We start from the raw sequence: 72089 nt of genomic DNA on the forward strand, positions 1-72089 counted from the left end.
GTTTGTGAAGCAGCGCCTGGAGTGGCTATAAAGGCCAATTCTAGAGTGACAGACTCTTCCACAGGTGCTGCAGAAAAATTTGTTTGTCGGGGCTGTTACACAGTTGCCTCTCCCCTTGCGCTTCTGTCTTTTTTCCTGCCAACTACTAAGTCTCTTCGACTCGCCACACTTTAGCCCCGTCTTTATGGCTGCCCGCCAGCTCTGGCGAACGCTGGCAACTGACTCCCACGACTTGTGATCAATGTCACAGGATTTCATGTCGCGTTTGCAGACGTCTTTAAAGCGGAGACATGGACGGCCGGTGGGTCTGATACCAGTGGCGAGCTCGCTGTACAATGGGTCTTTGGGGATCCTGCCATCTTCCATGCGGCTCACATGGCCAAGCCATCTCAAGCGCCGCTGACTCAGTAGTGTGTATAAGCTGGGGATGTTGGCCGCCTCGAGGACTTCTGTGTTGGAGATACGGTCCTGCCACCTGATGCCAAGTATTCTCCGGAGGCAGCGAAGATGGAATGAATTGAGACGTCGCTCTTGGCTGACATATGTTGTCCAGTCCTCGCTGCCATAGAGCAAGGTACTGAGACACAGGCCTGATACACTCGGACTTTTGTGTTCCGTGTCAGTGTGCCATTTTCCCACACTCTCTTGGCCAGTCTGGACATAGCAGTGGAAGCCTTTCCCATGCGCTTGTTGATTTCTGCATCTAGAGACAGGTTACTGGTGATAGTTGAGCCTAGGTAGGTGAACTCTTGAACCACTTCCAGAGCGTGGTCACCAATATTGATGGATGGAGCATTTCTGACGTCCTCCCCCATGATGTCCATTTTCTTGAGGCTGATGGTTAGGCCAAATTCATTGCAGGCAGCTGCAAACCTGTCGATGGGACTCTGCAGACACTCTTCAGTGTGAGATGTTAAAGCAGCATCGTCAGCAAAGAGGAGTTCCCTGATGAGGACTTTCCGTACTTTGGACTTCGCTCTTAGACGGGCAAGGTTGAACAACCTGCCCCCTGATCTTGTGTGGAGGAAAATTCCTTCTTCAGAGGACTTGAATGCATGTGAAAGCAGCAGGGAGCAGAAAATCCCAAAAAGTGTGGGTGTGAGAACACAGCCCTGTTTCACGCCACTCAGGATTGAAAAGGGCTCTGATGAGGAGCCATCATGTTGAATTGTGCCTTTAATATTGTCATGGAATGAGGTGATGATACTTAGTAGCTTTGGTGGGCATCCAATCTTTTCTAGTAGTCTGAAGAGACCACGTCTGCTGACGAGGTCAAAGGCTTTGGTGAGATCAATGAAAGCAATGTAGAGGGGCATCTATTGTTCAAGGCATTTCTCCTGTATCTGACGAAGGGAGAACAGCATGTCAACGGTTGATCTCTCTGCACGAAAGCCACACTGTGCCTCAGGGTAGATCTCAGGGTAGAAATCACAGAGGCATAAAATACAACATTTTCCCCCTACAGTATTCAGGGTGACTTCTGACTCCAATTTAAATTCTGCTTGATAATTGGTATGATTTCCATTCTTGATAGAGATATGAGGTCACTAGGTGATCTGTGAGTGTTTCAGCATGTTGTATATAGTATGCTTGTCTACACAAATATTGATTGCCAAATGTTTTGTCAGCAACATATGTGCCACATGGGGATAAGGCAGAATTATCTTCAATGCTATTAAATATTGAGAGAAGTTGAATTAAATTCTGCATCGCTGCCCTAACTGCAGCAAGCCCTTGACCTCCACACAGGGTGAGAACACCTAGCATCATTCCAGTACTGAGTGAATGTTTCATAATGATAAACAATGGCCTGGATATTTGCTCCCTAATCTCCTTCAGCACCTGAGGCAATATGCTTACTAGCCCAGAAGCTTTGTTAGTCCTTTTAACTGATCAAGTACTTAGAGCTCTCTCAACATGTTCTGCAATGCTCACATTGGATAACAAACCAGTATTTAACACACTTTATTTTAGAGATACAGCACTGAAACAGGCCCTTCGGCCCACCGAGTAGTGCCGACCAAGAACCACCCATTTATACTAACCCTACGGTAATCCCATATTCCCTACCACCTACCTACACTGGGGGCAATTTACAATGGCCAATTTACCTATCACCTGCAAGTCTTTGGTGGTGGGAGGAAACCAGAGCACCCGGCAAAAACCCATGCGGTCACAGGAAGAATTTGCAAACTCCGCACAGGCAGTACCTAGAATTGAACCCTGGAGCTGCGAGGCTGCGGTGTTAACCACTGCGCCATCCTGTAACCCCTTCTAGAAAATAAGCAATTACAATATTTTATCTCTGATTTCTGATTTTATCTTTTAAAGGTCTAGCTTCCTTCCTTGTCACTATTTCATCTCTATAAGTTTTAATAAGTTTTATTACGATGCTGTATTCCTTTAATACATTCACCACACTTTAGGAAGATGATAAAGGCTTTCAAGTGGGTATGGAAGAGATTTACTAGAATGGCTCCAGGGTTGAGGGATTACATTTGCATGGATAGACTGGAGAAACTGGGGTTTTCTCCTCAGAACAGAGAAGGCTAAAAGGAGATTTTACAGAGGTGTTTAAAATCACAAAGACCTCAGATAGAGTAAATAAAGAGAAACTGTTTCCAGTGGCTGAGGGGTTGATAATCAGATGGCACATATTTAAGGTAATTAGCTAAAGAACCAGAGGCAACATGAGGACAAACTGCTTTACAAAAGTGGTTAGGATTTGGAATGCACTGCCTGAAAGGGTGGTAGATACAGATTCAATAGGAGCCTTCAAAAGGGTAATGGAAAACACTAGAAGCAGCAAAAATTGCCATGCTATGCGGAAAGAACAGTGGAGTGGGACGAACCGGATAGCTCTACAAGAGAGCCAGTACAGTCTCGATGGGCTGTATGTTCTCCTTCTGTGCTGTATTATTCCATTCCTGTGCCCTTTTTCATGTGTAATACCTACTGATCTCTTCCAAACTTATTCCTCTCCCTTTTCAACACATTTTATATATGTTGTCCTTCCTCATTATTTAATTTCTTTGATCATCCATATCTTGGTGAATGATCAATACACCTCGTGATGGCCCCACTGATGTGGAAAATATTAAATAAATCAATGTAATTTATATACTGACACAATTTTATTTTAGGAACTGCACATCACTTTGATGTTCATGGTATCTCCATCTCCAAAGTCCTTGAACATGTTGTCGCCTCCAAATCTGTTCCCATCATTCCTGGAACTCCATGTTTGAATCCCTCCAATTAGATTTCTGCCCCTGTCACAGTACCGAAACGGCTCTTATCGAAGTCATAAATGACATCCTATGTGGCTGTCACAAAGGTAAACTTTCCCTCCTTGTTCTTCTCAACCTGTCTGCAGCCTTTGACACAGTTGACCACACCATCCTCCTCCAACACCTCTCCATTGTCGTCCAGCTGGGTGGGACTGCTCTCACAGGGTTCCATTCTTATCTATCTAATCATAGCCAGAGAATCATTTGCAATGGCTTCTCTTCCTGCTCCCGCACCATTACTTTTGGTGTCCCCCAAGGATCTATCCTTGACCTCCCCTCCTATTTCACGTCTACATACTGCCTCCCAGCGACACCATCTGAAAGCATAGTGGTAGTTTTCACATGTACATTGATGATATGATGGAATATAGCTATAAGAGGCTTAATTAAGTAGGATTTGGAAATGGTTAGTGTATTATGCCTTTTAGAAGTAAAGATTGAATAAATGGTCAGTTTTCAGACCTCACTGAAATTCCCCTTTAAGAAGGTATAGTTAAATATTTCAAGGTCCCTGTTAGAATAGAATTTCTGTTGCCAGGGAATTGGAAGATTAACACACACATTGAAATATCCTGTGCGATCTCAGTAAGAGGTAGCAATAAACTTAATTGGTTTATGGGGTTGTTGATGCAGACAAATCGGCTCCGGAGGTTACTTTAAGGTACCATAAAAAAGGCAATTATAGAAAATGGACTTACAGGAATAAGAGGTCAAGTAAACACAATTATAAACATTTTGACCAGATAAAGGCTTACAACTTCAGAAAACGGGGTTTCCAGTAAAACAGTAAGTGGAGCGTTAGTTCATGATACTATCAACTATGGATTTTAAACACACACAGAAAGGTCACATCTAAATGCAGAAGTCAGATAACACTTTAGAAATAGTATAAAAATGAAAGGTTTTGAAAGCAAAGTTTAGGAGTGTTGTATCCTCAAATAACACTTCTCATCCCATGCCTCACTTGGGGGATTTAAGGTAAAAGTTTACTTTAAATTTTGATGGATATTCTGGATATTCTAGGATAGTTTTGCTGTAATATTAGCAAGGTTAAACTTTTGGATTCCATGTTAGAAATAAGAATGTGTGTTACATCTCTCAGTAATATTTGTACTGTGATATACTTATCCACTTAAGAAGTTTATTATCTGTTAAATTCTTTAATAAATCTATAAAAGTAAATAAATCGTCTCATGTAGTATTCTGTATAAAACTACCAGAACCTTATAATATCTGGGATATTTATGACTTAGCCACAAGTATTAAAAATAAGCTAGCCGAAAGATGGTAATATTCTCTGTTGGTTTTCTTTCTTTGAGGGAAAGCTAGTACAATTCTTTGGACCCAAATAAGTGTCTGTGAATTTGTCTGGTTTGAACTTGATTAAAGGAGATTCATAGGGATGTACTCCTGATTTGGTTTAGTCCCTATAAGGGGTTAAAGTCATAAATTACTTCAATGACACCCAGCTCTACCTCACCACCATCTCTCTCGATCTCTTCACTGTTGAAAAACTATCAGACTGCTTATCTGATATCCATGACTGGAGGAACAGAAATTTCCTCCAATTAAATATTGGGAAGACTGAAGCCATTGTTTTCAACCCCCACTCCAAACTCCATTCCCTAGCTACTGACTCCATCTCTCGCCCTGGCAATAGTCTGAGATTAAATCAATCTGTTAGCAACTTTGGTGTCACATTTGACCCCCAGATCAGCTTCTAACCTCATATTTGTGCCATCACTAGGACCGCCTACTTCCAGCTCTGTAATATCACTCAACGTCACCCTGTCTCAGCTCATCTGCTGCTGAAACCCTCATTCATGGCTTTGTTACCTCTAGACTTGACTATGCAACTCACTTCTGGCTGGTCTCCCACAGTCTACCCTCTGTAAACTTGAGATCATCCAAAACTCTGTTATCAGTGTCTTATCTTGCACTAAGTACTAAGTTTGCAAGTTCTCCCTGTGTCTGCGTGGGTTTCCTCCGGGTGCTCCGGTTTCCTCCCACAAGCCAAAAGACTTGCAGGTTGGTAGGTAAATTGGCCATTATAAATTGCCCCTAGTATAGGTAGGTGGTAGGGAAATACAGGGACAGGTGGGGATGTGGTAGGGATATGGAATTAGTGTAGGATTAGTATAAATGGGTGGTTGATGGTCGGCACAGACTCGGTGGGCCGAAGGGCCTGTTTCAGTGCTGTATCTCTAAACTAAACCTATCATCCCTGTGTTCACTGACCTACATTGGTTCCCAGTCAAGCAACGTCTTGATTTTAAAATTCTCATCCTTGTTTTCAAATCCCTCCACGGCCTCACCGCTCCCTATCTCTGTAATCTCCTCAAGTCCCACAACCCTCTGAGATATCTACACACCTCTACTTCTGGCTTCTTGAGCATCCCCGATTTTAATCGCTCTGCCATTGGTGGCCTCACCTTCAGTCGCCTAGGCCCTAAGCTCTGGAATACTCTCCCTGCACTTCTCCGTCTCTCTACCTCACTTTCCTCTTTTAAGACACTCCTTAAAACCTACCTCTTTATCTGACCTAATCTCTCCTTATGTGGCTCAGTGTCAAATTTGTTTTATAATGCTCCTGTGAAGCGCCTTGGGATGTTTTATTATGCTAAAGGTGCTATATCAATAAAAGTTGTTGTTGTATGAAAGCCAATTTAGATGTGCATTGTACATATCTCAATGTATGCAGTTAATGGCAGCCAGTGTCCTCCGTATGTAAGTAGCAGAAAAGCTGTTGTTGATGGTTCTCGCTGCCGGTCCTTGATTTTGGGAAAATGGATATTAAAAAGCACTATTAAGCTAGGAATCTGTCACTGACTAACCAATTCCAGTGTACAACTAGCATTTATTTAGTGTCTTTAATGCAGTAAAACTTCCCAAGACACTTCACAGCAGTGTAATCAGGCAAAAATTGGCACAGAGGCAAAGAAGGAGACATTAGTACTGATGACCAAAAGCTTCGTCAAAGAGGGAGGTTTAAAGGAGCATCTTAAATGAAGGAGAGACAGGTGGAGAGACAAAGGTTAAGGAAGGAATTTCAGAGCTTAGGACTTAGACTGCTGCAGGCACGGCTGAGATAGCAAGGGGTGAAGCATGAAGCTGTTTGGACACAAGAATGAGAATCTTAATTTCAAAGTGTTGTTGAACCAATAGCCAATGTAGGCAGTGCTCGGTGAACATGAGTTAGTGTGAGTTAGGATACAGCCAGCAGAGTTTTGGATGGAGTCCTTTAAAAATATCTAGAATAAACCCCAAAGCATGGTCATAAATATTTCCTGTGGCTGTTACAGTTACTGGCAAAGCAACAGGTTGAGATTTTAAATCCTTGTGTAATTCCACACACGGGGGGTTAGTCAGAATTTGCTGCTGAACCTAAATCTCTTGAGGAATTGTCTTCCTGAATAAGCCAGATAATTAGTTTTTAGCCAATATATTTTGTTGATAGTAGGACTTTGTGCCCAGTTCCATCTGCTGATCTGCAGCAACCCTTGCCATACTAAACAATGCTGATGTTGGAAATATTTCTGTACGGAGCACAGGCTGGACTTCATAGAACATTTTTATCATATTAACTGGAACTAAACATTGCTGCCATTAACACAGGGATTCTTTGATGCAAATTGAAACTGATTGTTTTCCCTGCCATCCACCTTAATTGCCCACTTAATTAAGTCTTAATAACTCTCACAAGAAGCATTACCACCTGTCATTAACAAAGTAGAAATTCTGAACTGCTGATAATTGCAGCATAACATATTTACCAACAATATTTTCACAATTGATATCATAAATCTAGACACCTATTTTGAGAATAAATCCTGGATGTGGAATTTTTTGCAGTATGCATTTGCAAATTATTTATCAACAGCTTTTCAGTAAGAATGTCCTGTACATTATTTTGCTCATACACACTTCCCAGAACAGGATTGCTCTGACATGCTGGTCTCTAAACAAACGTAGAACATAAAACAATATTTAAAATTGAAGCTGTATGTAATAATAATGATTAATAGACCCCAGGAATGGTTTCACAGTATATCCATGTTCAGAGTGCAGTTAATGGTTGTAAATTGCTGAAGATTCAGACAGGTGCTTTGATCTCTCAGATTTTAATCACACCCAAACTTTCTTATTCCTTATCTATGCAATCTTCCTCCAAATAGAAATGTATCAGGGGAACAGGATAAAACAAGGCACCAAGAAGCCAGCCAGCCTGGTGGAGAAACGTTGAGAAGCAATAATCCGGGACAAAATTAAACAACGTTTGGAAAAATATGGGTTCATAAATGAAAATCAGCATGGATTTGTGCAAGGAAATTTGTGTTTGTCTAACTTGATTGCAGACTTTGATAAAGTGTTGATGAGGACAGTGCGGTTGAAGTTGTGTATATGGACTTTCAAAAGGCATTTGGTAAAATATCATATAATAAACTTGTTAGCAAAATTGAAGCCCATGGAATTAAAGGGGCCCTGGCTTTATGAGTATGAAGTTGGCTATGGGATGGAAAAGAGAATGTTGTTTTTTGGATTTAATGGATGTATGCAATTGTGTCCCCTAAGGGTCGGTATTAGGACCTCTATTGGTTTTGGTATATCTTCATGACCTGGACGGGTATACAAAGCTGAACTGAAATGATTTTTGATTCTAATATCTCGTCTATGTGTTACAGATTGTGTGCTTTACAATTATAGCCTATCTTTTTATCTACATTTCTATTCGTTCTTACTTACATTAACCCTTAGTGTGCTGTGAACAAGTTTGAATGTGTCAAAGATCACCTGATCTCAACCATAGCAATCTTCACAGCCTTGCCATTTGAAAGGCTGATATTTAGAATCTGTTGGTAGCCAATCAAGTTACCATTTTTTTAAAAGAACGGTACTTTTGCTTGCAATTTGGAGGATGAACACAGTATTACGACCAGGTGAGAAATGTGTCTAGGGGTCTGTTACAATCTTCACCTGATCTTATTGTAACAGGGTTTAATTTTAAGCACACCATGTTTTGAGCCCCCCCTTTGTGTGAATCCTTGTTCACAGTTTTCTATTATAAGGCAAAGAAATGAGCATACCAGGTTTTCTCAGGTTTAAAGAAGAAAAAAGATGAAATGTATTAAACCTTAAACTTAAACTCTAATACGGTTAATGCCTATGGATATACAACATGCCCACACTAGCATGCACACGCGATACACACATGCAAATAGGGACAGAAAAGTGCAGAAGAAAAGATAAGTAGAACAGTTTGAGACAATCTCTTGTTACTGTGCTTCGAGCTCGCTGTAGTCCTTGCTTGAAGATACGGTCTTGCATTTCATTGGGGCCCAGTGTTCCTATTAAACCTTGTTCACGTAGGAGACTTTTTCTCTCTGAGTTCACGTGTCTTCAATGGTTTCCGAAGCTGGTGAAAGCGAGATGAGGGGAGACAGACAGGAGAGAGGTCTTATCAAACCAGGAGCCAGGAGCTTTCTGAGTTTGAATCATTTGTTGGAGGTTCAAATCTCAACAGCCAGCTAGTCATGTGACTCAAACTGGTCTGGCCACCTCTTCTGTGTATTGGGGAAGCAACGACTGGGTCCCTTTTGCTAGTACTATGCAAATGTCCTTCCAGTCAGGGCTTTGCAGTTTTAAGTTTTAATGTTCATGTGGCGAAATCATGTGTGCCTCAGTCTTGGCAGGTGGGGGATTTGCCTGACAACAGGGTTACCGAAGAAACAAGTTAAGTAAGTGGCTTTAAATGTTTAAAAATTGAAGACTAGAATGGAAAAATAGTAACAGTAAAATTAAAGTAAAAGTATCAGAATAAAGAAAATAGGGGCGAGCAGAGGACAGGAATGAAATGAAATGCTAAAGAATGAAAGCATTGACCCAGAATTTGCTGCAGTGCAGCATCTTGCAGTGAGTGCTGAGAGTTGGATTTTTTCCCTCACTCTTCAATTCCAATTAATTTTGCACCATAAATTGCTAGAAGTGTGAGTTGATAACAACTTAAATTTATATAGCTTATTTAACATAGTAAAACATCCTATACATCAAGCCATATCAAGAACAACATTTTTGATATTTTTGAAATGGAACGACAGAAGGAGAAAAGGTCAGATGACCAAAAGCTTGATCAAAGAGGTAGGTTTTAAGAAGCGACTATGTATAAAATGAATAGAAATATAGATAAAAGATAGGCTATAAATGTAAAGCACACAATCTGGAACACACAGAGATATTAGAATCAAAATTCACTTCAGTTCAGCTTTGTATACCAAGACCCGGCCATGAATATGTAAAGAGCTTTGGGCCAAGGCAGTTGAAGGCACATGTGCCAATGGTGGAACAATTAAAGTCAGGGTGCGCAAGAGGGTAGAATTGGAGGAGCAGAGATCTTGAAGACTTGTAGGGCTACACATATAGGGAGGGGTGAGTCCTTGGAGGGATTTAAAAACCAGGATGAAGATTTTAAAGTTGTGGCAGTGTTAGACGGGAAGTCAGTGAAGGTCAGCAAGCACAGCGCTGATGGGTGAATGAAATTTGGACAAGGTTAAAATATGGGCAGCAGAGTTTTGAATCAGCACACGCTCATGTAGGGTGGAAGATGGGAGGCCATCCAGGAGAGCATTGGAATAGTCAAGTCAAAAGATGACAGGGTCAATGGCAATTCAGGAAGCAAAGGCAATAGCTGGCAACACAAAAGCTCTCTATATATTTTATAACAATTCACAACAAAGCAAATTTGATGATAATCTGTCAGTTGGTCAGAAACCATTCTTGCTTTGCCAGCCAGTTACTAGCCTGTGTATTCCTAATCATCAACATTTGCTTCCAGTAATACACTTTCCAATCCATGCACTCTCCATTTCCTTGCAGCTTTATCATTTAGTTTTCTTCCCTAATGTTTTTTCTTTTTATCGGAGAAAGATTTACTTTCTTTTATAATTTTCCCAGCTTAACTTGCATCCTGATTGCATGCTTTATATGGTATGTGCAGAACAATTATCATTAATTGCTAACTGGTTTCAAAGTGGAAAGCCATTGGAAACATAAACTACCCTATTAGCAAGGTCCTTATACTGTGAAATAGCAGCCTTAACATTTTTGTGGTGAATTTAATTCATTTTTCCAGGACAAATGCAGCAATTTCATTATGTGTGAACAGTTGACTTCACGCTCCTGTTTTTGCGAAGCTAACAGTGGAGCGGTGCAAATTGTCCAGCAGTTTGTGCCTCACAGCATATATCTCCCACGTCACACACTGCTGGGGTTTTTATACACTAATAGTAGCATACGCTATGTGTTGTTTTTGGAGCAAATTCTGGACCAATGTGTTTAACAATTGAAATCTAAAATGTTAAAGCTTTTGGGGTTATTTCGGTGCTATGCTAATAAGACACACCAGTTTGAAAGTTTGGGTTTAGCACACAATATTAGGCTTAAATGCAGAGTAGCATAATTTGAACTTGCCTGGAGGCACTGGAACAGACATCGTCAGGTGTAACACTCAAGTGCTGTTTATAAGCAATTTTTGTGGGACTGTATATGTGCGGTCCATGCACTCACTTCCATTGAAGGTGTGGAGCCTGTTGGTGGACACACAAAGGCACTTTTCAGGATAGCTCAGGGACTGATGGAGAGGACGTACAGATTAACAGACATGGCACTGGAGGTCCTGGCTGAAGAGTTCCAGAGAAGGGGGGATGACCTGTACCGACAGTGGGGGAAGGATTCCTGCAGTCCCTTTCTCCTGAAGCAGCTGGTGCTGCCCTGCCTGGTCTCATGTCCTCTAGCAGCAAATGAATACTGAAAGGTGAATATCTCTTTAAGCAGTGCTCGAAATCCTCAGCAAAAACGTGTTTACTCTTACCCAGCTGCTCAGTGTTAGCAGAGAGCACTGGACAACCATTAGCCATCAAAATGCTGTACAGCCTCTTTAATGAGTGCCAGCAGGAAACTGAATTGTCAATGAGCCCCTTGACAATCTTCTGGGTGGCCATTTCTACTGCAGGCACCAACTCCTTTACCAAGGTGGTTTTTGCACTAAACACAGGCTAAACTGGTGTTGCAGCTCAAGCCCTCATCTCGGCTACATCAGAGGTTCTTTAGCACCTAAAGGAGTCATGAAAATTGCCCCCAAAGTTTTTCTTTTCATTATAATCAATAGGATTTGGGAAGTAGTTGAGTTTAAATCTTTAAAACCAGGGGGACAGTCACGGGTCCTGGGGGTGGCACCGGAAGTGGCCGGTCACTTAACATAACCAAGGCACCGGTCCCATCCTATTGCAGGATGTGGGCGGGCAACGAGGCCCTGATGGTGGCGCAAGCTGACAAGAATGCAGGTGCTAGCGCTAGCTTTAAAGTACTGCCTACCCTGCTTATACAGCTGCGTTTCACTGATGCAGTGAATCTGGAGTGCTGCTGGACCCCTCTGGTGCTGTTGTAACAGCTGGACCTCCCTCCACTGTTATTGCTGGACGCCCCTCCACCCCGCCAGCCCCCACCACCCACCACTACTGCTGCTACTTCTGGACCTCCCTCTACCTCTCTACTGCTGCTGTACTCTTGGTCGCCCCCTCTACTGTTGCTGTGACTCCTGGACCCCCCTCTACTGTTGCTGTGACTCCTGGACCTCCCTGTGTCCCTGCACCTGTACTGTGGACCGACTGGACAGAGCAGAAGCAACTGGGACAATGTCTGAGGCAAGACACCACAGTTTAGCAATGCCTACCTGGAAATTCTCCTCCAATCTGCAAGAGAAAGGTGGGAGGTCCTCTTTCCATCAAATGGCAAGAAGCAACCCACCCGCTAGACCATGCAAGCCTGGATGGAGATTGCAGAGGAGGTCAGCAGCTGTGGGGTCAGCCCCTGGAACTGGGTCCAGTATTGCAAGAGGGTCAATGACCTCCTTCGCTCCTCCAAGGTAAGTCTTCCAAACCCATCTGCTCTTTGAGGCTTGCATGTTGCTATGTGGGAGGGGGTGCTACATGGAGAGGGAGTGACCTCAAAGGCGGTGGCAAGGGGGTAAGGCATCAGCACATCCTGTCAGATGCATGGCTGCATCTTGGCGATCCTCTGAGAGAGAATGTGGGGAGGAGCCATTTGGGAGACGCCATCAGGGGATGAGGCGCTGCCTGTAGCATAAGTGTCCTGTTGTTCTTCATGAGAGATATAACTGTGTCCCTCCTTCTGCTTGCAGGAGAAATGCGCCCATAGACACCAGGGAGAGATTAAGGACTGGTGGTTGGATCCCTGATGTTCATCCTCTGATGTCAGCAGAGGAGGAGACTCTGGAGGTAGCAGGATCCTAGGACAGCCAAACAATCATGGACGGTGAGACTGGAGTGTCCACACAAGAGAGTAAGGAGTCATTGTGTTCATGCGTCCTTCACCATACTTCTGGAGATCCACATCACACATTGCTGGCACGAACATACGAATTAGGAGCAGGAGTAGGCCACTCAGCCCCTCGAGCCTTCTCCGCCATTCAATATGTTCATGGCTGAACTGATTACTCCACATTTCCACCTACCCTTGATAACTTTCCACCCCCTTGCTTATCAAGAATCTATCTACCTCTGCCTTACAAATATTCAAAGACACTGCTTCCACCGCCTTTTGAGGAAGAGAATTCCAAAGACTCATGACCCTCTGAGAGAAAAAATTTCTCCTCATCTCTGTCTGAAATGGGCGACCTCTTATTTTTAAACAGTGACTCCTAGTTCCAGATTCTCCCACAAGGGGAAACATCCTTTCCACATCCACCCTGTCAAGACCCCTCAGGATCTTATATGTTTCATTCAAGTCGCCTCTTACTCTTCTAAATTCCAGCAGATACAAGCCGTGCCTATCCAATCTTTTCTCGTAAGACAACCCATCCATTCCAGGTATTAGTCTAGTAAACCTTCTCTGAACTGCCTCCAATGCATTTACATCCTTCCTTAAATAAGACCAGTACTGTACACAGTACTCCTGATGTGGTCTCGCCAATGCCCTATAAAGCTGAAGCATAACCTCCCTACTTTTGTATTGAATTCCCCTCGCGATAAACGATAACATTCTATTAGCTTTCCTAATTACATGAGGGGATCTTAACAACCTAACCCACAAATGTTTGTGTTCACTCATGCAGGTCATGATACCTTGGAGGCAAGCACTGCCGCTAGGACAGTTGGCCTGGGCCGACATCTGAGGAGAAGGAGTAACAGTTAGAGAATGCACCATCACGTCATTCTCCTGCACCCTTCACCAGTGTAGATAAATTCATGTTGGTGGGTATGCGCTCGGGCCTAGATTCAGGGTCACAAGCTGGTGAGAGCACCACACACATACCCGAGCAGCAGACGGAGGCTGTGATAGCCAAGGCCACTGGCAGTCAGAGGACAGAGATGGCCAGGCCCATGCTGAATCCCAGGCTGATGACAAGCCTCTGGTGTCAGCAACACAGAGCATGCTGGAGTTGTAGAGAGAGGTAAGGGAACATGTGGTGGAGCTGCCAGAGGCCACACACAGTCATGAGCAGAGGATGGAGGAGTCCACACATGCCATGAGTGCTGGCATGTCTCAGCCGTGTGAACGCATTCCTTCCCCCATCGAGAGGTTTTCATTATTCATGGAGAGACAAATAACAAATGTACGCAGACCTGCACACCATTGCCTTGGCCATGAGCTCAACACAGCAGTAACAAGGTGATAGAGGGACAAGATACCTGGTGTCTTCTCCAGGTCCTTGTCCTTCTTTGGTCAGCAGGGAGGTTCAACGGAGACTTGCAAGGGAGGAGGAGTAGCTGCCCTCCACATCTGGGACTCCCCTCAGGACAGTCCGCGTGTTGATAGCGGCATCTCAGCCCCTCCGTCAGTATCTCAGCTCCAGTAGCTGTTACAACCGAGGAGGCTGTTGTACCAGTGCCAGAAACCCTCAGCCTGCCGGGGCCCTCCAGGCCTCAGGCAGCCAGAGGACGACTGCCAGTGTGATCCCAGGCCAAGGGGCAGCCTGATCAGCAGCCTGCCTCCACCTCAGCTTCCAGCGCAGGGGTTGCACCATGTAGAAGCACAAAAGGGTATAAAGAAGAGCAACTTGACGCAATTGGGGCTTCATGGATGTATTAATTTTGTCCTTTGTGTTTATTGTTCCAAATGTGCTAAGAAATGGAGGTCAAAATCATTGCTGAAAATGGCTCATGTTTTTATTGTTGAATTAGAGATGTAACCTTCACCCTGCTCCCTCAATGGGCTACCAATGTTAGCACAGGCCACGTTTAGTTAGCGGCTCAGATGTGTCAGAGCGGGGGGTGAAGCTAGGCGCTAGGCACTGGAGTGCAATAGGAAAGAGGCAATAGGCAGAATACAATGAGGTGAGTCTTTATTGAGTTCACTTTGAGAGGCCATCATGGTGGCAGGAAGCAGGTTTCTATGGGATTGTCTTGTGTCTCCCTTGCACCTCTCTCAATGGTTCGGGCCTCCGGTGCAAGGGAATCACAATCCAGTTCTGCCTGCACATCACCCTCCTCCATGTTATCCTTGTCAGTTGAGGACTGGCAATCAGTCATGCCCTCTTCATGCAAGGCCTCCCCCCTCTGCAGCGTTAGATTGTGCAGAGCACAGCAGACCCCACAATACACGAGATCCTCACTGGGACATACTGCAGGATTCCACCGGATCGATCCAGGGACCAGAATCTCATCTTCAGCAACCCAATGGCCTGCTTGATGGTCATTTGTGTGGACCCATAGAAGGTGTTGTATTTCTCTTCAGCAGTGCAAGGGTTCCTCACAGGCATGAGTAGCCTTCAATGGAAAACCCTTGTCTCTGAGAATCCATCCCTGAAGGCAAGCAGGGGGGCCTGAAAAGTTGTGGCACCTGGGACTGTCGATGTATGTAGCTGTTGTGGCTGCTTCCCGGGAAGCGAGCACACACTGCAGAAAACAATTTCAGGGATCGCAGACCAGTTAAACGTTCATGGCATGGAAGCCCTTCCTGTTGCTGAAGGTGGCTGGCTGATCCGTTGGAGCCTTGATGGCCACATGCATGAAGTCGATGACACCTTGCGCCTGGGGGAATCCAGCGATGGCCCCGAATCTGATGGCTCTCTCAGCTTCACTGTCAGGGTTAGTGTGGTACCTCACATAGTTGCCGGCCCTCTTGAACAAGACGTTGGTCACCTCCTTGAAGCAGTAATGGGCCCATACATATCCCTGGTGGATGTCTGGAAAGAGCCAGACATGTAGAAATTGAGTGCCACGGTAATCTTCAGGGCCATGGGCATTGAGTGTCCTCCGAAGCCCATGGGTCGCAGCTCATCCTGCATGGTGCATGAGTTAGTGCCGGCCTCCCTGACTAGCTGCAGTCTTCTCTGATACTGTCTTTCGGTCGTTTGGAAGTAGCTGAGGCAATTCTGGTACACTCTCTGGCACAGATAGACCCTTCTTGGCATGTCTGGGTGCTGCTGCCCTTCTATTGGAGCTACACGGGCATGCCCAGCAGGATCCTGGCCCTCCCACCCTCTGAGCCACTGCTGCATGGCATAGGGGTCAACATAAACTGGGGGTATGTGACACATGCCAGCTGGTCTCTGCCCCTCGCATGCACTGTGCTTGGAGAGACGAACGTGCCCTGGGATTTTCCCGTTGCTATTCCCCTCTAAAGACATGCTAATGCCCCTCAGTGTCCACCCTTAAAGCCCATCAACTGAGACTGTGTCCACCCTTGCACCTGAGACTGTGCCCACACTACCCTTGCACCCAAGATTGTGGCCACCCTAACCTTGAAGCTGAGAGTGCGCGCACCCTTGCAGAGAGCTCAACACCACAGACCAACAATGGTCTCCGCTCCCCCTCATCCCTTATCCACTGATCTCCATGGCTGCTTCACCTTGGTGCCGCCACGTTTAAACGTCCAGGGATCTGACAGCAGGTGAACTCCGTGTACCGTTGTCTAAGTCTGATAACCCCTATAAAATTAGTTTCAATTTAATGCAAACGCATTCCAACCAATTCAAACTGCAGTCCCACCCCTTCGAGGTAGCAATGCCACCTTGGAGCTCTCCTGCCACTAACAAAACCCAAAACCAACATCATGGCATCAGGTTTCCGGGTGAGTGCGTCCACCACGATTTTTCAGCCCTCCACACCTCCACTCCCACTCCGGCTGGCTGCATAAAATCCAGCCCACAGTAACAGATAGATTTATCATGCCTGTTTCAAAGACTACACGGTAGCATTCTTCAATGAGTTTACTACAGATGTAACACATCTGTGAATAAAGATTATTTATATCTCCCTCAGAAACCAGCAAGAAATACCCAATTTGCTATGTTTCCCAAGATAGTATTGGAGAGATTTGATTGTATTGGGCACATGATGAATTCAGTCATAAAACAGGTATCTTGGTACTCCATTGTGAATTTCAAGTGAAGCACAATCACATTCAGCTTTTATAGATCCATTGTCTGGAACCATGACTGCAAAATTAAAAAGCAATCAAACAATGTTTACAGTGGCATCTGAAATAACTGTGTTTCTCTGTGATAACTAACATTAAATATACATATGTGTCATACAAGTGACATTCACTAATAAATTTATGTATAATTAAATATGTGCATACATACACACATGCAGAGAGATGGAGAGAGAGAAAAATAAGACAATAGCTGGCCCCAGGGACTAACATAATGCTGTTGTTGTTAATCTGCAAGCCAAAAAAGTGACAATATCAGGATTTCTCTGTGATGTATATATATTTCTGCCAGTGGAAAATCTTTCCCTGAGTAATGTTCACTAAGGCAGCTAATAAAATGTTTATATTAATTTCTCTTGCCTTCAAGTAAGACTGGGAGTGTTGGGATATCCTATAAAGGTAATGTTTTCAAGAGACTCTTAATAAGCAAGGCAGTTAGAGCAATGAGACAACAGGGAAGGGTCAAGCGGAAAAAATCATCACGTAGAACCTAATGCTCCTCCCTACCTTTGATCCAACAGGGAAACATAGAAACTCCAGCAATATTGGCGAGAGTGAAGCAATTTAACAACCAGTTGTTGCTATTTATTGCTTTGTTTTTGGGAAAAAACCTTTCCCTCCTCAGCACCTGTGTTTTGAAAAGGCACATATCAACGATTGATCTGATAGACATTATGTAAAATCAAAGAGAAATAAACTGAATATGGGATTGAAACTTAACATTTAAGATGGAAGGGTTTGAATCAGGTGAGGGGTTAAAGTCTCAGAAATCTGTTTTCTGATCCAAAGCTACCTCCATCACGGCCATTTCTGGCTTTACCTGAAACTAGAGGGTGGGCAAGTAACCAACCCACTCCAAGAAGCTGGTTTGCAATTTTAAATAAGATAATGAGGCTGTGAACCTCTTGCTTTTGAAATTTAGCCTGCTGGCCAGGTTTGCTGAGCGTCAGGGAACCTGGCAGCTTCCTTAAGGCAAGGACTTGGTGGATTCACTTCACGCCTGACTCCTGGATCCAGGTGTCTGCCTCTGACCTGCCGCCCGCCAGCCAGGCCCCGATTCCTTCCCACTCCCCCCAGCCAGGCCCCAATCCCTTCCTTCCCTACCACCCCAACCAGGCTCCAGTCCCTTCCTACACCCCCATTAGTCCCCAGTTCCTCCCACCAACATCAGGCCCTGATCCCTTTCCCCCAGCACTAGACCTGGATCCTTTCTTCCTTGATCCATTTCCCCCCACTCCCTGAAGCCTCTGACCTTCTTTCCTCTCAGGACCACAATCTAACTCTCCACCCCCACCCCCTCCCACCACCCCCAGGATTGGCAGCCCCCACGATCACCAACACCCACACCCCAGCCCCTGTCAGCCCTCCATTCTGGCGCAAACTTACCTGCTGCTTGGATCAAGCTGGTCCTCTGGGTGAGGAACCAATCCATGGGGTAGGAATTTTGCCCTGGGATTGGGACCCTGACATTGGGAGCACCTCTGAGTCCCGACCGCGCACCACGTCGGCTATAGATGCTTAAAGTGATTTTGAAAGAATAGGCCCCTAATTGGCCCAATGTTGAGATCAGCGGGCTTGATTTAAAGAGCAAACTGCAGCCATTATTGCAGTGGCTGTTACATGTAGAAATAGAAGAGAGAAGAGAGCGGCGGGCCAGCACCAGGTCAGGTACCATGCCAGGGCAGCCCCCCAGAGTGTGGCCAGTGTAGACTGTGTTCCATCCAAGATTGGTAACAATGGCAGTATTCAGAGTTGTGTGCATTATGGATGTGTTCTCTCACTCAGGGAAAGGTGACTTACAGAGCCAACTGTCCTTGTGGGTGAGTGAATCTCAAGTGAAATGTGCCTGGATCAGAATGGCCCTTGTGTCCCTGCATCCTGATGAGTGCCTTGACTCCTGAAGCAGCCCCAGAAAATTCCCTGCAAAGCAATGGGCACCATTCTCCATTACATCCTCCTCCTCCGAGGAACCATTCCAGCTGTTCTCCCTCTTCAAGGTACACACTTCTCTGAAGGGTAACATTATGGATAGCGCACCCGGCCACCACAATGCACAACACCCTTGAGGGGATTACTGTAGGGCAGCAGCAGACCAGTCAAGGCAGTGTAACTGCATCTTCAAAAGTCCACTGGCCCGCTCGATGGGGGTTCTTGTAACCGCAAGGCACCAGTTGTAGTGCCTCTGTCTCCATTGCACAGTGACGCAGAGGTGTCAGAAGGCATGCTTTCAATGGATATCCCTTATCTGATAGCAGCCATCCATAGATTCTCTCAGATGCAGAAAAGCTGCGGTGCCTCCAATTGTCAGAGGATGAAGGCATCATGGCAGCTCCCAGGATAATGTGCACACTCCTGATTAAAGCACTTGTTGTGGTCACTGACCAGCTGAAGGTTTAGGGAGTGGAAGTCCTTCCTATTGATGAATTTCCAGGCTGCTCACTCAGTGCCTTGATGGCCACATTGATGCAATCGATGATGCCCTGCACCTGAGAGAATCCAGCGATGGAGGCAATTCCCACGGCCCTCTGTGCCTGCGTTTCTCCATCCATTTGGAAATCTATGTATTCCCCTGCCCTGTCAAAAAGGGCATCCATGTCCTACCTGATGCAATGATGTATTGCCGCCTGAGAAATACCATCAAGGTCCACAGCCGATCCTTGTAATGATCTGGAGGCAAAGAAGTTCAAAGCCACTGTGACTCTTACATCTACTGCAGGTCATGCCCAAGAGACCTGCAAGGCCGTAGGTGATCCTCAATGAGGGAACACATGTCAGAAAACATCTGCCTCGATAGGCAAAGCCTCTTGCGGCACTGATACTCTGACCTCTCGAGATAGCTTATTCTTTGATGGTGCACCCTATGCTGAGGGTATTTCCTTTGTTGCATTCCTGTCCCCATTCCTTATCTCTGCACTCTTCATACTCAGGGGCTGCACCTACTGCTGCAGAGGCTGCTCCTCATTGCTACTGACCTTACCTCGGAGTAGCTTATTCTCAAGTCCAGGTTTGGCCTTGCTTGCAATCAGCTTGACTGTAAAGGCTTCCTGGATCCCCTTTTCTGCCTCCGTGATCACTGCAGGCTCACAATCCTCCTAATTGCCCAGCACTCACAGTGCAAATGCTCAGGGAGCTCTGCTGATGCGAAGACAACCGTGTGCCATTGCATGAGCAGCCCTCTGAGCCTTCCCCCTTTCATGCTGCCTTATGATAATCTCCTGTGGCCACAACTGGCTCCCTGCTGTGATACCACCTTGTCCTCATGGACATGCTTAACACCCATTGTGCATCCCATGGCTCATGTCAAAAATCAGTAACTGTCTCTTAATGCGCTGATAACTAGTTCATTTACATGATCAATTACTCATCTGCCATATTCGGGTGGGTTGCCTGGTCCCACTTCCCGACTTCGTTTCCAAAATTGCTGTGCATCAGTCTGACGTTGGGAAGCCATCACACCGCTTGGCTGTGTGAAATTGTGGGCCCTCTGCCTCCATTCCTGCTTCCACCATGCATTGAAAATTCAGCCCGTGATGTCAGAGGTATGCTGTGGAATTAAAGCTCCCTGTGGATCAGATCAGTCAAAATTCTGCAATAAAAACAAGAAATGCTGGAAATACTCAGCAAGTCTGGCAGCAAATGTGGAGAGAGAAGCAGAGTTAACGATTCAGGTCAGTGACCCTTCTTCAGAACTGACAAATATTAGAAATGTAAAAAAAGTCAAAATTCTGTCCCTGTTTTCCATATCTTTATTCGAGCCCTGAATTTTATCTCGTGTCGCTGGATCAATGAGTGACATTTCTGGAAGACATGCACCTTCTTAGAATGTAATTTTATTATCTACCATTTCGACAAATTATTAGGCCATAGTTATGATTATCGGTGCTAAAATTCAGATGGTGCAATATTTCTCTGCAAAGCACACTTTACTACTCTCCAATGAACCATATTCCCTATATAATGCAGTTCAAATGAGCAGTAGCTGTCAAAGAATGATGGAGTAGCTCTGTCTGCAGCCTCACTTCCATCTAGACTCAGAGGCCTGTACATTAACTGCACCACTTTTTTTTATAATAACCAAATGGTTATCTTTGCTCATTAGGCTTATGTATTATTTTCTACATTTCACCTGCCTTCTCTCCACAGTTCCTGTTGTAACATGCAGCAGGCTGCATGTGAGATCATTCTTTCCTTAATCAAACTGAAAGAAAGCCCAGTCGTATGTGATGACTTAGACTGGTAATTGTATGCTTACTGGTAAAATACTCCACCTGATGGCTTTGTTGGGAACTGATGTACTTTTTACGGTAGGTGGACTGGCAATGGGGGGGGGGCTTTCAACTCCCAAGAATGGGTGGGTTGGGAACGGGTGAAGTGCTGAATATTTGTGATTTTTAGAGCGGGGCCGCAACCCGGCTCCAACATGCCCACTTCCAGGTTTAATGGAAGCGTGTATGAACCCCAATGAGAAAACCCAAACTGTTAAGTAAGGATTTAATAACGGCATGCAGTTGGGCACATCTGACTCAATTAAAATCCTTAGGAGACATTAATGAGTTCTTTCTAAATTGTTATTAACTTGCCTCCAATTTTAATCTGAGCAGTTCAGGTTTGGAGGCTCAGGAAACTGACCAGGGAAATAGACACAAGTTTCAGCAGAGGTTCAGGTGGGTATTTAAACCTGTCATTGTCCCACCTGCATAAAACTTCAATTATTACAGTTGGTTCTTCAGTTCCTCTAGCATAAAATTGCAAAAGAGTGCTTATGTGGCTACAGCTTTTTACAACCTTTGATGATTTGATGCTCTGGAAATGTTTGATGAAGACCATCACCATCCATGGCAGCAACAATGAGCTGTGGTGGGACCAACATATGCACAGGAGGGAGGGAGAGGTGGCAGGAGGCACTGCCTACATCACAGGGTTAACAGACAGAGGCTCAACTTCCTTAACCTTTCAGAAGAACAGTGCTTCTGCAGGTTGAGGTTGTCACATTAGGTGGTGACAGACATTTGCAGCCTCCTACAGGAAGGCCAGCTCCCTGCTGGACCTGGTGGCCACGCATACCAGTGGCTGTGAAAGTGTCCTTCTGCCTCAACGGTTTTGCCTCTGAACCCTTCCAGGGAACTACCGATGGCGTATCCAGGATCACTCAGTTGGCTGCACATCAGCACATAAGCCAGGTCACTGATGGCTTATTTGCCAGTGCCAACACTTAGGTAAATTTCCTGTGATGACAATAGTAGAATGAGCAGGCACTGAGATCCACCTCTCTGTCTGGATTTCCCCCAGGTACAAGGTGCCATCAATTGCACGCATGACTATCAAGCATCACCACAGCAACCAGGAGGTTTTATAAACTGCAAGGGATATTCTACCATCACTCCGTTGCTGATGTGCAACCACACGAAGTTCATGCCAGTCTCTGCCAGATTCCCCGAGAACTGTATCAATGCCTTTATACTACAGTAGACCAACATCCCAGAACTTTTTGTTCCAATAAGCACACTTAAGTGTTGGCTTGTAGGAGACAAGGGATACCCACTTAAAACAGACTTATGAAACCTGTGAAGAACCCCACCAATAAGACACAGGAGTGGTACACAAAAGCCACATGAGCACTAGGTATGTCACAGAACAAGGCATTAGAATGTTGAAGCTGCAATTCAGGCACCTAGATAGGTGTGGAGGCACCTTTCAATACTCATCAGTGAGGGTGTTCACAAAGATAGCAGCGTTTTGCGTCCTGCACAAAAGCAGTGATTATAGGTGGAGGAGCACAAAGGGCTCATCACTCTTCTTTGGATAAGAAGAACATAGAGGAGGAGTCATACAGCACCTAAACAGGCCCTTCGGCCCAACGAGTCCACGCCAACCATCAACCACCCTTTTATACTAATCCTACTTTAATCCCATTTTCCCTCTCACATCCCCACCTTCCCTCAATTCTCCTACTACCTACTTACACTAGGAGCAATTTTTACAATGGCCAATTTACCTATCAACCCACAAGTCTTTGGCACGTGGGAGGAAACCAGAGCACCCGGAGGAAACCCACGCGGTCACAGGGAGAACTTGCAAACTCTGCACAGGCAGTACCCAGAATCGAACCTGGGTCACTGGAGTCGTGAGGCTACAGTACTAGCCACTGCGCCACTGAGAAGAAGTAGAAAGTTGTGGATGGTAGCTTAGTGGTAATATTACTGGACTAGTAATCCAAATGGCTGGACTAATGCATCAGAGACATGAGTTCAAATCTCACCATGGGAGCTGGTAGAATTTAAATTCAATTAATTAAAAAATCCAGACAAAAATGCTAGTCTCATTCATAATGATCATGAAACTACCAGATTGTTATAAAACCCCATCTGGTTCACTGATGTCCTTCAGGGGAGGAAATATGCCGTCTTTACTCTGTCTGGCCTACATGTGACTCCAGACCCACATGAATATGTTGACTCTTAACTTCCCTCTCAAATGGCCGAGCAAACCACTGCAAAAAAAGCAGTTCAAGAAGGCCGCTCATAATCACCTTCTTTAGGGCAGTTAGGGATGAGCAATAAATGCTAGTCTTGCCAGTGACACTCACATTCCAAGAGTAAATTTTTAAAAAGAGAATGAAGATGGGCACCCATCACCAGACCAGCCTCTTACATTGCCTGGTCTGGTGATGGGTGCCCATCTTCATTCTCTTTTTTAGGTTCATGTTATGGACAGCAGGGAATTATCGTGGGCTGGTTTCCACTAGTCACATCCCAACTAACCACAGTTTGTTTGTTTAAACTAATGTTTTAATCCCTGTGTTTTGTTAGCCAAATAAACAGACAGTGACAGGTTTTCTTGTGAGTTTAAAAACAGAAGATTAAATATTTTATTGAACAATAATCACCTAAAATGTTTGCAACAACACCCATGCACGCATTCACTCTACCATGCATACTCAAGAAAAGATGGATAGAAGGTAAAGATTAAGAGAATTAAGAGTTCAAGGTGTAAAAGTCTGCTGGTTTCAGAAAAAGACTTGTAGGATCCTCTTGGAAAGTAAGTTTTAAAGTTGCAGGCCTGTTTGCTGGTTGCCCTTCCCATGCTGGGTTGCTGACGTGGGCTGAGGGGGTTGTCCTAAAATGAGAGGCTGAGTAAATTGGGCCTAAATTCTCTGGAGTTTAGAAGAATGAGAGGCGATCTAATTGAGATATACAAGATTCTGAAAGGGCTTGATAGGGCAGAAGCTGAGAGATTGTTTCCACTGGTCAGGAAATCTAGAACGTGGGGGCACAGTCTTAGGATAAGGGCCGATCATCCAGGACTGAGATGAGGGGAAATTAGTACACTCGAAGGGTTGTGAATCTTTGGAATTCTCTACCCCAGAGGGTTGTGGATGCTCCATCATTGAATACATTTAAGGCTGGGATAGATAGATATTTGATCTTACAGGGAATCAAGGGATATTGGGAGCAGGCAGGAAAGTGGAACAGGGAATCAAGGGATATTAGGAGCAGGCAGGAAAGTGGAATTGAAGCCCAAGATCAGCCACGATTGTTTTGAATGGCAGAGCAGGCTTGATGGGCCATATAGACTACTTCTGCTTCTATTTCTTGTGTTCTTGTGTCTCCTGGCAGTCAACACTTCAGTTCGAAGATGGTGCTTGTACTTCTTAGTTCAATTTTCACATGTAGAGAGTTGTTCAAAAGGCACTCTCTTATTTCTCTGCTGCAGTTGGTTGCCAACACGTCTTAGCAGGGTTCAACTGTCTTAGTTGGTGTTGATCTCTCTCTTTCTCATCCTTGTGCTGTAATTCAAGATGGTTTTCAATGTTCTCTCTGTGGCTGGAGATCTCAAACTGATGTGTTGATGTCCTGATGACTTCCTTTGTTCTCCAAAAAGGTTACCTTTAAAGGGAAATTCATAAAGAGTTAGTTTTGCCCATGTGACTTCAGGTTTGAGTTCCTGAGGGGCTATACAATGGCTTAAAATCTCAGCCAATTTTGATAAGATGAGGGACGTTCACACTCTATTGTAGTGATTGTAGTTTCAGCTGGAGAGTCTGCTGTTGCCTTTGTTTTAGCTCACTTTGTGGATAGCTCATATCCATGTGTGATGAGCTGTTTAATTTCAATGCAGAGGGGTTAATGAGTTTCAGTTCTTACAGACATGAATGTGATTATGAGTGCAGGAGAATGTATGTAACATGTGATTTTGTCCTCCATCTTATTAAAGGCAAGTGTACCAGTTTTTTTTAAGGCTACGTTTGATGACAACACCACCGCTAGGTGGCGCACTACTGCCGCATGCGCAATTGACTGAAATGTCACTGAGTGACATCTCAGACAGCTGCCAGTAATAAAGATGGCGTTGCTTACTTTGGCTCAAAACACAAACCCCCTTCCCCCTTCAATGCCCGCTTCTCTTTGTTGCTCCCAACTGTTTTTTAATTTTTTTTTTATAACTCTTCCGTATATTTTTATATTTCCATTGCTGCACCTCCCATGATTGTGACATTCACCTAGTGTGAAATATATCAAAATGAAAGCCTGCAGTCCACTCCCACCATTGGGTCCATGCGGTCCCTCCCTCACTTGGCACTAAACAGTTCTTCAACCACGCATCTACCTAGTGCACATCCATCCGATAGGTTCCTCCATGTATTGATGTTCATCATCAAACAAGTGAAGGGGTGAGTTGGCATTTGGGAGTGGTACTCATCAATACATTTCATGTGGCATTATAAAAAAAACACCCATGTGCATACTGTTGATGAATTACATTTTCTGCAACTTAAGCTTCCTACTGCTTCTATGTGGTGCATCCCATGTAGCTTCAGCAGAGGTAGAAGCAGGCTGTTTAAACCCTGCCCTGAATGCTGAGATGCCTTTGGCTGACACCCTCTGTGTTTTGGAGTCCATAAGGGCCCTGTCAAAGACTGCTGCACCTGCACCTATGCAGCAGCAGTCTCAGCCGCCAGTACACAAGGCAGCCTGTCAGGTACTGGCTGAGGGGAGGGCAACGGGTGAGAATTGGAAGTGCTTTGAGTGGAGTTCCAATTTCCATGTCCCCTTTTGCAATCATCCCTCTTCTGGGCCAGTGCTACATCCCTCGTACCACTCTGCTGCAGACCAGATTGATGAAGATTGGTGAAGCATTGTAAGGCCATGGATACGGTATCTGTCATCCTGATTAAGGTGGCTGACAAGTTGGTGTCAAAAGTATGAATCTCTGTGGTTTATAGATTCATTTGAGAGCTGTGCTTGAAGCTCCATGGAAATAGCCACTCTCTCCATGGCAGAAATTCCTGAAATGTCCTGCTCCACCAATCCCCTATCAAGTTGAACTCCTCCATCTTGTCTGCTTTGTGGAGGGTGTGAATGGCACATCTGTAAGTACCTGGCTAAGTTGCTGATGCACCGCTAGCATTCTCTTCCTCAAAGATAGCTCCCAGGGATCAGCAGAGCTCGGAGAGGATTCCTTTCCCTGATATGGACTCTCCACAGCTGTCCCTGCCACCAGCGTCTGCTAATGCTCACTTGTGAGTTATGAATCATTAGGTGAAAATTCAACTAACTGTCAATGTGGATCCACCGAAGTGTAAGTCTTTGCCCTGGTGCATAGCTGCACATCCTGTGACTGTGCACCCTCAGAAGGAATAAGATCTTCTGAAGAATCATCCTCATGGATGTCCTGTGACATGTTGTATGCATGGAAGCTTTGGACGCAAAAGAAAGAGATCTGATTTAATCATGAAAAAGTCATAATCTTGACTATCACCATATTCAGTTCTCTTATAGTTCAGTCAGTGATGAAATAATGTGTGTGCGCCAAAGATATTTTTAATTGTTAACAGCTATCTGCAAACTCCCTGTCTCCCAACCTCCAACCAGAGGGCTGGAGAAGTGCCACTGTTGGATCCCATCGATTACAAGGAGAGACAAAGTCCGACCGTAACTTTTAGAAACTTTATTGCAGTATATGGTTGTTACATTGCAAGGTTACAAAGGAAACAAGAACAAAACAAAGAACATGCAAAAGAACAAAGCATAAGAAAGAAACAAAGAACAAAGAACAAGAAAGAAGAGGGAAGAGAGAAGAGAGAAGAGCGAGAGAGAGATAACTCACTGCAGCAAGCCTTTCTTATAGTTATTCAAACAAAACTCGTAATTCCCCCCCCCCCTTTGTTTCTGAGTGGTTCACAAACCTCCGCAATTTCGTGTTGTTAGAGCCTGATTGGTATACTCGTTAGACTGACCATCAACAATGGGCAGCTAATAAGCTATCTGCAGTTGTCCTGTTAGCTTCTGCTTGTTATTGTTACAAGTTGACTCCACAGCTTCACAGTTAGTTGATTAGCTTACTTTAAATCTGTTCTCACAGTTACTTTTACTCTGTTTCCACAGCCACTAATCTCCAGGGTTTATTGAACTGGACTATTTGTGCTGACCCATCCACCTCCGGTTCTGTCCCTCTCCCCTATATTTCGCACTCTCTTCCTACAAGGGGTGAAAAAGCAGACTAGTGGGTGACTAAAGATAAGGTATTCAACCAATGAATGCAATGTTTTCAGAGAGGGTGACTTTGAGACAGATGCATCACATTGAATAAGGATTGGGGTGAGTGCCAATGATGGATAGATAAATGGCGAGGTGAGGAAGTGCATAGAAAGTGAAGGCTGGATATTGCTGAAGAGTGAGTGGGTGTGAGGAGTGGTGTAATGGAAAATGCTCATCAAGACAGTGTGAATGGGGATGGTGCTTAAAGTACAGGATGTAGCTGAATCAGCAAATGTACTCACTATTCCTTACTTGGTTATGTCATTAAACCTCTTCCTACATTGAATCCATGACCTGGGCATAGTGGTGCTGCTCACCTCCTCAGTCACCTCCAACCACACCTTCTGGGTGAGAGCAGCAGGTTTTTTCCTCGCATTGCTGGGGAAAAGTATGTCTCTTCTGCTCCTGACTGCACTCCAGTAATTTCAGCATGGTGTCACTGAATCTGGGTGCTGCTCTTGCTGCATGTCCACCATCCATCCTGAACACTTCCAATTTCCATTTGTGGACTGTCCCCTTACATACGACTGAGATTGCATCATTTTTTTTTATTCATTCATGGTATGTGGGTGACGCTGGCCAGGCCAGCATTTATTGCCCATCCCTAATTGCCCTTGAGAAGGTGGTGGTGAGCTGCCTTCTTGAACCGCTGCAGTCCATTTGGGGTGGGTACACCCACGGTGCTGTGAGGAAGGGAGTTCCAGGATTTTGACCCAGCGATAGTGAAGGAACGACGATACAGTTCCAAGTCAGGATGGTGTGTGACTTGGAGGGGAACTTGCAGGTGGTGGTGTTCCCATGTATTTGCTGCCCTTGTCCTTCTAGATGGTAGAGGACGCGGATTTGGAAGGTGCTGTCTAAGGAGCCTTGGTGCATTGCTGAAGTGCATCTTGTAGATGGTACACACTGCTGCCACTGTGCGTCGGTGGTGGAGGGAGTGAATGTTTGTAGATGGGGTGCCAATCAAGCGGGCTGCTTTGTCCTGGATGGTGTCGAGCGTCTTGAGTGTTGTTGGAGCTGCACCCATCCAGGCAAGTGGAGAGTATTCCATCACACTCCTAACTTGTGCCTTGTAGATGGTGGACAGGCTTTGGGGAGTCAGGAGGTAAGTTACTCGCTTCAGGATTCCTAGCCTCTGACCTGCTCTTGTAGCCACGGTATTTATATGGCTACTCCAGTTCAGTTTCTGGTCAAAGGTAGCCCCTAGGATCTTGATAGTGGGGGATTCAGCGATGGTAATGCCGTTGAATGTCAATGGGAGATGGTTAGATTCTCTCTTGTTGGAGATGGTCATTGCCTGGCACTTGTGTGGCGCGAATGTTACTTGCCACTTATCAGCCCAAGCCTGGATATTGTCCAGGTCTTGCTGCATTTCTACACAGACTGCTTCAGTATCTGAGGAGTCACGAATGGTGCTGAACATTGTGCAATCATCCGCGAACATCCCCACTTCTGACCTTATGATTGAAGGAAGGTCATTAATGAAGCAGCTGAAGATGGTTGGGCCCAGGGCACTACCCTGAGCAACTCCTGCAGTGATGTCCTGGAGCTCAGATGAATGACCTCCAACAACCACAACCATCTTCTTTTGCGTTAGGTATGACTCCAGCCAGCGGAGGGTTTTCCCCCTGATTCCCATTGACTTGAGTTTTGCTAGGGCTCCTTGATGCCATACTCGGTCAAATGCTGCCTTGATGTCAAGGCCAGTCACGCTCACCTCACCTCTTGAGTTCAGCTCTTTTGTCCATGTTTGAATCAAGGCTGTAATGAGGTCAGGAGCTGAGTGGCCCAAGGTGGAACCCAAACTGAGCGTCACTGAGCAGGTTATTGCTAAGCAAGTGCTGCTTGATGGCACTGTCGATGACACCTTCCATCACTTTACTGATGATAGAGAGTAGGCTGATGGGGCGGTAATTGGCCGGGTTGGATTTGTCCTGCTTTTTGTGTACAGGACATACCTGGGCAATTTTCCACATTGCAGGGTAGATGCCAGTGTTGTAGCTGTACTGGAACAGCTTGGTTAGGGGCGCGGCAAGTTCTGGAGCACAGGTCTTCAGTACTATTGCCGGAATATTGTCAGGGCCCATAGCTTTTGCAGTATCCAGTGCCTTCAGTCATTTCTTGATAACACGTGGAGTGAATCGAATTGGCTGAAGTCTGGCATCTGTGATGCTGGGGACTTCAGGAGGAGGCCAAGATGGATCATCAACTCGGCACTTCTGGATGAAGATTGTTGCAAATGATTCAGCCTTATCCTTCGCACTGATGTGCTGGGTTCCCCCATCATTGAGGATGGGGATATTTGTGGAGCCACCTCCTCCAGTTAGTTGTTTAATTGTCCACCACCATTCACGGCTGGATGTGGCAGGACTGCAGAGCTTAGATCTGATCCGTTGGTTATGGGATCGCTTAGCTCTGTCTATCACATGCTGCTTACGCAGTTTGGCACGCAGATAGTCCTGTGTTGTAGCTTCACCAGGTTGACACCTCATTTTGAGGTATGCCTGGTGCTGCTCCTGGCATGCCCTCCTGTACTCTTCATTGAACCAGGGTTGGTCCCCTGGCTTAATGGTAATGATACAATGGGGAATATGCCGGGCCATGAGGTTACAGATTGTGGTTGAGTACAATTCTGCTGCTGCTGATGGCTCACAGCGCCTCATGGATGCCCAGTTTTGCATTGCTAGATCTGTTCGAAATCTATCTCATTTAGCATGGTGATAGTGCCACACAACGCGATGGACGGTATCCTCAATGTGAAGGCGGGACTTCGTCTCCAAAAGGACTGTGCGGTGGTCACTCCTACCAATACAGTCATGGACAGAAGCATCTGCAGCAGGCAGATTGGTGAGGACGAGGTCAAGTATGTTTTTCTCTCGTGTTGGTTCCCCCACCACCTGCCGCAGACCCAGTCTGGCAGCTATGTCCTTTAGGACTCGGCCAGCTCGGTCAGTAGTGGTGCTACCGAGCCACTCTTGGTGATGGACATTGAAGTCCCCCACCCAGAGTACATTTTGTGCCCTTGCCACCCTCAGTGCTTCCTCCAAGTGGTGTTCAACATGGAGGAGTACTGAGTCATCTGCTGAGGGAGGGTGGTAGGTGGTAATCAGTAGGAGGTTACCTTGCCCATATTTGCCCTGATGCCATGTGACTTCATGGGGTTCGGAGTCAATGTTGAGGACTCCCAGGGCAACTCTCTCCCTACTGTATACCACTGTGCCACCACCTCTGCTGGGTCTGTCCTGCCGGTGGGACAGGACATACCCAGGGATAGTGATTGCTGTGTCTGGGACATTGTCTGTAAGGTATGATTCCGTGAGTACGACTATGTTAGGCTGTTGCTTGACTAGTCTGTGGGACAGCTCTCCCAACTTTGGCACAAGCCCCCAGATGTTCGTAAGGAGGACTTTGCAGGGTTGACAGGGCTGGGTTTGCCGTTGTCGTTTCCGGTGCCTAGGTCGATGCCGGGTGGTCCGTCCAGTTTCATTCCTTTTTATTGACTTCGTAGCGGTTAGATACAACTGAGTGGCTTGCGAGGCCATTTCAGAGGGCATGTAAGAGTTAACCACATTGCTGTGGGTCTAGAGTCACATGTAGGCCAGACCAGGTAAGGACAGCAGATTTCCTTCCCTAAAGGACATTAGTGAACCAGATGGGTTTTTACAACAATCGACAATGGTTTCATGGCCATCATTAGATTAACTTTTAATTCCAGATTTTTTATTAATTAAATTCAAATTCCACCTTCTGCTGTGGTGGGATTCGAACCCATGTCCCCAGAGAAATACCCTGGGTCTCTGGGTTACTAGTCCACTGATAATACCTCTACGCCACCGCCTACCCTATCATGCAGATGTGCATCATGCCCATTGTACAGTTTGGAGACACAAAACATGAAAGCCAAAATTAATGCGTACAATTCAGTTACATTTTCACATTACGACCCACTTAGTTCCCCCATGCAATTCAACCTCCCCCCTTGGAAGTTTCCTTCATATTAATATTGGGTCCAGTCTCTCTCTTTCATGTGTGAAACAGCCACTGCAGTGCACTGTACTCACATTAAATCCTAGTATCAGCAGTAGAGTTACTCATACTGAAAATGGGATATGTTAAATGACAGCAAATGAAGTGTTGAGCTGGACATTACCACAGGCTTTGGGACCGGGAGCAAATGGGAGCCCCAAACCCATACTTGCCAGCAGGGAGACCAGCTCAGCAATCTCCCTGGAGGCGACCTCCTAATTGGCCGCATCCACGTTCACCGTCCTATTAAGGATGGTGGGTGGGCTCCTGATGCTGCCGGCCCAATCAGAGAGCTGGCAGCTCTGGAGCCCTCGGCATGTCCTCAATATTGAGGCACCTTGGAGGCATGGACATTAATTAAAAATTATGAGGAGTGAAGTGTTTGGCCCCTCAGAGCAGAGAGGAAACCCCTCCTGTGAATCATTTGTGCCGAGGGTGAGGCCTACTTGTCCGTGACTCCCTCTTTGGGGCATAGAGCTTCCGGCTCTGATGGTACCCTTGGTTTACCACAGGGAGCCTGCCTCCATTGAGCTGGCGGCCTTCCCACATGGTGGGGCCCGCTCCACTGGCGGTAAAATGCCAGCAAGCCTGCAGAAATTGCCGCTACTTGGGACCTGAGACATTTTAATTGGCTGCCCGCCTCCGTGCAGCGGGCAACTGATCTTACTCCCAGCCCACCCTGGGGAAGTTCTCTGGAGGCAGGAATATGTTGGGGAGCCATCCTGGCATGGCTTCCCACTGTTTTCCCAGGCCCCTCCCCACCTCCATGCCCACCATCAAGGGACCAGGAAAACTTAGTCTGTTACATCTGCACGGTTGCTACTGCTGTTTAGATGGGAATACCAACTAAACTATAAGAACGGAATTGAGCAAATTTGGGGTGCTTACATTAAACTTAATACTGTACAATTCATACCATTGTGGTTTTGGTCTTCCTTATAATCTCATCATCAGTAAACATAGCAATTTATAACACAGTAGTGTTGCATGGTTGATATTCAATTCAGTTCCATTTTATTCAAACTTGGCTAAATCCTATCTTTCCCAGCCACACCGGCAGACTATAGCCAGCTTTATACATATTCATGTGACATCTTTGTAAATGAAGGATTATATTATCTCTCTTCACCAGTGCTGTTAACAGTAGAATTCAACTAACGGTGTGTAGAAATGAACAATGGCCATGCAATTCTCATGTGGTCTCGTGCATATAATCCTTATACTACAATCAAACTGTGCACTGATCACACTTATTGAGAACAGGAAAAAGGAAAGAAAATTGGAACAGTCTCTGTACTATCTTACTTTATGTGATAACTGGTTGCAACTGGTATCCCTGGAGAAAAGTTAACTTGGCAGTTGAGGTGCTTTTTTAAAAATTCATTCAAAGGATGTGGGTGTCACTGGCAAGGCCAACAATTATTGTCCATCTCTGAGTGGTTTGCTCGGCTATTTCAGAGGGCAGTTAAGAGTCAACCACATTGCTATGGGTCTAGAGTGACATAGAAGCTAAACTGGGTAAGGACAGCAGCTTTCCTTCCTTTAAGGACTTTGGTGAACCTGATGGGTTTTTTTTAATGATAATCCAGTAGATTCATGGTCACCATTGCAGATACTAGCTTTTTAATACAGATTTATTTATGAAATGAATTTAAATTCCCCAGCTGTCATGGTGGGATTTAATCATTAGTCCTGGCCTCTGGAGCACTAGTCCAATAACTTAACCACTATGCTACCATTCCCCTTTTTGATTGCTTCACATCACTGTGCTTGTGGCTTGAATCCAAGCTAATGCCAAACATTTACATTCTACTTCAGCCGCAGGTAGGATGAGTTGTGCATCTCATCTGCCAGGCTCATTTTGCTTTGTCCAAAGATGCAACCCTGATGATGCAGTTAGGACATGGAATGGTTTAGTGAAGCCTACGGTGTGCTTGCATGGATGGCTGTTCTCAAACCTTAGAGGACATTGACTTGGGAAAAGCAGACATGGGTGAAAAAGGGTGAAACTACTTGAGATTGAAAATTGTGTATCAGCTATTGGTTGAAACGTTGGTCTCGAAATTAATGAAATGATATGTAAAGATTACATTTTCTTGATTTTCAGAACCATTACTTCCTCCTCAATGTAGAAGGCCAGCTTCCCCAAAGGGCACTGATAGCTGTGCACTCATCCAAGGAAGCTAAAAAAGTTGGAGAGACAGTCAAGTATCGATATGAACTCATATCCATCTGATTAGGAGTCTAGCTTGTTACAGTGAGACAGATTGGGTCACAATACTTCCTTAGCACAGTCTTTGCAGCTGGTGGACAATGGCTATTCACACTGTTGCCATCACTACACTATTTACGTAGAATAATCAGCACGGTATTGTTAACATCAACAATTGTGTGGCATTGAAATACCACTGTACACATTTCCAAAGAATCCTTGTTATAATTTAAGCTTTGCTATGTGAATATATTCCATTTATACCTTACCTACTTTATCTGCTATTCTTATTTTAATATCTATCAAAGAAATAATTTGCTAATAGTGCTCCATTAGGAAATAAAAATGAATAGCACTTTTAAATGATAGGCCAATAGAAGTATTGGATTTACTGCCCGGTTTGATCAAGCATTGACTGACTTTCAGACACAATGCTACACAACTTTATTATACCAGTTAATGTGCTTTATATTCTGTACAAAATATCCACTCTATCTCACAACTAAACTCAAACATATACCACCTATTCTCGTAATGTATTTTTAACAGTTCCAATGGACAGTGGTAAATTTTCAGGTTCCAGTTACTATGGCAACCTTGTTGGCAAACTGCCTGAAGGCATCAGAATGAATTGGAATTTGTCATTAATTTCAAAACAAACACAAATTATAAAGGCAGTAAACTCTGCAGTGGATAATAAGTGAACTCCTAATGTTATTACTTTTAACAACCGCAGTATTTACTTCAGCAATTGAAATGAAAACGAAGCAGTAGATAACCTGTCAGTAATGCTTTTTGGCGCTGTCAAGACAAAAAAAACCAAAGTCTCAGGAAATTGACTTTAGGTTGGGATCACTCTCTGGGCCTTAGTATCAATGAACTTGAAATATGTTAAAACAGCGGAAGGAGTGTTATAACAACATGATACAAAAGGCAGTTGTTGACTGGGGTGGGGTTGGCAGTGAGGATGGAGCTTGGAGTTGAACGATTTAATGATGAATGATTTATTGTGTATGTTATTTTATGATGACATGTTGCACTGAAGAATCATAATCTAGGAATTCAGGCATGTGCACACATCAACTCTTTGAAATTTTTGTGCTAAAATCTGCAATAACGGACAATTATTGCTTTATGAATTCAAAAAGTGCTCTTGATTAACAAAAATCTGGAAGCCTTTATTGTTCACATTCTAATACCCAGCTCTTAAATTGTATGTTTGTCACCATGAAAGCAGAGTTCTGTATTTGAAGGCTCCAAAAGTTAAATACAAACACACTGAAAGCAATATAAATACCCCCTAATAATGAATACACTATAATTATAGTGGGAGAGCAGGTTAAGATGAATGCATATTTGCTTATGCAGCAATATAGTTTGCAATACACAGAAGCATTTTAAAATGTCTCTGGAAAATGGTTGCAATCAATGTTTGGAATACTTTGCAACATGAACATCTTAGGTAGCCTACACAGATGAAGAAATGTACGTCTTTCATCTGATGTGATATTGAATGAGTTCCAAAACATTAACAAAAAGGACTTCCTGAATAAGATAAATGCAGTCAAAAAGATAACAGATGGACTGCAAAAATAAGAACCCACTTTATTTCGAGGTCTGTGTAAAAATTTGTAATACAATACCATTGACTGGAGCAGTTTAATATATGTAAGTTTGTCCAATAAAAGGATATCACGTATCTTCCTTGGGGTCTTTTTTCTTACTGGCTGCATGACAACCAAATTATGTAACCTAAGTGCGTTCAACAAGCCATGCCAGACAGTTTAATGAGACTGTGACAATTTATGGATTCTCTCTTGACGTTTTTTTAAGATGGTTTTTACCAGTCCCTCGATGCCGTGGGTCGTGGCAGCAGTGGGGGGGGAGGGGGGTCCGTAAAATGCTTGTGGGAGAGGCCCGCTTCGACCCACAATGCTGAGAAGGCCCCGCAACATATTACCGGCAGTGGCGGGACCTCAATTAGCATATGTAAAGCGCTACTTACCTCTCCTGATTATGCATCCCGCCACCTCTCGCTCCACACGTCTGCATTTTACGTTGAATAGTCGGCCGTCATGTGCCGTCCCGTTCACGAACATAAAAGCCAACGGGACATCGGGAGCAGGAGTACTCGACAGTGAAGGTAAGTCCAGATAGAGAGGGGTCTGAACTCTGCATACTTGAAGAGAGGTGGGAGGTGGGGGGGGGGGGGGGGGGGGTGGAACCACTGGATGCAAAGCTCCTTAGGCATGAAGGGAGGTATTGCGTACCCTCCCTCTGTGAATGGTGTCTGTTCTGCGCGATTGTACGCTTGAAGGAGCAATGGCAGTCTAGTCACCCTGTTATTGGGGAGGGTGCCAGAACCAGCAGGAGTGTACAGATTACCTGGCTGGTGAGGGCAATCGTTGCACCTTGTAAAATCTTCATGTGGTCATGCTGTGCAACTCTTAATAAGAGCAAAGATGAGCGATTCCATGCCACGTCACATAGTTGATCTATGAAAGCACCTAATGTACCTGTCAACAACAAGGCCTGTCCTGTTAGAAGCCTTCAATTAAGTGAAGGAAACAACTTTATTTATCACATGAAAATGGGTACGTCTCATCCTACATTGTGTGATCCACTTCTCCTGAGGATCCGTATGCGCTGGATACAAAATCAAAAGGCAGGTGCGGTCCACGTGGAGGCCCCTGGTCATGAGCAGCAGCCCCAAGGAAGCTTGCCATTATGGTTGCCCCACATGACATGCCATAGGATGTCAGAGCACCAGTGTCAGAGGCAATTGCACGTGTAGAGAGGGTGGTGACATGTCTCTGTGCCCTGCTCAACGATAACCTGCAGCCTATGGGCTTCGGTGGACATCCTATGCCTACATTCCTTATAGTGGCAGCGGCTCTTAAGCTTGACGACTATGCATCATTTCAGGGGCCCACTGGAAACCTTTGTGGGGTCACAGTCAGCATTGTGCCGCCGCATCAGGGAGGTCACCGATGCCCTGCACCGGAGGGCCAGTGAGTACATCCGCTTCAGGACGGACTCTCACAGCCAAGCCCAGAGGGTCATCGGTTTCAGCACCATTGCCAGATAACCAAAGGTTTTAGGGTTCATAGACTGCACCCATGTGGCCATCAGGCCTCCTAGCAGGCTACCATCTGCAGACGTCACCATTAAAGGAATCCTCTCAATCTAGATGCAGCTGGTATGTAATTACTGAGATGCTTCATGCAAATCTGTGCCCACTTCTCAGGTAGCTGCCATGACACCTGCGTCCTGCGCCAGTCTCAGCTGCCACCGCTGTTCACTGAACTGGCTCTGATGGAGGGGTGGCTTCTTGGAGACAAGGGCTATCCTTTGCAGACATGGCCCCTGACACCAGTGACAGACTCCACCACTGCTGCAAAGGAGAGATACAATGCCAGCCACTGAGCTAAAAGAGCTGCCATTGAGCAGGCGAACTGCATGCTCAAAATGCGCTCCCAATGCCTGGATAATAAGGTGGTGCCCTGTATTACAGGCCAAAAAGGCCAGCTCCTTTCTTTGCTCCTCGCTGTGCTCTGCACAACTATGCACCCAAGAGGGGGCGGGCACGCCTGGCATGATGGGGAGAGACATCAACTGTATTCCTCCTCAGACTATGAGGACCTACAGCAAGAAAGACGCACTTGGAGTACTGTGTGCAGTTCTGGTCGCCGCACTACAGGAAAGATGTGAATAAGCTAGAGAGGGTGCAGAAAAGATTCACAAGGATGTTGCCTGGTTGGAGGGCTTGAGTTATAAAGAGAGATTGGATAGGCTGGGTTTGTTTTCCCTGGTGCGAAGGAGGCTGAGAGGGGACATGATAGAGGTATATAAAATTATGAGAGGCATAGATAGGGTAGATAGCCAGAGTCTGTTTCCCATGGTAGGCGTGACTAAAACTAGAGGGCATAGATTTAAGGTGAGAGGGAAGAGGTTTAAAGGGGATCAAAGTGGTAAATGTTTCACACAAAGAATAGTGGGTATCTGGAATGAGCTGTCAGAGGAGGTGATGGAGGCAGGAACAGTAGCAACATTTAAGAGGCATCTGGACAGATACTTGAATGAGCAAGGCATAGAGGAATATGGAATTAATGCAGGCAGGTGGGATTAGTATAGATAAGCATTATGGACGGCATGGACGCGGTGGGCCGAAGGACCTGTTTCTATGTTGTACGAATATATGCATGGGAGGGCAGATGGCACCCAGCCTCTGCATGCAGGGCTAGCAGTGATCCAGGGATATACGGCAGTGGCTTATCAGACAAAGCCTGTCTGCTCCATAGGAACTGACATAAGCTCTGCAAGTCACACATCACCCTCGCCCACTTGCTGTGCACCAGTCCACATCTGCAGCATCTCTGTATAAACCATTAGAGGCAGCAGCTGAGTGAACCAATGTCCATGTCACTGCATTCGTTGAGATGATCATGAGTTATGGTGGCATTGCACTGATTTTATTGCAGACATTAGCTTTCCTGAAGAGCCAACAGTGCAAAGGGATGTGACATTGACGCTACATGCTGGCACACATCATACACACAGAAAACCAGGACACACATATTAGTGAAGAACATTTAGTGCAAGATGTATTATACATTGCTGTGACACCCGTGCATTCCCATTTGTGTCAATGTGTTCTTTTTTAACGCTTGCGAGTACCCCTTCTCGGTGCAAACTCTGCACTAGCAGCCTGACTGGAGGAAGGTTGCTGATCTGAATTCCCTTTGGCTGTGGATGATTTCGGCGGTCGTCCTTTGTGTCCATGAGGCCTGGAGGGCTCCGGCTGGCTGGGGGAATCCTGCGTCAGCGCAGAATTCTCCTCAGCAGTCATGGCTGCTGGAGCTTGACTCACAGGCGCAGGGGCCAGTGTCCACATTGGAATCGCCTGGAGGGGGGACCCCAGATATGGTGCGCTGGCTTGCCTCCTCCATCTCAGGGCTCATTGGAACCCCTCTGCTTTCCTGGGAGGGACCAGGGGCAGGGACAGTCTCCATGCCCTTGGTTCCTCTCTCACCTAGCCATTGCTGATTGGATGTCATGGCTGAGGCGAGAGATTGCAGGTTAACGCAAATCAATTGGACCTGGCTCACCAAGAGGGCCGCCACCACCTCAATGGATGACGCCAGGCACTCATATGCCTGGGAAATGGCTGAAGTCATGGCGTGGATAGATTCCTCTATCATCCACTCAAGGCTGTGCATGGCATGTGGCATCTCCGCGTACAGTTGCCATAACTTATTCATCAGCTCTTGCACGCCCTTGTCTGTCGACAGCAGAGGATCTTCAGCAGCCTGGGGTTCAGCCTAGGCCTGGCCACTCACAGGCCTCCGACTGTCAGGGGCCCTGGTTGTCTCAGCCTCAGTCAGCTGCTCGGTGTGCAGTGTTCTCACCACATTGTGACCCAGACTCTAAGGCCGGACGGAAACCCACCGAGGTGACAGTATCTGCGCTGGTAGAAGGTGCGTTAGTGTCCTGGAATGCTGCTTCCTCGGAGTCTGGCTCTTCCTCCGAGTTGTTGGACATGAACCACGCAGCCAGGGTCAACTCTGTTCTTTCACCTGGAAGACACAATGGGAAGAGGACATCGTCAGTCTTGATATAGCACATTTCACAATTGCAGCAGCATTAATTAATTGATTAACAGATTAATCAGGGATAGTCAACATGTATTTGTTAGGGGAAGGTCATGTCTTACTAACTCAATTGAGTTTTTTGAAGAAGTAACAAGGAGGATTGATGAGGGTAGTGCAGTGGATATGGTCTACATGGATTTTAATAAGACATTTGACAAGGTTCCGCATGGCAGACTGGTCAGTAAAATGAAAGCCCATGGGATACAGAGGAATGTGGCAAGTTGGGTCCAGAATTGGCTTAGGGACAGGAAACAAAGCTTAGCAGTGGACAGATATTTTTGCGAATGGAAAGTGGTTTCCAGTGGCATTCCACAGGCCTCAGTGTTGGGTCCCTTGCTGTTTCTGGTATATATTAATGATTTGGACTTAAATGTGGGAGGCATGATTGGGAAATTTGCTGATGACACAAAAATTGGCCGTGTAGTAGATAGTGAAGAGGATAGCTGTAGACTCCAGAATGATATCAATGATTTGGTTGACCGGGCAGAAAAGTGGCAAATGGAATTCAATCCGGAGATTGGTGAGGTAATACATTTGCGGAAGGTAAATAAAGTGAGGGAATACACAATAAATGGAAGGATATTGAGAGGGGTAGGAGAAGTGAGAGTCCTTGGAGTGCATGTCCACAGGTCCCTGAAGGTGGCAGGACAGGTAGATAGAGTGATGAAGAAGGCATATGGAATGCTTTCCTTTATTGGCCGAGGGATGTGATGCTGAAACTGTATAAAACGCTGGTTAGGCCACAGCTGGAGTATTGCATACAGTTCTGGTCACCACATTACAGGAAGAATATAATTGCTCTGGAGAGGGTACAGAGGAGATTTACAAGAATGTTGCCAGGGCTTGAAAGTTGCGGCTATAAGGAAAGATTGGATTGGCTAGGGCTGCTTTCCTTAGAACAGAGGAGGCTGAGGGGTGACTTAATTGAGGTGTACAAAATTATGAGGGGCCTAGATAGAGTAGACAGTAAGGACCTGTTTCCCCGAGTGGAGGGGTCAATTACCAGTGGACACAGATTTAAGGTGATTATTAGAAGGATTAGAGGTGACATGAGGAAAAACGTTTTCACCCAGAGGGTGATGGGTGTCTGGAATTCACTGGCAAGAACGGTGGTGGAGGCAAAAACCCTCAATTCTTTTAAAAGGTACCTGGACATGCACCTGAAGTGCTGGAACCTGCAAAGCTACGGACCAGGTGTTGGAAGGTGGGATTAGATTGGGCAGCTAGTCTTTTTTTAAATCGGCCGGAATGGACACAATGGGCTGAATGACCTCCTTCTGTGCCGTAATGTCTCTATGGTTCTATGGTTTATTGCATCACACAACCGACATTCCACAGTGCTCATCTTTAATATCAATTGGACGTCTGTTCACCTTGGACCACGATGTAAATGTGGCCTAATGCACATGGCGGCTGTCATGGTGCCAGCTGAAGGGCCTCCTCCTCGGCATTTGTCAGCCTTTGTATTTGTGGTGGGCCTCCACCGGTGCAGGATGCCTCCCCCAAAGTATGGGCTCTCTTCACCTGGAGGAGCAAGGAGGCAGATATTAACAATGGCAATTGCTGGCCACAAAGGTGGGGGGTGCTTGGTGTGCACTACTGAGTGAAGCATTCATGTAGGTGCCATTCCCTGAGCACCGGACAAGGGTACGTTCTGTCATACATTGCACCATTCATGTCACTTCTTCCCTCCCTGCCCAACCTCCCCTTCTTCGGCATGGCAGTGGCACACATATGCCACTCTGTGTGGGTGCACCCAGCTTCAGTGCAGCCCTGCTAGACATTGGCACTTACTCTTGCGCTTCTTAGCAGGTCATTCATCCTTTTGCGGTACTGCACCCAGTTGCGGAGGATGGCACCACGGCTCCTGGCCTCCTGTGCCACCTCCAGCCTAGGTCAGGTGGGAGGGTCTCTTTCTGCCATCGCTGGGGAAGAGGACCTCCCGGCTTGCCCGCACAGCCTGGAGGAGAGCAGTCAGGGAGGCATCACTGACCCATGGTGTCACCCTGGCATGCCCCTCTTTCTCCATTCAGATAGATGTCTTGAATTGCAGCAGTCTCACTTCCAGGGATCCTCTGTGGGTGCAGGCATAGCTGCTGTGCTGGCTGTCCTTTAAATATGGCCCCAGCACATGACTCTCAGCTGTGCTGGATTCCAACACAGCGCCAGCTGTCCCGCCCACCCCCACATAAAATGGGGGGAGCCGCACATGGCCTCTATGGTAATGAGCGCCTGCGCATAATATCGCGGGGGCTCTGTGGCGGGCGCTGAGTGCAGGCACACCACAGACTTCACTGTGAAGTGCAGCTCGCTAATAAAAATTTAGGCCCTTGTTTCTCTGGTAAAAAGGCTAGTTCGAACAGCATGTGTTAGCAATGTGTCAGTTAGGAAATATAAAGTTTGAACATTTTAAACAACAAATTCCAAAATTAGTCTTTGCTTTAGCAGAGCTCACAACAAAGAATCAGCAGAGAAATAAAATCCATCTGGCAAGGCTGGGCATTCATAAAAATGTGGATAACTGGAACTGCCGCAGCTTTTTAATGGTGTTTCATTTTTTGAGCCCAGATTTAAATATCGTAAGGAGACCAAGAGTAATGTTAATCTGTAATAAAATCTGGGAACATTGGAAGTACACAGCAGCCTGTCAGCATCTGAAACAGAAAGATGGATTGTTTGGAGAGGAACCCTTGTTAGAACTAATTTATAACTGTGCTGTTTGATCCCTTTTAAGATGATTTCACATATCTTGAGATCGTAAAAGGTTACACGAAGTGCATGCAACCAGAATAATATTAATCGTTTACAATGTTGGATATGTGCACTATTTAAAATAACTTAACCAAACTAGGTTCATATCTGTTCATCAAATTATGAGTGTAAAAAATAGTTTGTGGAGAAGCAGAGTTAACGTTTCAGGTCAGTGACCCTTCATCAGAATTCTGATGAAGGGTCACTGACGTGAAACGTTAACTCTGCTTCTCTCTCCACAGATGCTGCCAGACCTGCTGAGTATTTCCAGCATTTCTTGTTTTTATTTTAGATTTCCAGCATCTGCAGTATTTTACTTTTATATTAAAAAATATTTTGTGTTGGGCAGTTCATTTCTGGTCCCTGTATCTGCTATTAAGAATGACAGTAGATCACTGGATTTCAGCTTGGTGGGTAATGTATTGCTGGATTGGTGAGATACTTAGCAGACACAGGGATCGTAAAATGAAAATCATATGCAAGTACATCTGCAAAAGTAGTATGAAGTGGAGAGGGCAACATACTTCATTACTGAAAAGCGACTGAGAGAAGATCCTTTATGTACCTTTAAAATGCTACCTTGTCACTCAAGAGGTATTCTATCAAACCTCTTTGAAAGTACTGGGTGAGCAGCACTGAAGCTTACCATGATCCCGGGACTAAATCATGGGCCTGTACTGGAATTGTAATTAGACAGCTAAAATGATCTAAAGTAAAGCATGAAAGCTGTAAACAATTTTCCCCATTACACTTAGTCTGATGTATACTCATGCTGAACACTAATTGCTTGTACGTTGCTCAATAATAAGCAGCAGACCTTAGACATCACAACATATGGGATTAAAATTTCAGAATTAAGCATTCCGATTCTCTGAATGCTGTACTTTCAAATTCAATTGAAAACAGTCAGGTCTGGTTGAGATCACCCCTGTGAAATGCTTTGGTGTTCCTCCTTCGAAGTGTCAGCAGCAATGTAGAGTTCTTGTCCACTGACTGATCCTGGGTAAGGATTATTAAAAGGTGTGGAATACCAAATTGGAGAACATGACCTTCAGTCTCACTCTTCAGATCAACCTTCCCATCCTAAGTTTCCTGGTACAGCATTATGGCTGATGCTTGCTGTTGTTCATTCGTGTATAGAACCACAGTGACTGCACTTCAAAATTATTTTATATTAATTGATTTGGATGTTGGAGAGGCACAACAGGGGGATGTATAAATGCAAGTTAATCCTTTTATTTTGGATTTTAAAGGTGGTATAGTTGTAATCAGGACTTCAACAAACTACAAGTGCTTCCAGGAGCTAGATTTCAAAAATTATTTTTAGCACATCCTCAGACCTCAGAAAATATCATGAATTATTCCTGAAAAAGTGTTTACATTGAGTACAACATTGGCCGGAATTTTACGCAGGGTGGAAGGCCCCACCCACTGGCCAAAAAGTTGAGGGCGAGCCCACCTCCGCCGGCCTGGGGAGCCACCCCAGGATTTTTCGCTCCCCAGGCCCTTCGTTGTCTTTGGGCAAGAGTTCTACCTCTCTGAGGCAGGAAGTCCTGTCTCTAAGAGCTTTCGGCCAATCAGTGCGCCGGCAGCTCTTAGTCTCAGCAGCGCCACAGGGAGCGATGTCCACTGCTGGGATTACACCCAGCCATCGGAAGCAAGAGGGACGACGGCCCTGGAAAGAAGGTAAGATTTTGGGGCCTCCCTAGGGAGGCAAGAGCAAGGCAAGGGAGGGTCAGTTAGGGCGGGGGGGGGGGGGGTTAGTGATGTGTAGTGGGAGTAGTTGGGCCATTGGGGGGGGGGGGGGGGGGTCTCTCCATGGGACACAGGGTGCCCAATCAGGCGGAATCAGGTGCCCAGCCTGCAAGGGGGCCACCACGTTTTACCTGGCGGCGTTCTGCAGGCCTTTGCTGCCTGGCCGCCACTGGTAATATACCAGCGGCGGGGGGAGGAGGTCCTTACGTGACAGTTAATTGGCCACTTAAGGGCCTTGATTGGCCTGGGGTAGACGGGCCATTTCTCGCCTCTGCTGCCCCGTGTAAAATTGCAGGGGGGGGTGGGGGGGGGGGGGTGGGGGGGGGGTGCGGCGGGAAGGCGTCCGGAACAGCACCCCTTGCTGTCCTCTCAATTTTATGCCTCCCACCACTAGCCCACTCCTGTGGGGGGGCCGTAAAATTCCAGCTATTGTGTTTAAGAAACTCATTAATAGATGCTAACATTATGGCGGGAATTTTTTGTGGGGGGGGTGGGGCAGCCCGTCCAACACTGAAAAGTTTTGGCAAGCCCGTCTCCACTGGGTCTGGGGAGCCAGACCAGGATTTTACACTCCCCAGGCCCTTAATTGGTCTTGGGTGGGACTTCCAGCTCCTTGAGACAGGAAGTCACGCCTCATGGAGCTGAGCCAGCAACTCTTAATCCCAGCAGCGCCCTTCGGATCCCATCCAGGGAATCGAGGCGTCACTCTGGTGGGAAGGTGGGGGGGGAAGAGGTAGGTTTATTAGTGCAGAAGGTGGGAAACAGGATCAAATTAACGTCATGGGTGTAGGGGTAGGTGGGAAGGGTTGGAATTTAAAATTTGTGCAGTTTGAGGTGGGACGGTCAGGTGGATAAGGTGTTTTTGGGGGGGGGGGAAGGCCAAATAATTAATTTAATTGTTATTGGAGTGGTGCAGAGAGGGGCAGAAGAAATGTCTTTATTTTTATTTACTTTACCTTTAAATATTTAAATTTCCCAGTACGACTGACATCCCTTTAAAACTGGCATCAGCACCTGCATACAGGCAGCTGATGCCATTGCCGGGTCAGACAGCCTGCCCCCTCCAAGGGATCGAGGGCAGGGGGGTGGGGGGCGGGTGGGGGGTGGCGGCCCACCCTGGCTATTTAAATGAGCTGTCGAATGGAAGATTGCGGTGGTTCCGTGATGCGTGGCCCGCATGGGCGGGCTGCCATTTTCTTTGCTCTACCTTTTTGATCGAGCTTTTGATCACCAGTCCTAATATTTCCTTATGTGGCTTGGTGTCAAATTTTGTTCTATAATGCCTCTGTGAAATGTCTTAGGACTCATTAATAGGTTAAAGGTTCTATATAAATACAAGTTATTAATGTTGTTGATGTTGTCCAAGCTTGTACTGGGAAAATGTCTGCTGTGGGCAGCTTACTTCTGGTGCAATTTTTGTATTCTTTCTTTTGTCTTTTTCAACCTCTTCCATCAAATTCAGTGAGAGAGGAAGAAGCAAATCTGATACCTGTACCTTCCAATCCAATTGCACCAAAAATGAAGGAATAGTCCTACTTTCAGAAATCCCTTCCTTACTGCCAGAATATGACTCGCCCTCAGCACCTACTTGAATTAGTTTGAGCTGAGTGCCCTGCTTGTGAGCTGGCCCATTATGCAATATTTTCCATGACGTCTATGTTGGACAACCAAACCCATGTGCCATGCTACACAAGTGGAAATTTATTGTTTCCTGGCATAGCTTGCCCAGATCCTGCCAACCTTTGTTGACTGGTATTTTTACCCTACTGTCTCTAAAACCTTTTCTTTTTATTATTTCCACAGATTGATTCTTTTAGTTTTGCTGCTGATTACACACACTCACCTGTGAAGTGAAAAATGAAAGCAATTTACAGATAAGAGTAAATGGGTATTGCTATGAAATTGCATTTATCTCCACTGATAAGAATTGTCTCTTTTAATCAAATGCTGCTGTCGTTCACACAAAACTTTAGCGCAAGTTTCTTGCATTGGTAGAATTTTTTTTTAATCTCCAAAGGTTTGACAACATTCAAAGTAAATAAATGCATCTTTGACAGAATTGGCTATTTTGTCCTTTAGATCCTCTAATGCTGATATGAGGTAAATTAAGAATATTGAAGTTTGGTTAGTGCAGGTGACAGGTCCATCATCTTTTTTGTTATGATACATACCCATCACAGACTGCATCTGACATAAACAAAATTAAAATATTTAAGATGCAATCCAGATTTATAATTGGCTGGAAGGAAGGAACCAGATTGCAGTTGTAAGAGGAGCTAGGTCAAATGAGGAAAGTGTGGTGCTCCAGGGATCAATAACAGGCTTTCTTCTATTTCTGCTATTCATTAGTTACCTGGACACACAGTCTTGGTGCATGGTAGTTAAATTCACTAATGATGACAAGCAAATGGAGATTGTGAATCTTAACAATGTAGCCAAGATCTTACAAAGAGAGCTAGACAGCAGGCTGAGTTTTGTGCACGCGACACATGTCTCAGCGACAGCACCAGAAGTGGGTTCCATTTCCGTTTAAAAGAAATGCAGCCAGCCCACTGTGATTATGCAGCAGGCTGGCCAATTAACAGCCAGCATGGGCGGGACCCATCTAACGCACGAGTGGAGGCAGGCCACAAGGCGATGATCCCAGCATCATCTAATGCAGAGGCAGGTGCTGGCACCATTTTTAAAGGCCAGCCCTGCATTCATTCCTTCCTTGTAGATAGTGCCGCAATAACCCTCTGTGTCCCTTGAAGATTGCCCACCATCTTAAAGCAGCTTAGAGGCTACCTGCTGCTGGCTGGCAATGGCCTCCACTTTCCACTCTTCCCCTCCTAGCCAATGAACACCCTCACAATGGCTGACTTCCAGAGGTGGCACTGAGGCCTTGCCTCATTGCCACCAGATTTAACCGGTCGGGGATCTGAAAGTCCAGAATTGCCATGAGCCATGCATTAAATTCAAAACATCCTGTCAAATCACATTCAGGTCCATGCAAATTCAGCTAAATTACCTTTTCAATGAGCTAAATTGAAGTCTCGGCACATTGTAGTTGCAGCTTCGCCCTCTATCTTTCCTGCCTCTCGTAGGATGTGGAACCAACATCATGGCTTTGGGATTCCGAGAGAGTGCGTCCCTTCCCAATTTCTCTCCCCCACGCACCCCCAGCAACCCCGCCTTTCAGGCCCCATAACATTCAGCCCTGCATGTGCACCTAAACTGGATAGTGGCAAATTATATTCAATATAGACAAATAAAAAGATGCTTCTAGTAATGGAGTAAAAGTAGATCAACTGAATCCTGCCAAGTGGGAAATTGAATCAGATCTGAGGATATTAATTGAGTTGTTACTATTTTCAAGCAATGCAAGATGACAATAAACAAAATGAACAGGCAGACTGCCAAGTCAGTTGAATTATAATCTTTAGAAATCATACTGAAGCTGCAACTGGAGAATTGTCTGAAGTTCTGCTTGCTACAATACAAGATCACTATCCAAGCCCTAAGACCAGGAGAGTAAGGAAGCTGGTCCCCAGTATTCAGGAATGAGTTAAGAGGATTAGCCAGAGAAGCAAAGAGCTTTGAAAAGAGATGTATCAGAGGGGCACATTAACATGGAGGAATACTTTCAAACACGACAGGACAACAGGACTAGATGACACAAGTTCAAGGTTGCAAAGAGCAAGTTTTGGACAGGATGTGTGCAGGAGACATTCCTTTACACAACAAGTTGTCAACAGCTTGCAGGAAAGTTGATAGCAAGACACTGTACTCCTGAAACGTAAGTTCTGTGCTGTAGTACTAAATTGTGAAAGTTACGTCAAACATTTTTGTGGCAACCATTAGGTTTGATTGTTTAGTGAAGTGAAAATTAACACAATTACAAAATTAACACAATTAATCAAAGCCATTCCAGCATATCTTGTTAACATGGTATTGCTGAACATAGGTGTAGTATAACTGGTCAATGCAAACTTTGAGATTTGACAGCCGAGACCACCAAACACTTGCCAAGTTTTGCTGTAGAGTGTTTGATTTGTTTGTGCATCAATTTATCATCTGACCTTTGTCACCTGACATAGAGATTGTCCAAAGCTTATGTTGATCTGAATTTTACAAAATTTTGAGAGAGAAAAAGCTACAGAGATCCAGATTTGAGAATGTTTATGCATTGGATATTTTGATCTAGGCTGTCAAATCTCAGATATACACATTACACTCTTGTACTTTCTCCCCCCTACCCCTCCAAAAAAAACCATCTTCAGTCTGTGTCTATTTATAGGGGCACAAGTTCAGGTGAAATCAAAGCATCCTAAACCAACATTCCTTCCTCACCAACATCACCAAAAACACTGGTTGTTCATCGCATTACAGTTTGTGGGACCTTGCTGTCTGCAAATTGGATTTCAAAATTAATTTATTGGTTTTGAAGTGTTTCGCGACATCCTGAGTGATAACACATAATATAAATGCAAGTACTTTTGGTCAGCTATGTGGCCTTGTCCAATCTACACCTTCTCCTTTGTTATCTCTTGCCCCACCCCCAGCTCACTTGCTTATAACCTGTGACATTTTTAATATTTGTCAGTTCCGAAGAAGGGTCACTGACCCGAAACGATAAATCTGCTTCTCTTTCCACAGATGCTGCCGGACCTGCTGAGTGGTTCGAGCATTTCTTGTTTTTATTTCAGATTTACAGCATCCGCAGTATTTTGCTTTTATATAAATGCAAGGTCTTTCTTAATAAACTTTAACCATTCAGTCATAAAGAAATCAGATCTTTTTCTCATCAATGTTCTCAATTCCCGTTTTCTGCAGAAAGCATCGATTTCTTGCTGGGTTGCTGTTTTACAGCTGCCAGTTACCCTGCAGCACCTCTCCTAAGTAGACATATTGACAAGATATTCAAATACTTAGGACCTCACATCCAAGATAACCTTATTTTCACCTACACCAGTAGAAGTCACTAGAGTAATGGTCATGAGTGGAAACTCTTGCTGATCTTCTCCTCAACCCAGGGCTATTGAAGCTAATCTAGCACATCTACAGGTGAATTGAGTTATTAAGTAACTCAGCACAGATTAGCAATCAAACCTGGGAGCTTCTTTAATAAAAGCAAAATACTGCGGATGCTGGAAATCTGAAATAAAAACAAGAAATGCTGGAACCACTCAGCAGGTCTGGCAGCATCTGTGAAAAGAGAAGCAGAGTTAACGTTTCGGGTTAGTGACCCTTCATCGGAACTGGGAGCTTCTTGTATTGTCGGACTCAGCCAGTCACCTGGTAGATTAATTAAGACATTCAGATCATGGGCTGGATATTACCAAGCCCTTGACGTCGTGGCTGCATGGCGGGGAGGTCCTGAAGATGAATCCAAAAGAGGCCTGTCATGGTCCTCGATGCTGGGAGGGCCAGTTACAATATTCAAATGAATACATTTACATAGACTTACTTGCAATCTTGAGGGTCTGCTGCGATCTTCGGCACGGTGGCTGGCATTCCTGTGCCTTGAATTCCTGGTCCAGAGAAAGGCAGCGTGACACTGGTGGGGAGGAGGGGAGGAGGTAAGATTTTCAGTTCGAATGGGGGGGGCGCGGGGATGGACCACAGGGTCAAATAAATGTAATGGGTGTAGGGGATGGTGGGAAGGGTTGAACTTCAAACTTTGTGCAGTTTGGGGGAGAGGTCCCATTTAAAAGGTAAGTGTTTTTGGGGGAAGGGGAAAATAGTTATTGTAATTGTTATTGGTGGAGTGGGAAAGGGGTGATAGAAATTTATTTATTTAATTTTGGGGGCTGTGTCTTTAAAAATTCAAATTGGGCGGCAGGGCTGGCTGCCGTTTAAAATTGCACCAATGCCTATACAGAGGCAGTTGACGCCATTACTAGGGACGGACAGCCCACCCCCTCCACAAGTTTTGGGGGGGGGGGGTGGGGTGGTGGGCGAGCTGCCCCAGCTATTTATAAGAGCCATTGTCCTTGAGATCACAGCGGCTCTTTGGCATGCAGCCTGCACGTGCGGGCCGCCATTTTTTCAGCTTGCCGCCAAGATAGGTGGGAGGTCTTAAAGTCCAGCCCAGTGTGACCATAACATTTTAACCTTGGGGAAAATTATCAATACGGTTTAGCCAGTCTGAGTTGCACTTTATTTACCGTGTACCATACAATTGTGGTTGAAAAATATAACTGCTGCAGAGAAGTGTAAATCAAGTAAAAGTGAATGGGAAATTAATATGCTCAATTTCACCCAGCCATAGATCATTCATTTTCAGGAAGTATTATAAAAACATTTTCAGTTTATTGCTGAAGCACTTACTTCAATTATTTTTTGTATTAGGTGCTTTATATTGCATTAAAGGAAGCTGAAAACAATTTGCTTTTAAAGAATATAAGGTGCCACAAGTACCTCAGCTGTACCAATCTGTGTCAGTTTGTGTGAACAACTGAAGGAATTTATTGCGCATGTGACTTAACACATTAATTTGTTAGAAAGAACTGCTTCCTTGGTCAAGTGCTCCCAGTGGGTAATCATGGTCTGCGTGTCTGCGATTTCCGAAGACGTACTCCCTGCAACAACCACCCCTCACTGGGGAAATCAGCTTGGTATGGTTTAGATCTGCAATTCAACTGGTTCTAAGCATCACCCATTGACTATAGTCAATAATTTGACTATAGGTGCTATCAAAGGGACAAGTCAAGCTGCAGTCAATAGCAGCATCATGTTGCAATCACACCCAGTAGCAATGCTCATTCAGATTTCCTTTTGTCAGTTCCGAAGAAGGGTCACTGACCCGAAACGTTAACTCTGCTTCTCTTTCCACAGATGCTGCCAGACCTGCTGAGTGATTCCAGCATTTCTTGTTTTTGTTTCAGATTTCCTTTGGTGTTTGGTGAATCAACTAAATGTCCCTAATAAATCCAAACCTGATTTTGAATTTAGGTGCTGTCAGGCAAGCCCCCACCTGCCAAGAATGAGGAAAATTAATTTCACCACATGAGCATTGATTTTAAACTGCTGATGGTGAAGAATGAACTTGCTTTAAAAAACAATTGGAGACTTTGGCTGGAGAGAGACATTAGCATATCAACAGACACGTACTTCAAAGGACAAAGGAGCTATTCCCTGCTCCAATTTAATCCACAATGGACTTTTGATTACCAGATGTTGAAGCAATCCAGGTTAACGACTAAAATGGCTAAATACACAAGCAGAGGTAATCGGGCCAGTTTGGTCACATGACTGACTGACTGTTGGAGTTTTTTGAATTTGAGCTTCCAACAGAACTCAAACGGCTGTTTTCTCCTGGACTGAGAACACCTCTCTCCTGGCTGCTCTCGTCTCGCTCTCACCAGCTTTGGAAACCAGTGAAGACATATGAACCCCAAGTGAGAAATGTCTCCTACAGTGAACAAGGTTTAAGAAGAATACTGGGCCCCAACGAAAAGTAAGAGCTGTCTACAATCAAGGACTCTACAGCAAGCTGGAAACACAGAAACAGTAACAGACTGCCTCAAACCTCTCCATTTTATTTTTCTTCTGCTCTTTTCTGTCCCTATTTGCATGTGTGTATCGTGTGTGCATGCTAGCATGGGCGCATCATATATCAATAGGTGTTAACCACATTAGAGTTTAAGTTTAAGGTTTAATAAATTTCACTTTTCTTCTTTAAACCTAAAGAAAACCTGATGTGCTAATTTCTTTGCCTTATAATTGGAAAACTGTAAATGAGGAGTCACAAAAGGGGGAGGTCAAACACAGGGTGTTTAAAAATTAAACCCTGTTACAATAAGACCAGGTGAAGACAGCAAAAGACACCTAGACACCTTTCTCACCTGGTTATAACAATGCGTACTCCTCCCCAACCCGTAACACTGTAGGCTGAGAGCAGATTTAGATGCTCGCACTAAATGATACCACCATAACGCCTCATGTACATGTTATTTTCTTGCTTGTGCACAACAACTTTGATGCCAGGGCGCAGTGTACAGTGTTTGTAACATGGAAAATGATGAGCCAATATATCACAGCCCTCTGAAATCTCGTGAGACCCAGGGCAAACCCATGAAGTACAAGTTATTATTAACAAAAAGAAAACTTAGATTATGTTCAGTGCTACCAAACCACCCAAGTTTGGATAAACCCAAAGCTTGGCTTGCCATGTCTGAGTTAAGCTGTAGTAATTCTGAAACATGAATAGTGGTCAAAAACTAACCCATTTTAAAATATAACCAACGTCAATGTGAAAGCTCAACGACCCAAGAAAAAAGGCGAGGTGTTAATTTGGATAACTTTTAAGAAATAGGAAACCGCAGGTATAATTTTGCAAGACTCCTCCCCTTACATGAAGCCTCTCCAGTGATAGCTGTGGGTTGAGAAATCAGGGCCACAGCTCAAGCTCTATGGCTATCCATGACCCTGTGACAAATAAGAACAGGAGAAGGCTATTCAATTCCTTGGGCTGAATTTTATGAGTGTGCCGCAAACCGCATGTGCTCTGAAGTTGGCGGTCCGCCAGCACGTAGTGGCCGCCGCTGAATCCCCGTGATATTTCGCATGGGGGTTCATTTAAATGGAGGGGGCGAGTGGCCACCCCCGATGACGTAGAGGGGGCAGCCACTCCGCCCCCAGCAATGGCGTCTGACGCCACCGAGCAGGCACCGGTGCCATTTCTAAAGGGCTTCAAGCTATTTAGGTGCATTTACATTTTTAAAGAGACATTCATTTGCCATTGAGTTTCCAATATTCAATAAAAGATGAAAGCCCCCACCTCTTCCCCCCCCCCCCCCCACAATGACCACACACTTTATTTTTGGGCCTTTCCCGCCAAAGAAAAAGCTTTATTCCCAACTCGACCTTTTCCTCCTGAACTTGGTCACCTTTGCCCTTCAACCCCTTCCCACCATCCCACCATCCCCTCAGCCAATGGAATAAGATTTCTCCGTCCCCCCACCCGCCCCCCCTCCCCGAACCTGAAAATGAAACTCCTCCCCACCAGTGTCTCGCCTTGAATCCCCAAACAGGGATCCGAAGACGCAGGACTTACAGCCACCAGCCGGAATATCGGCGGAGGACAGCCAGGTAAGTTCATTTACATGTAGTTGCATTAATTTTATTAGGGAAATGAAAGCTCCGCTGCCATGCAGCGGGGGTCCGCACCGAGGCTTCTCCGCTGCCGGTAAAATGCAATGGGGCCTTCTCAGCGTCGGGCTTCAAGGCGAGCCTCCCCTGGAAGAATTTTCCCGGCCCTCCACCATGACCCCTGATGTCAGAGGACTGGTAAATTTCAGCCTCTTCCTGAGCCTGTTCTGCCATTCAATTAAATCACAGCTTATCTGTATCTTTACTCCATCGTGCTGTAACCCCAATATGCTTCCCCTACAAAAATCTATCAATCTCAATTTTCAATTGACCGCTTCTGGTGGTGAAAGTTCCAAATTTCCACTACCCTTTGTGTGAAGAATTACTTCTTGACATCATTCCTGAGTGGCCTTGCTCTAACTTTAAGGCTATGCCTCCTATTCTGGACTCCCTTATTAGAGGAAATAGTTTTTTCTATCAAATCCTTCAAGCATCTTCAACGCTTCAATTAGATACAAAGAACAGTACAGCACAGGAACAGGCCATTCGGCCCTCCAAGCCTGCGCCGATCTTGATGCCTGTCGAAACTAAAACCTTCTGCACTTCCGGGGACCGTATCCCTCTATTCCCATCCTATTCATGTATTTGTCAAGAAGCCTCTTAAATGTCGCTATCGTATCTGCTTCCACCACCTCCCCTGGCAGCAGGTTCCAGGCACTCACCACCCTCTGTGTAAAAAAACTTGCCTCGCACATCCCCTCTAAACTTTGCCCCTCGCACCTTAAACCTATGTCCCCAAGTAACTGACTCTTCCATCCTGGAAAAAAGCTTCTGACTATCCACTCTGTCCATGCCACTCATAACTTTGTAAACCTCTATCATATCGCCCCTCCACCTCCGTCATTCCAGTGACAACAATCTGAGTTTATCCAACCTCTCCTCATAGACAATGCCCTCCAGACCAGGCAACATCCTGGTAAACCTCTTCTGTACCCTCTCCAAAGCCTCCACGTCCTTCTGGTAGTGTGGCGACCAGAATTGCACGCAATATTCTAAGCGTGGCCCAACTAAAGTTCTGTACAGCTGCAGCATGACTTGCCAATTTTTATACTCTATGCCCCAACTGATGAAGGCAAGCATGCCGTATGCCTTCTTGACTACCTTATCCACCTGCGTTGCCACTTTCAGTGACCTGTGGATCTGTACACCCAGATCTCTCTGCCTGTCAATACTCCTAAGGGTTCTGCCATTTACTGTATACTTCCCACCTGTATTAGATCTTCCAAAATGCATTACCTCACATTTGTCCGGAATACGTCCATCTGCCGTTTCTCCGCCCAAGTCTCCAACCGATCAATATCCTGATCACCCCTTAATCTTCTATACTCCAGGGAATACAAGCCTAGTCCCTGTAACCAGTCCTCATTATTTAACACTTTTAGCCCTGATATCACTCTATGAGGTATGATGTGGAGAGCAGACCCTCGCACAGTTAGCTTCTAATTCTAAATGAATAAATGCAGCCTCAATCTGCACTTGGCTTTGACTATGCTGAAAGGGAAACAAACTGCAACAAATTATGGAAATGCACAGCAGGCCAGTCAGCATCTAAAAGAACAGATTAAGATTCCAGGATATTTTCACTAAATGCTTTGCATATAACATGACTTGAGTACATAAGGGTAGAAATCAGACAAGTGGACAGTTAAAGTCACTCAAATTACTTACCACCATATCAAGCAGGCAGCAAGGACACCCACTCACACTGAAGGGGTCCTTCTTTACATCAGTATTTCAGGTCCTGATGATGGCATCAGGTCCCAACCTTAATTTTAACTGTGGCTTAAACAGGGAAGCCACTGTTGTTTCTCTGCCAATGGGAATGCTGTGAGAAGAAGACCCAAGGTTAAAAGAGGCCCAAACAGGTGTATTTTTTTTTACTTTCTCTGTATGGACATGATGAGTAGTAGTTCTTCCCCAGGCCCAGAAGGAAAGCGTGAGCCTCCCCATCTTGGACTCTCCCCAGCCCTCACTGTGAATACGAGACAGTCATAAGATGGCTCCCCAAGCTGACCCTATCACTTACCTGGTGTCAGCGGATGGTTTCCGGGCTGCAGAAGTTTCCACTGAAAGGACGGCGCAGTGGTTAGCACCATAGCCTCACAGCTCCAGCAACCTGGGTTCGGTTCTGGGTACTGCCTGTGTGGAGTTTGTAAGTTCTCCCTGTGACCATGTGGGTTTCCGTCGGGTGCTCCGGTTTCCTCCCACAGCCAAAGACTTGCAGGTTGATAGGTAAGTTGGCCATTGTAAATTGCCCCTAGTGTAGGTAGGAGAATTATGGGGATGTGGTCGGGAATATGGGATTAATGTAGGATTAGTATAAATGGTTGGTTGATGGTCGGCACAGACTCAGTGGGCTGAAGGACCTGTTTCAGTGCTGTATCTCTCGATGACTCTATGAAAGTGGGCTGGTAGGGATTAAATGAGGCCCAGGGGTTTAAATGGCCCAGGTTTCATTTCTGGAGCAGTGTTGGCATTTCAAACTCACACAACTACTCACCCACATGGATTATATCAAGGTCATCATTGTTCAAATAACATTTCTGTAAAATCAATACACTGTACATCTTTCAGTTGTTTTGTAAACTGTAGTTTGTTATGCAATAGTAATTGTTTTAAGGAGTCAATCCACTAGAGATTAAATTGCCCAGTGGTATAAACTGTAAATCTGTGCCAATCATTTTGAGATGTTTCCAACTGTGCCTCAAAATCAAGGAATAAAACAAAGCTTTAATGATAAGGATTTGAATATACTTGACAATTCATTCAAACATGATACATAGGATTGCCTGTGTTGTCTTAGATTTCTTTTGCTGTTCTTTCCTTTAATAATTATATGCCTCATTTTGTGAAATTATTCATTTGTGCCCCAAGCATTCTTATTTAAAGATGCAGCACATGGAAAGTAGAGACTTTGCAATTATTTTTATGTCTCCAGAATCCAAAAAGAATCAAATAAACTAATATTTAAATGCAGGGGAATTTCTTAAATTTTAATGACAGAATTTTAGAAGAAAAGTTCAGAAGGCTTGTAATGTGAACATTTTTAAATGAAAAAAAGACTTGCATTTATATAGCACTTTTATATCTCAATAACATCTCAAAGCATGTCACAAACAAAGACGTTCACAGTCTTCCCCATTCAAGCCACAGTTAAATTTACAGTTGGATCCTGATGACATCATCGGGACCTGACATATTGATGTAAAGAAGGACCCCTTCAGTGTGAGGGTGTCCTTGCTGCCTCCTCAGTATGGTGGGTAAGTAGTATGAGTGACTTGAACTGCCCAGTTGCCTGAGTTCCACCCTTGTGTACTTAAGTCATATGATATACAAAGCTTTTAGTGAAGGAAAATGAAAGGTACCACTAGAAGTATTAATCTAGTCTTTCAGATGCTGACTGGCCTGCTGTGCACACAGCAAGATTCCACAAACACCAAAACATTGAATGATGGGTGGCTTTGGTTGAGGGAGGAATTCTGGCCAGAACACCAGGAGAACTATTTGTTCTTTATTATCCACCTGAACCATCACTAGAGTCAAACACAGCTCTGTTTAACATCTCATCTGAAGAGTAGTGCCTCAGGCAATGCACCATTTGTAAATTTAGAAAATGGGGTGCAGTCCTGGAATGGTGTTTGAAATCGCAAGATCCTGATTTGGGCACAAGAGTGCAACCAACTGAACCAAACTGTCTATGACAATATCCTGGTGTGTGCAATGTTGCTCTACTGTGATATGATGTCCTGTGATGGAGCTGAGTAGAGCTAGCCTATGTACATGTGAAATACAATGGACAAAATTGAAAGAATGGCAACCTTCAAGCATGGGCATACTTCTAATACCTTGTAAAACTAAAACAATGAAAGCAGCACACTCCAACTTAAAAATAATTATTCAGCAGTTGTAACATCAAACATATGTGGAAAGGTTTTTTTTAAATTGCAGCTTTTATTAAAAGAAAGGCTTGCATTTATATAACACCTTTCATGACCTCGAAGTCCTAAAGCAATTTGCAGCCAATGAAGTACTTTTGAAATGTAGTCATTCTTGTAATGTAGGAAACACAGGAGCCAATTTGCGGACAGCAAGCTCCCACAAAACAGCAATGTGATAATGGTCAGATCAGCTGTTTTAGTAAAGTCTATTAACTACACTCTGTTCTATTCGGACACAATTTGCTGTCTGTCTCATCATTGATGTGCATTGAATGTCATGAAGTTGTTGTATTTGGAGGATAGATACAAAGTAAAGTTGCTACAGAAAGTTAAATCTTATCATTACATATGCCTGTACCCTTTTAGCAATGTGACAATTGTTAAATAATGCCAGTAAACCTCTCTGGCACTGAAAATTAACTATTGCAAGTGTGGAGCATCATTCTATCAGGTACAATTGCTGTTGAGAGATTTTAAAAATGTGATTTTTAAAAAAACAATATATTTTATACATCCTTTCTGTCCCCTTTTTTTCTTTCTCAATCCAATGTTTCTTTCTCTCAATTTTTCTTTCTGTACCTAATTTGACATTGAATTCACCCCTTTTAATTCACCCTTCCTAGTCTTTCTGCTATGTCTTTCTTGTCGTGGGCTAATTGAGGTAGTTTCTAGCACTTGGATTGATTGAGACTTTCCCTCACTGATGATACAACTATCTCACTTTAATAATACACCACAAACAAAATGCTGCATTTTCATCACTTATACCATATGACACATCATGTCAAAGTGGGCATAGAAAAGGCTTTGCACTCCCTTAGCATTGTTGAAATGCATTTACCCAAACTCTCAATTTAATCATAGTAATTGTAAGCATGATTGACAAATGTGAATTTAATTTGAGGGAATAATCCAAAGGCAGGTCAAGTAAAGGATAACTACAACTTTTAAACTTTTTTCAAATTATTGAAGTCAGAAATAATCACACATATGGTAAAGTACAAACACAGTAATCAAAATCAGGTATTACAACTAGTAGGATCCAGTAGTGCTAGATATCCATGTAAGTAGACCTCGGGTCTGACCTTCAGAAATGTGTCCACACTTTCCAATATCTATCACAAAATAGTGATCTGAATAAATATTGTATCTTCTCCAATTGTCCTCATCTCATTTTTAACCTTTCATCTGGCAGACTGGAAACACTTTAGTGAAACCAGACCAGATATGAATCATTAAGCCACTTTATTTTTTTCATACAGCAAGAAAACTACAAACTCATAATTATCAAAATTTCCTTCCTTCAGTTAATTTCAAACATTTCCTTGTGAATAAGAAAAATAATAAACCAGGCCACATTAGTGGGCCAACGTAACTTTCCTTGGTCAACATTCTGGTTCTGATTTGTGCTGAATAAGTAGTATTTCATGTTTTCTTTTGTCTTCTGCCAACCCCTCCTTTATCCAAGGCTGTCAATTAAACTGGCACTTCCCCTCCAAGATCAGATTTCTGCCAGACAATTCCCATTGAGCTCATAGGAAGGCAGGAATTATAACATACCACATACTGAAATCATTTGAATGTGTAAACAGCTTATCTATTTGTTTCAATCTGATTAAGATAGCAGTTTCAATGGTTGGCCCATTCTTTCCAAAGAGAACCCGATAAGATACCTCGCCCCTTATTGTTAAAGTGGTTCTAGTCTCTTCTGTTAAAAAGGTGCATTAAACTTGTCGAATCTTGGATTTGACTTGTAGGATCGGAATCCCCTCCAACTGGGAAATTTATGGAATATAAAATTCCAGGCCCACGGACATGTTTTGACTTCATGTTTGGATTATAAAATACAAAAACCAAGCTGCAGCCAGCAGCACAGGTCTGGGCAGCAAGGGGTTAATTTGGACATTTAGTAAAAGACAGTGGCTCATCAAAAAGGGATTCAGACATTGACTGACTGCTATCATGGAGCAATGATACCAGAGAAAAGCCATTACCTGCCATTGGCTAATGCAATTAAGAAACTGATTACCCTGCACAATATTACAAGAGACTCCTTATAATAACAATAAGGCCACCATCATAGACAATGGTACTGGCCATTGTAACTGTGATTGATTCCTCTTGAGGAGAGAGTTGGGACATTCACATCATCAACCTCGAAGCCATGTGCTTTTACTGTATTGCCTCAAAACAGCAGGAGGATTGTTTAAACGATATGAGAGCTATTAGATTTGTCTGCGTTATTTCTTCCATGGAAGGGCTGTATTGTTGCAACCAGTATGAGCTGATCATATTTGGACTATGCGAAGAATACCAAAAGGTGTTACTTGCTGGACGCTAAACAGCATGAATAAGAGGAAATATGTCTGAGATGTTCTGAGTCGTTTTATTATAAAAAGAAAGCACATCAGAGTGACTGTGCTGCAGACATGTGAAGAAGGACGGGGACTGGTCATCTCCAGCTCCAGTCCTACAAGCAACATCCGTAATGACCAGCCGGTTGGGTGGTTGTAAGTTTTCAGTCAAATCTTGAAAGGGTTTGTACTGTGGGGGCTGCAGTCAGAAGAAGGGTCAGGATTGGCCATCTTGACCCAGGACCTACAACCAACACCAGACAGATCGGTTGTGCTGGGGATTGTAAGTGTTTCAGCCAAATCGTAATGATATTGATCTGAGGGTTTGGGACAAAAGCGTAGTGTTTTTGCCTATAATTTGTAAGTTTAAACCAAGTTGTCGTGACTTTGTTTGGGTAACTCGGAACAGCGGTCAAATTGCAGAGGGTTCAGCTGGGAATTGGGGGTGTCAATTTTAGGTAACTGCAGAAGCTTTTGTACTGGGGACAGTTTATTTATTTCTTTTCAACTAACCATAGAGGTGTCTGTATTAAGGATATTAGTGGGTTCCATAAACAGCAAATTTATGGTTGAGCCAAAACTCTTTGTCATGTGCAATTTGTTCTTGTAATTCCTGAAGTCCAAGAACCATCGTAAGGGGGAAATGGGAATGGAACCTCTTATCAAAACCATATTGTAGCTTAAACCAAGAATCCCTCCCAGGTAGAATGTACTGGAATTCTGAAATACAATGCATTGTCACATTCATCTGGATCTCAGTTCTATCATTGATATAAGCTCAAACGTGCCTTTTCAGAAAGCAATTTTTAAAAATTATCATGACCCTAAGGAGAGCTATGGCTTAACTATGTAGGTAGAAAACTGTGACCAAAGTAATTACCCACAAGCAGAACTAAATCTTTTATAGACGTCTCTGCTACTTATTCTGCTTTCAATTAAATTGGGACCTTGTATAAATTGCAAAGTCCTGCATAATTGCTTACAAGTACAAGAAGCTATGCGTGTTTAAGTAGGATTCACCCATACTGCATTCAGATATTCAAAGTCACTCTTTATGATTATTGTGTCATTGCTAATCTGATGATTTAAGAGATCTTCAGTTTTAATCTTTTCATCATCTAGGACAGCAAGGAGTGTGCATCTTCTCCTCCTCATCGCAGGTGTTCGATGGAACCAGGAATGAAAGTGACAAAGAAAAGAATGGTACTTGAAAAAGACAGTTTGCTAAATTATGTAGCATTTAAACTAATTCAGCAGAGGGTTGGGCAGCAAGAAGTAGCATTAAAAAATTGAAGCAAAGTGCACAGAGGATTGGGAGAGACAGGGAGTTAGAAGTAGTACAGAATTAGGTGGGATCATAGAAAATATGAAGAGTTAAGTTAGGTTTGAAGTGTGTGTTTTTAAAAAATTTATTCATTTCATGGGATGTGGGTGTCACTGGCCAGGCCAGCATTTATTGCCCTTCCCTAATTGCCCATGAGAAGGTGGTGGTGAGCTGCCTTCTTGAACCGCTGCAGTCCATGTGGGCTAGTGAAGTTCGGAAGGGAGTTCCAGGATTTTGACCCAGCGACAGTGAAGAAACGACGATATAGTCCCAAGTCATGATAGTGTGTGGCTTGGAGGGGAACTTGCAGGTGATGGTGTTCCCATGCATCTGCTGCCCTTGTCCTTCTAAGTGGTAGAGGTAGCGGGTTTGGAAGGAGCTGTCTGAGTAGCCTTGGTGTGTTGCTACAGTGCATCTTGCAGATGGTACACACTGCTGCCACTGTGCGTCGGTGGTGAAGGGAGTGAATGTTTATGGATGGGGTGCCAATCAAGTGGGTTGCTTTGTCCTGGATGGTGTTGAACTTCTCGAGTGTTATTGGAGCTGCACCCATCCAGGCAAGTGGAGAGTATTCCATCACACTCCTGACTTGTGCCTTGCAGATTATGGACAGGCTTTGGGGAGTCAGGAGGTGACTTAGGCGCCGCAAGATTCCCAGCATCTGACCTGCTCTTGTAGCCACGGTATTTAAATGTATACTCCAGTTCAGTTTCTGATCATTGGTAATCACCGGGATGTTGATAGTGGGGGATTCAGCAATCGTATGCCAAGGGGAGATGGTTAGATTCTCTCTTGTTAGAGATCGTCATTGTCTGGCACTTGTGTGGCGTGTATGTTACTTGCCACTTAACAGCCCAAGCCTGGATATTGTTCAGGTCTTGCTGCATTCCTACACGGACTGCTTCAGCATCTGAGGAGTCGTGAACGGTGCTGAACATTGTGCAAACATCAGCGAACATCCCCACTTCTGACCTTATGATTGAAGGAAGGTCATTGAAGAAGCAATTGAAGGTAATTGGGCCTAGGACAACTCCTGCAGTGATGTCCTGGAGCTGAAATGATTGACCTCCAACAACCACAACCATCTTTCTTTGCGCTAGGTACCATTCTAACCAGCTGAGAGTTTTTCCCCTGATTCCCATTGACGTCAGTTTTGCTAGGGTTCGTTGATACCATACTTGGTCAAATGCTGCCTTGATGTCAAGGCCAGTCACGCTCACCTCACCTCTTGAGTTCAGCCCTTATGTCCATGTTTGAACCAAGGCTGTAATGAGGTCAGGAGCTGAATGGCCCTGGCAGAATCCAAACTGAGCATCACTTAGCAGGTTATTGCTAAGCAAGTGCTGCTTGATAGCACTGTCAGCAACACCTTCCATCACTTTACTGATGATTGAGAGTAGACTGATGGGACGTTAATTGGCCAGATTGGATTTGTCCTGCTTTTTGTGTACAGGACATACCTGGGCAATTTTCCACATTGCAGGGTAAATGCCAGTATTGTAGCTGTACTGGAACAGCTTGGCTAGGGGCGCGGCAAGTTCTGGAGCACAGGTCTTCAGTATTATTGCTGGAATGTTGTCAGGGCCCATAGCCTTTGCAGTATCCAGTGCCTTCAGTTTCTTGATATCACCTGGAGTGAATCGGATTGGCTGAAGACTGGCATCTGTGATGCTGGGGACTTCAGGAGGAGGCTGAGATGGATCATCAACTCGACACTTCTGGCTGAAGATTGTTGCAAATGCTTCAACCTTATTTTTTGCACTGATGTGCTGGGCTCCCCCATCATTGAGGATGGGGATATTTGTGGAGCCACCTCTTCCAGTTAGTTGTTTAATTGTCCACCACCATTCACGGCTGGATGTGGCAGGACTGCAGGGCTTAGATCTGATCCGTTGGTTATGAGATTGCTTAGCTCTATCTATCACATGCTGCTTACGCAGTCTAGCATGCAAGTAGACTGGGTTGTAGCTTCACCAGGTTGACACCTCATTTTGAGGTATGTCTGGTGCTGCTCCTGGCATGCCCTCCTGCACTCTTCATTGAACCAAAAGGTATTTGATAAATTACCACATATTGTGCTTGTTAGCAACATTGAAGCCTCTGGATAAAAGAGGCAATAGCAACATGAATACAAAATTGGCTAAGGGATAGATAACAGACAGCAGTGATGAATGGCTGTTTTTTGGAATCATGTGAAGTGGAGATCCTCAGGGTTCAGTACTAGGATCATTGCTGTTTTTGATATACATTAATGCATTGCACTCGGGGGTACAGGGCGCAATTTAAAAAATTGGAGACAGCACAAAATTTGAAAGTGTAGCAAACAATGAGGAAGATCGTGTTCGATTTCAAGAGGACATAGACAGGCTGGTAGAATGGATGGGCACGTGGCAGATGTCATTCAACTCAGAAAAGTGTAAAGTGTTACATTTTGGTAGGAAGATAAGGACAGACAAGACTATCTAAATTGTACACATTTAAAAGGAGTGAAAGAATAGGGGAATAAGAGACATGGGGGTGTTTGTGCACAAATCTTTAAACTTGGCAGGACAATTCAACAAAACAATTAAAGCATAGGAGATCCTGGGATTTTAAATCGAGGCAGAGGGCTGAATATTAAGACCCAAAAATGGGTGGGTTGGAGTAAGGTTAGATGTTAAAATTTTAAAGAATCTGAAACCCAACCCCAACCTGTCTCCATCTCCTTAGACCCAACTTCCAGTTTTCATAGAGGCAGAGCAAGGAGTGGGCAACCAACCTGTTCCCAGGAGCAGGGTTGGTAATTTATATATTTTAATAAGACTGACAGCCTCTGATTTAACTTGCTTTGCTGGTTTTATAGTGGGTGCCTGGGAGCTGGCCTCAGGAAACCTGGCAGCTGAAGGAAGGTGAGGACAGCTTTGGGAGGAAGTTAAGTGCCTTTACTGCACTGCTGGTGGGCCAGGTGAACTGGAAAGTTCCTCCCCACCCCCGACCCCCAAGCTTCCCGCAATCAGGACTGCTTACAGCAGAGAAGGCTAAGAGGAGATGTGATAGAGGGTTTAAAATCAGGAAGGATTTCGATGGAGTAAATAAAGAGAAACTGGCCACGAGATTGATAAAACCTGAAAATGGGCACTGGGATTACAATGTGCGGTTAACTCACACCCATTGCTTCCAATGTGCAGGCAGCATGCAAACTCCATTCATTTACATGATTGCATCAGGCAGCCAGTTCATAATGCACTGTTGAGTGTCTGCACACCTGACTGGGGGGTGCAAAATCATAAGAGGCTAGCAGGAGTTCAATAAAAGCAAAATACTGCGGATGCTGGAAATCTGAAACAAAAACAAGAAATGCTGGATTCACTCAGCAGGTCTAGCAGCATCTGTGGAAAGAGAAGCAGAGTTAACGTTTCGGGTCAGTGACCCTTCTTCGGAACTGCTAACCCTTCCGAAGAAGGGTCACTGACCCGAAACGTTAACTCTGCTTCTCTTTCCACAGATGCTGCCAGACCTGCTGAGTGAATCCAGCATTTCTTGTTTTTGTAGTAGGAGTTCAAGTTAGCCTGCAGTACTTAAAGCCAGTCTGCACCTCTTAAAGGGGAGATGTGTTTTGGCTGGAGCAGGTGCTGGATGTTGTTGTAGAAGAGTCTCTACCTGCAAAAATATTGACTATGGTGCAATAGGGGAGAGCTCGGGCTCCAAGGATCTCCAGTGCAGCACTGGAAGTTTTAGAATAGGTGGTGAACAGGAGGAGTGAGATTCTCTATCCAAAGGGAGCCAGGGGGCCCTCCAAACAGACACTGCAAAGGAACAGATAGCCCCAAATACCTGGATGCAGTACCACAAGAAGTTCAATGACCTCACCTTGAATGGCCAAGGGCAGTGAATGCCATATTCCACCAACTACACCACAAGCTTCACATGTTGCTCAATGCACCACAACCCCATCACTCGCCTACCAATAACCTCCATCAATCATGACTCATATCTTACATTCATAGCTTCCCCTCGCCCTCACACACTGCTGCAAACCTCACACTGACATCTCACACTTGCACACACTCTTCAACCATGACAGGCACAACATCCAAACACATTGCACTACACTCACTGACACATTTCCCTTTCTCTTGCGGGACAAGGTGGCACAAAACTGGGGGCAGCAGGAGCTAACCAGTGGGGGATTGGCACGGCTCTATGTCCTTACTCCAATGGAGGAGATGATGCTCACTATCATTGGAGCAACCACGACTGAGGCTGTGGCCAGTGGCAGGGCTGGAATCAATGAAGGTTACAGTATGCTTATATCTAGTCCACTTTCCTACATCCCACTTCTCCATCATTTCACAATCTCTTCTGATACGACCTGCAGATAGTCTAAGCCTGCACCTCTGCCCCCCACCCTTCTTCACCCAGCACAACCCTACCTTTGTGCCTTTGTCATTTCAGATACTCAAGAACTGCAACCTGACCAGTCAGCGGTGGAAAACAAATGGGTGGAAGAGCAGGAAGACAGCGATGAAGGTGAAACACGGTCACCCACTCCAACACTCGCAGCCAACAGCTCAGATACTACCACTACCTTAAGAGCTAGCTTAGAGGCAGGATCTGCATGCGGTGAGACATCGGGCACGAGTGGCCAGCAGCCAGGGCAGGGGGAAAAGGTAGTGCAAGTCCCAGCTCTCCGGAGGGAGGAGGTGCACATGTGTTCTGCTCCAGAGGACACAAGGGTGATGCACAGCTCTGACAGCAGATAGCTGGTCACTGAATGAAACAGAAGTTGTATTGAAGGATTTACACTCAAAACAGGAATCTGTCTTGTTTCATAGTTCTGCTGTGTGCTTCTGTGTAATTTTAAATTGCTGGTATTCATGATTTGTTCTTTATCTGATCATTTGCATTCTTCTAGTCTTTATTCTGCATTTACAGCCTCCTGTGTATTTGCATTCATGCCTCTGTCTTTAAATAGTCAATTTACATAACTTATGCATGTTATTTAAATAGGTTCTCCTCTGAAACCTGATTGATGTATGTGGAAATCTCCTGCATATTTCACACACAACAATCAATCAGTAATAAAAACAGAAAATACTGGAAATACTCTGCGGGTCTGGCAGTTTCTATGGAGAGAGAAACAGAGTTAATGGGCAGGATTGTCCTACTGGGGATGGGAAAGGGATGTCGGGACTGTTTCTGGGTCCCAATCCAGCCCCCGGAGGATGCAGCCACAACCCCGATTTTCATGGGGGTGGACTGTTAATTGGCTGGAGGTTAGATTGGACAGCTTTAATGCATTTGTATATTGTGCTAATGACATAATGACATGAAGATGTAATGATGTGAAGACATAATGACGTAAATAAACACTTCCTTGAACAGGCCATGCTTGGTGTCCATTGCCGCTGCTAACGCCACCCAAATATATTACGGAAAATGGTGACAAGGATGGGATCAAAGTTCATATATAAATATAAGCAGCAAACAGCAGCAGAGACTACAGTGAACAAGATTGGCCATTCACGGTGACCTACCTACTTCGATGGCAGACATTTTGCCTGAGCCTCAAACTTTCTCCTTGGTTGAATGGGATGCTGTAGGGTACTAATGTGCATTGGATTCAACATGCTCATTTGGGTAAGTGAATATTTTCACCCACCAAATAGACTGGTTTTACATATCATGGACAGCTGCAGTAAAGTGTTTACTGGGTAACTGTAGAATTTGGAAACAGGACAATATGGCTGTGCCCACGGAGTCCAATGGAAGGCTAGGATCATATGAGAGGGCTCGCGAACCATTCCGTTCATATATTGAAAGAATGGACATGTACTTCAGAGCTAACAACATTTTGGAACTTGAAGGTGAAAGTGAAGAGGTTAGGACTCTTGCTAACGGAAATTGGCCCGCAGTGCATGGCATGCGAACAAACCTTCTTGCTCCCAACAGGGCAATTGATGTGCCAATCAAAACAATCATCACCAAGTTGAAAGAGCATTTCAACCCTAGAGATAGCAGAAAGCTGGAAAGTTAGAACCAGAAATCAGAAAAGTAGTGAAACAGTTGGTGAGTGTATTGGGGCAGTGAAGAATTTATCATTACATTGCAACTTTGGCATATGCTTAGACCTTGCTTTACGAGACAAATTTGTGTGTGGATTGGTGGACGAAAGAATCTAATCAAAGTTACTAAACACACAAAATCTTAAATTTGAGCTAGCATGTAAGGTTGCTTTTACTATGGAGATCATCCTATGCCAGTCACTAGTACAGCTTCTGTCCACTGTCAGAAGAGTGCTGGTGATAGCAGATTAATGTTCTGTTATAGCTGTAAGGGGAACCACGTGGCACAAGCATGTCAGCACAGAAATGCCAAGTGCTTTATTGCCAAAATAAAGGCCATATTGCAACTGCTTGCTGAGCGAAGGCCCAGGCAAGAAAGAGAACTCATTCTAGTTATGAAGGAAAACAATGATGTCACAAGGGTGGAGTTCACAATCTTGAAGTGAATCTAGAGTGCCTAAGTGGAGAGAAGCTAGGGCTGTACAGTATTTATGCCACTAGCAACCACACAAATGACAGAGATTTTTGATCAAAGGTGTTGGTAAATCAATAGGACATCAACGTGTGCATTGAAACAGCTGTAGACTGCTCCATTATAAGTAGAGATATATACAAGAGCAAATTCAGTGAAGTATCTCTATCTGAGGGTACAGTTCAATTGAAAACCTACTCTGGTGAGCTGTTCGAAGTGTGTGAACAAATGGAGTGCAATGTAAAATATAAGGGCAAGCCCCTCAAGTTACCCATTATTGTGGCAAGCTATGTCAACAAACCAACATTAATGAGCAAAGAGTGGCTTTGCAAGCTGAAGTTAGACTGGAAGCATGTTTTCCAAGTTGAGACAACCAATAAGCTTGATCAGTCATTGAATTGTTACAGCAAAATTTTCAAGGGCAGCTATGAAGGCAAAATTAGTATGGAAACACACACCCAAATTAGGCCAGGTGCAAAACCAGTATATTGCAAGACTAGGTCAGTTCCTTATGCTCTCAAAACCTAGGTTGAAGAGAAGCTAAAGAAGCACTCAAGAAACAAGTGCTGCAATGGGTGTTCAAATTTCGGTTGGCTAATTTCCTGCTGAAGTGTAGAACAACCCCACACTCCACTACAGGAATGTACACTTGCTGAACTTTTGATGAAGTGAAGATTAAGGACATTTGAGTCTGATCCTACTAAATTAGACTGCTAAAGTTAAACACAAATAGTTCAGTCAGAAGCGTCAGAACGCAGTTTCAGGCAAAATGAGTATGTTCATATTTTGAGTCCCCCTCACAAGTCACACAAGTAGGATGTGGGAAATGTAGGAGAAATGTATGGAACCAAAAGATACTGGGTTGAAATTGATGGAAAGGTGAGAAATGTTCATCTAGATCACATGATCCTGGCAAGGGATGAACCAAAACATGAGCAGGATCAGCTTGAACATGAGCTGATGCCACAGTTTGAACTAGTTCAGACTTCAATGTCTGAAATACCAATTTCTGAGAAAGAAACAAGATCTTCTTTAAGTACTGAGCCTAAACCTAGAGGTTCAATACCTGACTCGGAACCAAAACTTGTAATGATATCAGAAAGACTTTGTAAACCAATTATTAAACTTGATTTGTAGATATAGTTCATTGAAGAGAAACAGAAAGAAAAATACTTTCTTTCAAATGAGCTGATGCATTTTAGGAGGGCTAACAAGGCAAGGGAATATACAATGGATGGGAGGACCCTAGGAAGTACAGAGGGTCAGAGGGACCTTGGTGTACTTGTCCATAGATCACTGAAGGCAGCAACACAGGTACAGAAGGTGGTTAGGAAGGCATATGGGATACTTGCCTTGATTAGCCAAGGCATAGAATATAAGAGCAGGGAGGTTATGATGGAGCTGTATAAAACACTAGTTAGGCCACAGCTGGAGTACTGTGTGCAGATCTGGTTGCCACACTATAGGAAGTATGTGATTGTACTGGAGAGGGTGCAAAGAAGCTTCACGAGGATGTTTCCTGGGCTGGAGCATTTCAGCTATGAAGAGAAACTGGATAGGCTAGGGTTGTTTTCCTTAGAGCAGAGAAGGCTAAGGGGGGAGCTGATTGAGATATATAAAATTGTGAGGGGCATAGATAGGGTCGATAGGAAGAAGCTTTTTCCCTTAGCGTAGGTGTCAATAACAAGGGGGCATAGATTTAAGGTAAGGGGCAGGAGGTTTAGAGAGGATTTGAGGAACATTTTCTTCACCCAGAGGGTGGTTGGAATCTGGAACACACTGCTTGACGGGGTGGTAGAGGCAGGAACCCTCACAACATTTAAGAAGTATTTAGATGAGCACTTGAAACGTCAAAGCATACAAGGCTATGGGCCAAGTGCTGGAAAATGGGATTAGAATAGATAGGTGCTTGATGGCCGGCACGGACATGATGGGCTGAAGGTTCTGTTTCTGTGCTGAATAACTCTATGACTTTTCTTTTGAATCGGGAAGCAATGTATTTGTATATTATGCTAATGATATAATGTCCGAATGACATGATGTAGTAATGACGTAAATACTTCCTTGAACTGGCCATGCATAGTGTCCATTGTCTCTGCTATTACCACCCACATATATTACAGCAGACAATTAGCGGCTGCGGAAACAGAGGCGGGACTGAAAGAGAGTGGACCCGATTTAAACACACCACTACTGTGGCTGCTGTTCATGAAACAACTGCTGTGATATTGGTAATTGATGGATAAGGAAAGGCAGAGGGCTGAAATCCAAGGCAAGGCTGCCCCGCACTTTGTGGATGCCAACCTGGAGGCCCTCATTGAGGGTGGTAGGAGAAGGCCACCTTCCCAGACCAAGCAGACTTGGATCAAGGTGGCGGAGACAGTGAGCAGATGGAATGTGGTTTGCAGGGACTGGGTCCAGTGCAGGAGGATGTGGCAATGTGAGTGCGATGCTGAACCCTCAGGACAGGCCTCTGGGCATTCAACCTCCAGCAGACACACCAGCTAAGAGGCCTGAGGGAACATGCTGCTCCTTAGCATGGAAGAGTTGTGTGTCCAGGGCACTTATCGACCTCTTAGCAAGGCTCAGAGCCATAGAGCTGCTGAGGACCTGCCAGCACTGAGACGTGCAGAATCTTATGTATATGAGCCGCTGGCATTGGCCGTAGAGGCCAGCAGTGCTGTATCTCTTTTTCATCCTTGCTTGAGAAGTAGGTACATAATGCCCATGAGAGGCCCAGATGGAAGGATCAGCAGCAACAGATGTGCTCCCACATGTTGGAGTTCCCTGAGGCAGTGTGACATCATGGACCGAGAATGGAGGAGTCCATCGAGCCCTTGTGTGCCACAATGTCTCAGGGCTTTGAGCACATGAGCTCCTCCATTGAAACAGAGCCATATGTGAAAGCACTTGTGCATGCAGAAACTGCACACTGACATTCACAGGATGCATACCAAACCATGTAGCCTCGACCACTCAGCGGTGCTGATGGCGCAGAGATAGTTGGAGGGGATTTCAGTTGTGTCCTGGCTGGTAATCCCCTCCAGTTATTTGGAACGCCAGCCAAGAGCTGAAGCAGTCACCGAGGAGAATGAGGTTGCTGCCTCTCACGGGCGCCATCGTCATCAGTGGCCTGTTACGATTGCATTAGGAACCGTTAACCTTTAAAAAGAGAAAATTGAATGCCCAGTTATTACTGAAAGAATTAAGCCAAAAGCTTTCACGTTTTAAAACAAAAAACTTTACTATACAAGAGAATGTTGGTGTGCAAAAGGATTTTGGGGTCTTTGTACAACAATCACAGAAAGTTAACATAGATGTAGCAGGAAATCAGGAAGGCAAATGGTATATTAGCCCTTATTGCAAGTGTTTGAAGCACGGAGGCCACAAGGGGAGCACCATGTAGAGATGGCCGAGGGAAAAGGCCACCATGTTGGGCAGAGCACTTAGTAGATCATTGGGGTTTCTATCATATGTAACTGTCCTGTACCTGGAGGAATCCAGCGATGGAGTCAAAACCCACTGCCCTCTTTGCCTGTGAGGACGCAACTGTCTGGAATGTACTACTCAACTTTGGCAAAAAGGGCATTAGTAACCTGTGAGATGCAGTGATGTGCAACCATTTGCAAGATGCCACCAAAGTCCGTCGCTGATCCTTGGAAGGAGCCAGAGGCAATGATCCTCAAGCCACTTTTATGGCTACAGGCAGGGCATGGCAAGCAGTGCTGCAAGGTTGAGGTCTTATGCAATGAGGGTACAGATATCTGTGAGCATCTGCCTCGAGAGCCACAGTCTACTGTGGCACAGGTTCTCAGTCATCTCCAGATAGCTCCAACTTTGGTGGTAAATCCTATGCTGAGGATATGTCCTCAATTGTCTTCCTGCCCGACATCCTCCTTCTCTGCCCTCCCAGATGCCCGAGCCTCTGCCCTTCCTGTGGAAGAATGTTGCTCCTCATCGCCAGTGGTCGTGAAATCTGACAGTCAAGCTTCCATTGCCAGCTGCTGCCTTCCTTGTGATCAGGTAGCCTCCCCATGTTTGAAAGCCTTTCCCCCTCCTCTTATGTTCTCACATTGCCAGCAGTGTGATGACTCCCTGAACTGCCCGAGTGCTTACTGACCACTCTCCCCACAACCTTCGCTGACGTGATGACATGTGTGCAAATAGCTGAATCCCTCTCTGTGCCATTCGCGCTTTCATGGAGCGCACCTAATTCCCTGGGTGGCCATGACTGGCTCCCCACTGTGTATCCACCTCCATGTACTTGGTCTGCTCCAGACCCTGCATACAACCCATGTGCCCATCTGAACAGGGCCCTCAATGAGTCCTCAATGAGCTCTTTAATGACCATAATTACCGTTATTACAGAATTGAAGGGGTTCTAGGGGCTGCCCACCCTGGTGAAACTTGGTGGTGGCTGGAACGGCAATGGGAAACTGGCACGCCGGCCACTGTCCCCCGCCTGCCTGCATTCCTGCATCAGCGGGACCTAAAATTCTAGCCCAACATTTCAGGTTGATAGCCTTTCATCAGAGCTGGGAAAAGTTAGAAGTGTAACAGGTTTTAAGCAAGAACAGAGATGGGGAAAGGGGAAGGGAGGAAAGAACAAAAAGCACTGTCTGTGATAGGGTGGGAAGCAGAAGAGATCAAATGACAAAGGAAGCGATGGTGCAAGGCAAAGGATTTTTTTAGATTAGATTAGAGATACAGCACTGAAACAGGCCCTTCGGCCCACCGAGTCTGTGCCGAACATCAACCACCCATTTATACTAATCCGACACTAATCCCATATTCCTACCAAACATCCCCACCTGTCCCTATATTTCCCTACCACCTACCTATACTAGTGACAATTTATAACGGCCAATTTACCTATCAACCTGCAAGTCTTTTGGCTTGTGGGAGGAAACCGGAGCACCCGGAGAAAACCCACGCAGACACAGGGAGAACTTGCAAACTCCACACAGGCAGTACCCGGAATCGAACCCGGGTCCCTGGAGCTGTGAGGCTGCGGTGCTAACCACTGAGATGGTAATGAGACAAGTTAAGAAACAAAAGATGGGTCTAGAGGAGGTGTAAATTGCATTAGTAGAATCACTACCAAAGGCTGCTCTCCAAACAAGTGCGGGTGGAGGCAGTGGTTATGA

The sequence above is a fragment of the Heterodontus francisci genome, chromosome 19 (genome assembly GCF_036365525.1).
Source record: "Heterodontus francisci isolate sHetFra1 chromosome 19, sHetFra1.hap1, whole genome shotgun sequence".
In the NCBI taxonomy this organism is placed as follows: Eukaryota; Metazoa; Chordata; class Chondrichthyes; order Heterodontiformes; family Heterodontidae; genus Heterodontus; species Heterodontus francisci.